The 67,840-nt window shown below is 49.3% G+C and overlaps 6 protein-coding genes across 9 annotated transcripts in view; all 6 read right to left on the bottom strand.

Annotated features, from left to right (window-relative positions):
• Positions 1-3,747: 3,747 nt before the first annotated feature.
• On the bottom strand, positions 3,748-11,169 carry Krt32 (keratin 32). Its single transcript, NM_001159374.3, has 7 exons — positions 10,644-11,169; positions 9,573-9,655; positions 9,250-9,406; positions 7,825-7,986; positions 7,617-7,742; positions 6,788-7,008; positions 3,748-4,188 (listed from the first exon to the last, which is right to left on the bottom strand). The coding sequence occupies exons 1-7, from the start codon at positions 11,124-11,126 to the stop codon at positions 4,059-4,061; spliced, it is 1,362 nt and encodes a 453-aa protein (NP_001152846.2). The 5' UTR covers positions 11,127-11,169; the 3' UTR covers positions 3,748-4,058.
• A 3,922-nt stretch (positions 11,170-15,091) lies between these two features.
• Positions 15,092-19,124, bottom strand: Krt35 (keratin 35). Its single transcript, NM_016880.2, has 7 exons — positions 18,616-19,124; positions 17,753-17,835; positions 17,403-17,559; positions 16,858-17,019; positions 16,569-16,694; positions 15,853-16,073; positions 15,092-15,555 (listed from the first exon to the last, which is right to left on the bottom strand). The coding sequence occupies exons 1-7, from the start codon at positions 19,084-19,086 to the stop codon at positions 15,408-15,410; spliced, it is 1,368 nt and encodes a 455-aa protein (NP_058576.2). The 5' UTR covers positions 19,087-19,124; the 3' UTR covers positions 15,092-15,407.
• Positions 19,125-24,911: 5,787 nt separating this feature from the next.
• On the bottom strand, positions 24,912-32,387 carry Krt36 (keratin 36). 2 transcript variants are annotated; one of them, XM_017314302.1, is made up of 9 exons: positions 32,153-32,387; positions 31,929-32,041; positions 28,038-28,691; positions 27,329-27,411; positions 26,946-27,102; positions 26,289-26,450; positions 26,071-26,196; positions 25,703-25,923; positions 24,912-25,339 (listed from the first exon to the last, which is right to left on the bottom strand). In XM_017314302.1, exons 3-9 carry the CDS (start codon positions 28,494-28,496, stop codon positions 25,126-25,128), a joined length of 1,422 nt encoding a protein of 473 aa, XP_017169791.1. In that variant the 5' UTR covers positions 28,497-28,691; positions 31,929-32,041; positions 32,153-32,387; the 3' UTR covers positions 24,912-25,125. The 2 variants fall into 2 exon arrangements, with proteins under 2 accessions (XP_017169791.1, NP_001167570.1); NM_001174099.1 differs by lacking the exons at positions 31,929-32,041; positions 32,153-32,387 and having other exon boundaries at positions 28,038-28,526.
• A 7,839-nt stretch (positions 32,388-40,226) lies between these two features.
• On the bottom strand, positions 40,227-44,466 carry Krt13 (keratin 13). 2 transcript variants are annotated; one of them, NM_010662.2, is made up of 8 exons: positions 43,925-44,466; positions 42,873-42,955; positions 42,522-42,678; positions 42,181-42,342; positions 41,944-42,069; positions 41,633-41,853; positions 40,883-40,905; positions 40,227-40,566 (listed from the first exon to the last, which is right to left on the bottom strand). In NM_010662.2, the coding sequence occupies exons 1-8, from the start codon at positions 44,393-44,395 to the stop codon at positions 40,496-40,498; spliced, it is 1,314 nt and encodes a 437-aa protein (NP_034792.1). In that variant the 5' UTR covers positions 44,396-44,466; the 3' UTR covers positions 40,227-40,495. The 2 variants fall into 2 exon arrangements, with proteins under 2 accessions (NP_034792.1, NP_001300878.1); NM_001313949.1 differs by lacking the exon at positions 43,925-44,466 and adding an exon at positions 43,393-43,477.
• Positions 44,467-54,658: 10,192 nt separating this feature from the next.
• Positions 54,659-58,849, bottom strand: Krt15 (keratin 15). The gene is made up of 8 exons (NM_008469.2): positions 58,282-58,849; positions 57,350-57,432; positions 57,075-57,231; positions 56,530-56,691; positions 56,289-56,414; positions 55,891-56,111; positions 55,498-55,523; positions 54,659-55,035 (listed from the first exon to the last, which is right to left on the bottom strand). The coding sequence occupies exons 1-8, from the start codon at positions 58,756-58,758 to the stop codon at positions 54,917-54,919; spliced, it is 1,371 nt and encodes a 456-aa protein (NP_032495.2). The 5' UTR covers positions 58,759-58,849; the 3' UTR covers positions 54,659-54,916.
• Positions 58,850-63,709: 4,860 nt separating this feature from the next.
• Krt19 (keratin 19) overlaps positions 63,710-67,840 on the bottom strand; it is a 5,117-nt gene continuing 986 nt past the window's right edge. The window contains exons 1-6 of one of the 2 annotated variants that reach the window (NM_001313963.1): positions 66,566-66,599; positions 65,326-65,408; positions 64,952-65,108; positions 64,423-64,584; positions 64,180-64,305; positions 63,710-64,067 (exon numbers count right to left, since the gene is read on the bottom strand). In NM_001313963.1, the coding sequence (NP_001300892.1) occupies positions 63,813-64,067; positions 64,180-64,305; positions 64,423-64,584; positions 64,952-65,008 (600 nt within the window). In that variant the 5' untranslated portion in view covers positions 65,009-65,108; positions 65,326-65,408; positions 66,566-66,599 and the 3' untranslated portion in view covers positions 63,710-63,812. Of the gene's footprint in view, positions 64,068-64,179; positions 64,306-64,422; positions 64,585-64,951; positions 65,109-65,325; positions 65,409-66,565; positions 66,600-67,840 lie in introns of those variants that run through there. The other variant, NM_008471.3, reaches the window with a different exon arrangement.

Consider the following 67,840-nt stretch of genomic DNA (forward strand, 5'->3'; position numbering starts at 1 on the left):
GTTAATAATTTTCAAGTTATAAGTTGGAAATATATAGTTTTAGCATACTATAGCTTCTGATGATTCAGGAGAGAAAGAGAAATTCACTATATAGTTCAGGATCCACAAACCATCTCTGCGACATTGTGTTCAATCCCTGGTCTTTCTCTCATGAAGTGTCACCCTTGGGCCAGATGAGCAATGTCACCAACTCTCTTTCACCCCTAGAAGAGGACCTTTTCTCTAGGGCACTGAATGCCAGGCCCAGGCCCAGACTAATGACCTTAGAGAATATTGTGTCTTTGATAATCATATCCTTTCTTCCCCTAACTCCACTCCAGGAGGACCTGAAACATCAAATATGACCAAATGGCCCTGCCTACATTTCCTACAAACCAGGGCTATAGACTCAAAGGCTTTGCTATGAGGACAGAGTTCCTCTGAGAAATTCATATGAGAAACATGTTTAGAAGCCCAGGTGCTAGTGGGGCATCAATATTTCCCAAAGCCCATGTGCATGGTTTCTTGACCCATCAATAAGAGAAACAGGATAGTCAGAATCGCAGTCATCTTGGAGGTACTACCCAGACATGGAGGGTGCTTGCTGGTCACTAGTTTACAGCCGGAAGCACATTCCAGGCCCTGGTCTGTGGGGCTTGGTTTTGTATTTTTAAAACTTTAATAGGCATCTGGGTGGTCAGACAAGTCTTGGCGAGTTGCACTGACACCGGTGTGGAGATGAAGGGCTGGTTGGATTAGATAATATATGCTGGTGGGAAGGAGCCCGAAGAAGTCCCCAAAAGGTCTAGAAACCTGTGACTCCCAGCCTACCTAGGACACCTAAGCAATTGCTCCTGCTCAGCTCTCAGCCACAGCCTAAGGGATGCTCTCACCCTGAGCCAAAGTTGTTGTTTTGTTGGTTTTTTTTCTTCTTTTTCCTTTAAGGAAACTATATTTCCAGGGAAGTTTCAGCATCTTGGAGAAAATATCTCCATTCTTAGGAAAGCAAAGGACAATGAAGGGGAGATATTTATTACCCTGAAATAATAATAAGCCTCATGTGTTTGGAGAAATCATAAAGAGCTTACAGACATGTTGGGTTTGGCCTAGAATCATTTGGCTTCCATTCTGTCCTGCTGGTTGCCTGTCGATGAACATATCTTTCCTTCCCTCTGGGTCTTAGACTGCTCGTCTGTGAGATGGGAGAGTCTGGGCACAATGGTCTGTCTGGAAGGCTCCTTCTGGTCTGGAGTCTGGGGCAGCTCAGAGCAAAAGCACTTTCTGTGGTTGTGAGAACATTCAACTTCTGCACTGTGCAAATCAGTGCTTAGGGCAGGGAACACACAGCCACTTAGGGCTACTGAAAGAGAGGGGCCAATTTCTCTCTCCATTTATTTAATTTTACTTAGTTAAAAGTTAGATGAGGTATGAGCTAGGTACAGCTAGCAGATTGGACAAAATAGGTCAGTGTTCTAGAATCAAAGCTGTCAGATATCCCTCTCCCTCAGCTCTGCAGCAAATGAAAACAGAACCCACGGCTAACCCAGCAATGTATTTGTGTCTCTGCCGTCAGACTAATGGCCTTGTCTGCCAGGCAAGCATGCAGGATCATGTCTGGAGAGCCCCCAGGCCTCTATGGGAGCCAGTCCACATTTCATGATTTCTTGGCAAGGCCGGAGATACTTAATAAAAACTTCACTCGGCTCATTAAGGAAGACCTGTGCATTCCGAGAGTAAGATCTCGGCTCTTTCCTCCTTCGCCTGTCCTGGCCAGTTCACTGCCAAGACTAGTCCCCCACAGAGCCTCTCACATTGAGCCCTTCCCTTTTTTCCAGGGTTGCTTTGATTGCCTTATTGAAGACCCTGTCAGTTCCCCCATAGACAGTTCATGTACGGCCCTGACTCTCAGCCATCCTGTCTATTCTCTTCATTGAAATGGTCTACGATACTACTCTGGTTAGGTCATCCTTGGTCCCAAATCCTGTAGCACAGCTCTCAAGTTCTCTGTGGACTCCTAAGAATCCCCACCCCCACCCCACAGCCCATGACTTCCTCCCTTTGAGTTGTGTCTATCAACTGCTCACCCAGGAACCTGCTGCTCTATCTAGCAGGGCTCCCAAATGTGACCACTGCCTCTCTGAAGACCCCACACTCATATCTATGCTCTGCAGATCTTGTTCAACCTCCCCAGCCCATCTCAAATGTCATTGGCTACAAGAAACCTCTTGGTATCCCTAACCTACTTTCTCCCATCCCCAGCCTACTTCCTCCTAATCTGCACCAGTGTTTATTCCTTCTGGGTGGCAATTTGCACGATGCTTAAAACAATGATGTCCTACAGCTAGCCTTGGGTTGGAAACTTTTTCCTTGAATGTAATCCTGGACAATAGATCTACACCTTCTCTATGCCTTGACTTCCTGTGTCTAGAATGAACACAATACCAATACTTTCCGAGGTTGTCATGGAAACTGCACATGTTCATTTTCATAAGATGCTCAGCAAATCAGGACAGATGAACGCATAGAGAGTGCTCCATAAGAGGTAGCACCGGGCCAGGTAATGTCAGTGCAGGAGATTGAAATAGGAGGATGGCAAGATCAAGACCACCCTGAGCAGTATAGTGAGACTTCGCTAAAAGGATTTTTAAAGGGGAGGAGGGTGAGGCTGGAGATGCATATAGTTCAACCGTGGAGCCCCTGCCTAAGATGCATGAAACTGTCTATGCAATTGCCAGTGGAGCCAAAAGGCAAGCGAGGTGGCAGTCAGGTGGCAATCACTGCTGCTGATACTATGATTGCTTGGTCCCTGATGATGGGGCGGAGCTTCGCATTGCTCTGATCTTAGCTCCTCCTCCAATTTTAAGTGTCTAGATGGTGAGGAGCACTTGCATTTTTTTCTGGCATCCTCCACACCAAACACCAAATACTTTGAATGTGAATCAGTCAAGCAGCTCTTAGTAATCATGTGACTTTGGGCCAGTCTTTTAACTCCTCTGACCCTTGGTTTCCCAATTAAAAAGTGGAGGAAATCATGGTACCTTGTTTGGAAGTTTTGTTTGTTTGGTTGGTTGGTTGGTTTAGTTTGGGGTTGTTTGCTTGTTTCTTTGTTTTGCAAGGTTAGGTGAGATAACACTAGCAGTGTTGGAGACCTGATAGTTGGTTTGGCCAGCCTCTAACACAGACCCAAAAACCAGTAGCACTCCCTAAAAAACTATTAGATATATGACCATACCGTGCCAGCTAGGTGGATGAGGAGGTAAGTTTATTAGGGTATTAGCCTCAATTGCAGTTGTTTGACCTTGGTTTCTGGCATAACTATCTACCTCCCTTCTCTCTTTATTCACTTATTACTTGGCTCTAGAATGATTTCCTGGCCTAAACAGTTTTATAGCATTTTTTTTTTTTAGTAAATACCCCTTGAGTCTGCTGAAATAAGCAGGCTGGAGATATGGCTCAGTCATTAAGAACACCTGCTGCTCTTCCAGAGGATCTGAGATGGGTTTCTAGCACCTACATGGTGATTCATAACCATCCATAATTCTAGTTCTATGAGGGATCCGATATCTTCTTCTGGCCTCCACAGGCAGCAGGCGTAGTTGTGGTACACACACATACAAGCCCAGCAAAACACTTGTACACATAAAAATAAGTGACACTTTAAAAATAAGAGGCACAAGAATACAAAATATGGGCACTCTTTTCCTGAACCCAAATGAAAAGAGTTGAGTTATGAATGCACCATCCTGAAAGACAAAGAAATACAAACTTGCAAGGCAGGCCACTGAATTAAGTTTTATTCGCAGTTTAGCCGAAAACACATGCACTCTGAGAAAGCAGAGACAACCAGAAACACCACCAAAGAGAACCTTCTACCCAAGGAAATAGAGGAGGCAGCGCTGAAGCAATGTATTATCAGGACATGTTGCTAGTGTCCACTTCCTGGTTCTGGTCAGGGCCAACTAAGCTGGCCACACTCTTGTCTTGGTCTCAGGATTGTGGTCAGACTTGGTGTGACGAGGCACCAGGCCAGAGAACTCAGGTCCCTCTGGGACTCACACACTGAGAGATGCTCAGAGGCTTCAGTAGCGGGTCTGTAGGCAGGGTGAACAAGGCACACAAACAGTGTGGGGCACACAGACGGTGCGGGATACCCCAGGAGAGGGTGCACAAGGCTGGCAGGAGGGAGTGGAGCAAGGGTTACAGGGTAGCCTAGGAGAAAAAGTCACAGTGGGAAAGAATTAGTGGAGGAGCCCAGCTCACAACATACCTTGACAATTCTACCCTCAGGAGCCTCGTTAATGGCTCCACTGCACATCTCTTCCACCTGGCTTCCTTATGTCAAACTCCCTTGCTTTACTTGTGCTACCTCTGTGGCCTCCCAGCTGATCCCCACTCCCAACTCTACTCTTGCCTGTCCTTCTAACCCCTGTCAGATTGAGAGCCAGAGGGATCTCCAGTAGAGAGCAATCTAATCATGTCCCTCCCCTACCTAAGACTTAGAAGACTTAGATTTGTGCTTGAGACAACCGTCAGCCTCTTTAATAGACATGTGCGTTCCATCCCCACATCTCACAGTTCTGATGTTGTCTGAGCTCAGCCTTCCAGGAGTTCCTCCATAAGCTATCTAGCTCAAGCTATGGGACATATGTCTCCTCTTTCTAGAACTCTCTTCTATAACTATTTTTTTAATCCATTCGTCCTCTTTAGAAGCTCAACTCAACAGTCACATCACCCTTGAACCCTCATATCTCAATGTTCTATATCTCAATGGCACAGGATAGCTCCTCCCATAGTGATAGCTACTCCACTATGGTCTGTCTCCCCTTCCAGGCAGTTGAGGTCCAGAGCTGTGCATGTGTGCTCTCTGTACACCCAGCATAGAGCAAGAATTCCTAAGAATGTCTTGAATAAGAGGAAATAATAAATGATGTGGAATGAATACATAGCAAATGGAAACAGGATAACATCAGAGACTGACAGGCTAGGGCACCAAACCAGAAACAACACCCTGGACACCAGACATCGACCAAACAGCTCAGAGGCCCAATGTGTGGCCCTCGGGCCACATTTAGTCTTAATTATTTAATGTGGCCAGAATCTTTTTTTTTCAATTTGTTAAATATATTTTAAAGTTCTAAACTTTTAAAGCTTAAAAAAACAAATCCCAGCTTTTCTTGGACTGGAAGAGCAGCAGCACACAGGATCTGCATCCCATGTGGTAGAACTGTCCATAAGAGGACAATACTGCCCTCCTTGAGCATAGCACAAGCTCACTGGCTTCCACCAGCCCCACAGGCTCCACATCATGTGTGGATGGTAACACCCTGGCCCTGGCAAGCATGTGAGTTTACAACACTTGCTTTTGTGGGATAGGATTCTGAATAACAGAAAAATGAAACTAAATATTGAACAAGAAATTGGCTACGAGGGCTGGGGAGATGAGTAAAGGTTTCATCACACAAGTGTAAAGACCTGCCTGGATCCCCAGAATCTGCATACGATCAGACAAGGCGTGTGTCTGTAGTCCTAGCAATCCTATGGTGAGAGGGTAGGCAGAGGCAAGACCATCCTCAGAAGCCTGTGGACCAGCTAGACTAGTGTGTGTCATGGTAAGCAAGAGAATTTGTCTCAAACAAACTAGAAACCTGAGGTTGTCCTCTCTCTCTCTCTCTCCCTCTCTCTCTCTCTCACACACACACACACACACACACACACATACACACACACACACATACACACACTGTAACACATGCACATCCACATTCATATATAAACATTTACACATGCACACATACATACATGTGCACATACAGAGATTTTTAGAAGAAGGAGGAGGGGGAAAGGAAAGAAATAAGGAAGACAGACGAGAGAGACAGAAAGAGAGAGAGAGAGAGAGAGAGAGAGAGAGAGAGAGAGAGAGAGAGAGAGAGATTGCTCCAAGAGCTATTAGCACACTTGCTGTCCACAACACCCTACATCTAGAAGACAGCACCAGGACCTGTTGATTCTGCTTGCATAACAGTGGGGACAGTGGGGACATATTCCTCCAGTGATCTCTACTTTGCTCCTGAATGCTGTCCCTAACTGGTTCCCCTCCCACTCAGCCCTTCTCGCATCACTTAGGATAATCTTCCCAAACAGCAGCTTTGAGTTTGCTTTGGTTCAGACAAGAATCATTCATCAGGCATCTGCCATGTACCAAGCCCAGGGAACCAAATGTGCCCTATTGTTTCTGCATTCCAGATGTTTATCAGCTAGCGGAGAGATGAGTGATTATTCTGACTCTACCGTCCCCTCCAAACAGCAAAGGCCTCTGATGTACCAGTGTGTCCTTTGTAGTTAGTTCTCCATCATGAGCTTCAGCTGACCATTTCACCCCTACTGCGCACCAGAAGTCAATCACATTAAGCTACCTCCTGTCTTCCCGACACCCCCAAAACTCCTCCCTGCAGAATGACCTCCAGTGGTCTGTCTGCCTGTGACCTGACAGATGCAACAATCTAAGGTCACGTGATGTCTCATCATCTATCTCAGTATCCTCCAGGATGCCCAATGCGTGATACATAGTAGGTACTTGAAAGGAGTTTGTCAGCTTGAAGTGAAGGATGGACCCCTCTGGGCCAGGTTTGGGATGGTGGCCCATCATTACCTGGCTTCCTTTAGAGCATGCCATCTTTCTGGTGTCTCCTTAATCTTGACAGACCCTAAGCTCATGTCCCTTGAGTACAGGCAGATAGATGGACTTGTTTCTTAGGCCCCACCTAAATCCCTGGTGGACACCCTGCAGAGACTCTCCCCAGACACTCACTTGCTGTCCTCACTCTCCAGCAGGCCCCTGTACGTGTCAATCTCACACTCCAGCCGGGCCTTGACATCCAGCAACACCTTGTACTCTTGGTTCTGTCTCTCCAGGTCACAGCGGATGTCAGACAGCTGGGACTCCACATTGGTGATCATGCATTGCATCTGGGACAGCTGGGAGGTGAAGCGGCCCTCTGTCTCCCCCAGCGTGTTTTCCAGGGAGTCTCTCTGAGGCAAGGAAAAGACATACCTGTGAAGCAGCAGCTGCTTTCTGTGGCCTGGTTCAGAGAGACACAAGAAGAGCCAAGTCTCTTGGCCCCTCTCCTAAGCCACTGTGGACACAGAAGTCCAAAGACAGATCAAGTTATCTGCTCCAGGTTAAGCATCTGGTATGTGGTAGAACCAGAGTTTGAACACACAGGTTGGAGCTGGAGTTCATCAAATATTCTAATATCTTGCTGATGATTTTCACATGAGAGCCCTTAAAAAGTACCCAGACCCAAGTCAAGCCTCCAGAGACTCTGATCCCATTGGTCTAGAGAAAATCTGAGATGTCAGGATTGTCTAATATCTGTAGATGACATTGAGAACAAGAGGTCGGAAAGTCAGGCCAAGTAGATATCTTAGGGAAACCATGTTTGGCATCCATAATGGAACATATCCCTTTATCTCTGAGCTGGTTCTTGAGAGAACCAGGAAAGCCATCTGTGAGTAGGAATCTGTGGTTCAGTCTGATTTTTATCCTACCTTCCTAACATGCCTGTATCCCATACCCAGTGCTTTCCTGGATCCAGTGCCCACCATCTAAGAGAACCCCCCCCCCCAGCAGCACTCACCAGGCTGTGCTGAGCCTGCAGTTCTATCTCCAGAGTATTGACTGTTCGTCTCAGGTCAATGATGTCTGATTGGTAGCTCTGAAGCTGCTCAGAGCTTGTGGCCACCTGCTTGTTAAGCTCCTCCATCTGCAGTGAAATGAAAGAGAAGGCTGGGAGTCCCTTCCTTGGAACACTGAAGAGCCCAACCTCTTCAGAGAGATGTGCCCACCTGCATATTGAACCATTCCTCCACGTCCCTGTGGTTGGTTTCCACCATGGTCTCATACTGACATCTCATCTCCTCCAGCATCCTGGTTAGGTCCACGGGAGGTGCAGCATCTACCTCAATGTTAAGGCGGTCCCCGAGCTGTTGTCGAAGGACACCAACTTCCTGAAAAGACACAAGACCTCAGGTATGAGAAATACATAAAATATAATAAGAGATACAGAAGAGCACAGAATTGGAGGGGTGAGGGGCAGGGCTTCAGGGACCAAAGCCAACACTGCAGAGCCTCAGTGGTCTTCCAGCTCTAGATAAACACCCCTGGTGATACTTTTTGTCACTTGACAGAAGCCAAGTTCAAAGACATATTTTATCCATTTGGACTAAGATGGGAAACCCATGTACCCCCACCTCCATTTCCTCATCATGACACCAGCCCTAACCACCAAGGAAGGTCACAGAGCCTGGCTTTACTTGGTCCAAGGTCCAAATGAGAACAGGTCCCTCCCTAGGCTTGCCTGACAGTGAGAGAAAGTTGTCACAGCAGCTGCCCAGGTATGTGATAATGCCTCATTAGTGAGTTCTTGATGCAATTCCCAACTCTCTGTTTTAAGTTGGATGAGTCAGGTGCCCCAGGGCATGCAGGGAGTGCATGGTGACTGGTTGGTATTTTATATTCAAGTCTAAGGAAGCCTAGCCAGAATCGAGAGAGACACTTGTCCATTCAAATCCCAAGTGAAAGGTGTGTGAGTCAATCCAGAGAAGGAAGACCAAAGCACCATAGAGCAAATGGTCTTTGCTGCACAGGGGCCCCTGTGAAAAATGGGGAAAGAAACAGTATCTATGATATGTATGTATATACACATATATCATACAGATGGAAGAAACAAGAGGTGGGCAAGAATGGGGATAGAACCGAGATGGAAAACACCCAAGTCTAACTCTTAGAAGAGAAGGGTCTCACCCAGTAGGCAGCCTGACAAAGACAGACTCTGTGTACATTCTAGAATGTAAACACCCTAGGGTCCCACTCTACCACTCTCCCTCTAGGATGAGGCCCTTACCAAAAAAAAAAAAAAAAAAAAAAAAAGACAAATGTGGTCTCTGCTAGAGAAACTTGGCAGTCTCCAGAAAGTACAGAAGGAAGAAATGCATTTTTGAGCACCTACCAAGATGTAGGTGTTTCATGCCCAGGGGCTGGGTCATATCCATGATCCAGGTAGTATCATTAAATCTTCCCAATAACCCTATATGGTAGTTATCTCTGTTTCATGGGTGAAGGGACTCAAAAAGCATATATTAATCATATAAAGTTACAGAAAGGATATGTGGTCTACCTGGCCATTTTAACTCAACAGCTTTCCAACTCCAAACCTTGTGTTTTTCTCATGCTGCATCTCAGACCCACCTCTGATTCACCTTTCACCTTACCTCTTCATGGTTCCTCTTGAGGCACAGAAGTTCCTCCTTCAGGGACTCTACTTGAGCCTCTAGATCAGCCTTATTAAGGGTTAGCTCATCCAGGATCCTGCGCAGGCCATTGGTGTCTGCTTCTACCAGCTGTCTTAGGGCCAGCTCTGTTTCATACCTAAAAAAAGATCAGGGTCAGCAAACAAAGGGTAGAACTGTATACAGAACTCAAGGAAAGCTTTAAAATGCTTGCAATGTCTAACCCTGTACGAAACCAGTAGGGAGCTAGCCCAAGAGTATATGAGGAAGACTCCTTACCCCACAAAGTCCCCTACCAAACTCACTTGGTTCTGAAGTCATCTGCAGCCAGCTTGGCATTGTCGATGTGCACGATCATTCTTGCATTCTCAGCCTTGGTGCACAGAACCTGCCAACAAAAGTACACAGAGTAGGAGAATGCAGAATGGAAAAAAGAAGAAGGAGAAGAAGAAGAAGAAGAAGAAGAAGAAGAAGAAGAAGAAGAAGAAGAAGAAGAAGAAGAAGAAGAAGAAGAAGAAGAAGAAGAAGAGCACAGTAGAAATGTCCTAGCTTCATCTCTGTTGCTGTGGTAAAATAACTCCAACAAAAAGCTCCATAGAAGAAGAATTCATTTGACTTAGAATTCCAGTTATGGTCTATTATTGAAAGGAAGTCAAACACTGGTCACATCACATCCACAGTCAAGAGAAGAAAGAAAGAAATGCATGGTTGTGTGCATGTTTGCTTACTTGTTTGCTCTCAGCTTGCTTGCTCACTCTCATCTTGCTTGTTCCACTCTTATATAGTTCAGTACCCCCTGCCTAGGGAATGATGCTGCCCATAGTGGACTGCCTCTTCCCACATATACAAACATAACTTAGACTCATCTGGGAAGAGAGCTTCAATGAGGTATTGCTTACATTGTGTTTTCCTGTGGGCTTGTCTTTGGAAGATTATCTTCAGCTAACCAGGAGATCTTCCAAATAGCCTATTATAGATGCCATAAGCAATATATAAGGAAAGAACCCAACTCTGTCAGACAGAGACATTCTTGATATTTACTGAAAATTCAACAGATAAAGAGGCTGTGCAAAACACTTGCATTGTTTATTGAATTGCCTTAAATATCCCTTTAAAGATAGATTATTACTTTCTCCATTCTACAGAGATGGAAACTGAAGTCTACAAAAGGAAGGGGGTTCTTCAAAGCTATGTACTATGTCAATGATAGACCTGAAGCAGGGCTCTTCCTGTATTCAGGACTCTGGCTGAATGTTCAAGCTAGGAGATGAGCCCCCCACCCCCAGCATAGCTGAAAACATTAATGAGATTCGTATCTAGAGTACTGGCTTTTCTGGATGCTCCTTCCAGCTAGTCTGTTCACAACCCACCCTCACCTTTTGCTGCAGCTCTTCGATGGTCTGGAAGTAGGACTGGTAGTCAGGACACATGGTCAGCACCTGCCCCTGGTAGACATCTTGGATCTTGCCCTCCAGCTCTGCATTCTCTTTCTCCAGCTGCCTCACCTTCTCCAGGTAGTTGGCCAGACGGTCATTCAGGACCTGCATGGTCTCTTTCTCATTGCCATTGAAGGCACCCTCACAGAACAGGCCATAGGTCCCCATGGAGCTAGAGATGCAACCCGTTGGCCGGCGGTTGCTGGGTTGGCAAGAGCTGGACAAGTAGGTCTTAGAAAGGCAGCTGGCTGGCCTGTAGGTGGTCGGCATGCAGACAGAGGGCATGCACTGCAGCGGCTGGCAGACATAACCCAGGCACAGCTCGGACCTGCTGCCCATGTTACTGGAACAGACGGAGGAAGGCCGTGCCGAGCTCTTGAGAGATGCTGATGAGGTGTTGGTGACACAGCAGCTGGATGGCATGCTAAGGAAGTCCTTTCCCCCCAGCAGTTCCCTGGATCTCTACAGACTCCATCCTGCCCAGGCCTTTTTATACTCTTGAAGTGAAGGGGTTCGCACTAAAGTATTCTCATGGGGGAGTGTTGATGTTTATACTTGGCCCCAGAGGAAACTGATAATTAATTTGTAATTTGGTTTCCAATAAGGAGTTCCTTTCCTCATAAAAAAGGCCAAACTTATCATTTGGCTAAAGCAGGACTCTGGGTTCTTGTCATTGGTCACCCGGGGGAGAGCATCAAGACACATCTTCAAAGGGCCAGCCCCACACCTGGGCCCTCATTACCAGGGTGTGGCAGCAGGTGCTGCCATAGCCTGTCCTGTGTTGCCACGGACCTTGCCCACTGCACCCCCGCCTGCACCTGCCCTAGGGAAGGCTGCAAGCCTGCAGAAAGGTAGATGCCCCTTTAATGAAAGCATTTCGTGTAGGAAGAGGCCTGGCCCCTTCACAAGGAAATGTCTGGGTGACAGAAGCTGCCTCAATACCATGGTATAAATCTGGAGAGATAGGAAAGAGACCAGAAGCCTCAGATATGTCTCATCCTCCCACCTATGGAAAGGACCTATCATGGAGGAGAGAAGGAACTGAAGACACAAACAGCTAAGCAGCTAAGACAGCTTTTCAGTTGGATGCAAATGAAAACGGGGGAGGTGAAGGTACTTCTCCTTGGAAAAGCAGCTCACTGTCAGGAATCCCTCCAGAAGGCAGACACTCTGCCTTGACTCTCTCCAGGTCCTCCACTCGAAGAGGGCAGCCACCGTGGAATGTTCAACTATTGCCTATTAAGACTGAGGTTGAACAAATTAGAACTAGGTCTCCTTTTACTTTCTACAGTGGTGCAAAGGGAGGGCTCAGTTTGCAACCCCAGTGGGACCCTGTAAATCAGGTCTTTGAAAGGAGCGTTCTGTGCTGAGCTAGGAAACAGGGAGCAGATATACCTAGTTATAAAGCCTTGGCCATTCCCATAAAGCAACAGGCTGAACTAATGCTAATACCCGGACAAAAGCAACATAGAAAAGAGCTGGTTTTGGCTCCCGGTCTGAGGGGATAGCCCATCATGGCAGGGGAATCATGGCAGTAGGAATCCGAGGCAGTTTGGTGGCATTGCATCTGTAGTTAGGAAGCAGAAAATGCTGTCCTGCGTTCCCTAATTACAGTACCTAAAAGCCCTCTGACTAATGCCCAGGCACACAACCTTGGCTCTCCATTAGCGCTCCCAAAAAGCTCTCAGACACCCCAGAACAAGGCAAATCTCAGGCCAACTAAGTCAGGATTTCTGGGGATCAAGGCAGGTAAGACTAGTTTTCTGTTTCTTTGTTTGGTTGGTTGGTTGGTTTGGTTTTGGTTTGGTTTTGTCCTGTTGTTATTTTGATTTATTAGATTTTTATTTTTAAGCTCTCTGGGTCATTCCTGTGTTCAGACAAAGGGGAAAACACCTGCCGCATAGAGAAAGGATTGTAAGTTCAACGCAAAAGCAAATGAGATGAGAAAAGGTAGGGTTCCACGTGAGCTGGTGAGTGCCATCTGGGAGGGAGCTGGGATGGCTTGGAAGTGGCTTTTGATCCCGAGGACACCAATGAGAAGAGAGGGGCTTCATTAGAGCCTGTGGCCAGAGAGCAAACTTTACTGCTGACGGCCACTGTCAGAATTGAAACTGACGCTAACACATGCAATTTCTTGGTTCACTGGTTACTGTTATTTAGATTTTTTTTTTCATCTGTACATCATGGAGAGTACCCATGTGATGAGGGGTTCATGGAGACCAGAGAGCATCGGAGCCCCTGGAACTGGACTTCCAGGTGCTTGTGAGCTGCCTGGCACGGGTGCTGGGACCCGAAACCAAACTCCAGTCCTCTGCAAAATCAACAAACTTTTTACTACTGAGTCATCTCTCCAGCCCCACAATTCCATACATACTTTGGCTGGCCTGAGGTAACTTGGCATTGCTACCTGGAAATGCTGCCCCCAAAAGTGAAATTCCAGCAGAGAAGAATAGATGCCCACCCTCAGAGCATCCAACTAGAAGGACAAGCCAGTGGTGGCCAGTTTCCAGATGCCAGCTGTATGCTCAGTGAAGTACTGGGGAGGTTGCAGCATAGTAAGTGTTACCTACTCTGTTTTCCTCAGAAGAAAACTGAGACTCTGAAGGGGACTGTTAATAACCTGTCAATACTCTCCCACAGTGGTGAGGCCGGGATTTGAACCCAGATACCTCTGACTCTCTATTCCAGTTCTGACACATCCTCCTCCCATCATTAAAAGAGATGATGATGATGACAATGATAGATAGAGAGATGGATGATAGATAGATAGATAGATAGATAGATAGATAGATAGATAGATACATAGATACATAGATAGATACATAGATAGATACATAGATAGATACATAGATACATAGATAGATACATAGATAGATGGATAGATACATAGATAGATACATAGATACATAGATAGATGGATAGATACATAGATAGATACATAGATGCATAGATGCATAGATGCAGTAAGTAGAAGTAGGTATCCTTCCTGTGCTCTACCAAGACCTTCCTCCCATAAACCAACCCTTGCCCATGATATCTGGCATCCTGCCTAGCACATATTGGTGCTCAGTAAGGGTATGTTGAACAAAGTGAATGAGGCAGGTGCCTGAGCCTCAGCAAATTCAGCCATTGTGCTCCAAGCAGACAGTGGTACAGGCTACCTAGAGCCAGATTGCTGGCAGCTGCCCTTTTAGGGAGCTGAAGTAGGGGAATTCTACAGCCAAAATCCAAGTGAACTATTCTGATGATTGGAAGGGGCAGATCCTGGCCCAGATCAGTCCAGTTCACTGTTCTGTTCTTTACCTTGGACCATAATCACCCTCTCAATATCACATGGTCCTTAGTGGGTACCTGTCGTCTTTGAGGAGCAAACATCCCTCAGGAGACAATCTGCCTTCTTCATCAGCTTAGAAAGTGTACCATCACCCATGTCTCTTTCCCATTAGAACTGGGAGAACTTGGCGCTTTGCTTGATCTTTTGAGGGAAGACATTCTAAACACAAATGACAGGCTTCTGGGGGGATCCAGGGCTCCTGCATCTGAGCCTCAGCACCTAGTTAGGTACCAGGAGCACACAGGAGTCTCCCAGGTCGCAAGCCTTCTTAGGAGAGGAAGTCCCAACTGAGGCTCAAGCTCAGTTGCCTGTGTGTAGTGGAACTGTGGGCTAGTATGAGATTTCCTGAACTGAAAGGGTTTCATGAAAGAGCTGCAAGGGAAGAGGGGAATTAATATGAATGAACCCTAAAACTACCCTCAATGTGGGGCACACGCCACTGCTCGGTGAGGAGCATACACAGGCTAACAAAGTGGCTATCTGAGCTTCATCAGGCCTATGCTGGGACCCCAAGGGTTACTGTGTACACCATGAAGAAAAGTAGATAACAATTGTCACCACACTGGGACCTTGGAGAAAGGTCTTCTTCAGAGAAGTCAAGCAAAAAGCCTCACAGCAAGGCCTTCCGTGGGCAAAGTGACTGCCTTGCCACATCCTGAGTTCAATCCCCATCACCCACTTTTGTTTTTAGAGCCAAGCATGGTGGCACATGCTTGTAATGTCTGTGCTTGGAAAGCAAAACCAGGTGTATCCCCGGAGCTCACTGGTCAGCCAGTCCAATCTACCTGGCAAGTTCCAGAGTAATGAGAGATCCTGTCTTGGTGTGGGGGTTGGGGGGTAAATGAAGCCTGAAGAACAACACGCAAGGCTGTCCCAAACGTGGACAAGCATAAGAAAAGCTCCACTGAAATCCTCTAACCACCCTCAATGAGGAGCATAGGGGCCCTTTTATTTTCAGGGTCACCTTAGGTCCAACATCCTCCATGTGTCCACCCAGCAGTCAATCTAAGCCCAACATGGACACAAACCAACACAGAAATGATGTGAGCCAGTCACTGGGAACCATAGCAAATGGCTTTATTGCCCCCGCCCTCAGATACGCTGTATTAAATTTCAGAACCTAGGGAAAACACACTCAGAAGGAAAGGAGCAGGCCCAGAACAGAGACCCTGGAGCCCGTTGAAATGATGAGGCGTCAAGGCCTAAAGGACAACCTGCCCTAGTTGACAGGGTCAAAGAAACTTTAAGGCATTTATGTGCAGAGAATCTTCTCAGTGATTGGGCCTGGGCCCAGAAAGAACAGAGAGATTTGCGCTGTAACAGTCAGATTGACTGGAGGCCGCGGCCTTGACCCTCTGGATGCGTTACTCTCAGAACCGGCCCCCTGGGCAGGGCACACAGACAGGGCGGGGGCTGCAGGTGGTACGAGCTGCGCCCGTGCTGCAGGAGACCGCAGGAAGGCAGGGGAGGCATGACTTGGAGGAAGAGTAGTCAGGGGCACACGGGTTGCAGGGAAGCCTGGGAGAAAGAAGAGAGCCAGGTTACAATCATGCTCCCATTGCTGTTATTTTCGATAACACTGACAGATCTGAGAATATACAATCAGGAAAGTGGCTTTTAAATCCTGTCTCCTTGTTTTACCCAAAGGGAAACAGGTACCCAGAGAGAAAACAGAACCTGTAGGAGCAACAGAATGAGTTTGGCCCAAGACCAGAGCTAAAACCCCTAAAGTTCCTATACCAGGGTATCATGCTCTTCCTAGGCACATGTTCCCCCAAGAACTTTGAAAAGGTGACAGCATGCAGCCATACTCACTTGCTGTCCTCGCTCTCCAGCAGGCCCCTGTACGTGTTGATCTCACACTCCAGCCTGGCCCGGACATCCAGCAGCACCTGGTACTCCTGGTTCTGACGCTCCAGGTCAGCCCGGATCTCACCAAGCTGGGACTCCACATTGCCGATCATGCACTGCATCTGAGCCAGCTGAGAGCTGTAGCGGCCTTCTGTCTCTGCCAGGGTGGAGTCCAAAGCATCTCTCTGGGAGGACAAAGGTTATGGGAAGAGGGAGAGGTTAGAGGCCAGAGAACTACCGATGAAGATCCACCCTGGGTCTCAGTGGGACTTCAGAATACAAGAATGGAAGCCCCAAGAGTCACTGAGCTAGAAGAAACCACACCCAGACCCCAGTGAAGATGAGCCAACTCAGCTCCTGTAGCCCCTTGATCCAGACAGCATGTCCTTCCTAATGGTACCTCTGAGTGATAATTACCCAGAAGGTGACTGCACCTGCACAGAGGAGTTACTACCAGGGCGTGTTAAGTACTAACAGAGCCTCTTGTCTTTCACAAGGGCAGTTGTAATGTGTGTCTGGCCTTCATACCTTCTTCTCTGCACAGTAGCACAGAGCTTCTCAGAAGCCCTGAGCTAAGAATTTGAACTCTTGGAGTCCATTTGTATAGCCAAAGTGTGGAACCTAGGGTTGTGTGCCTCCAACTTGGTTCAGCAGATGTTCCACCCCTTCCCGGTGCTTACCATGCTCTGCTGGGCCTGCAGCTCTATCTCCAGAGAGTTGACAGTGCGTCTCAACTCAATGATGTCCGACTGGCAGGACTGCAGCTGCTCTGAGCTGGACACAACCTGCTGGTTCAGTTCCTCGGTCTGAAACACACACACACACACACACACACACACACACACACACACACAGAATCTAATCAGGAACCCTGAGATCTCAGCTTCAAAGATTATGGAGATCACTTGGAATCACGAGTAGGAGTCAAGGAAGACCTTCCAGATACCCATTCACCTCTGCTGCACTGACCTGGGTGTCATACCAGTCTTCAGCATCCCTCCGGTTATTCTCCACCAAGGTCTCATACTGGCACCTCATCTCATCCAGAACGCGGTTCAGGTCAACGGGTGGAGCAGCATCCACCTCAACATTGAGCCGATCGCCAAGCTGGCAGCGCAGTGAGTTCACTTCCTGTGGTACAGATGCGGGTCTATTTCCAGGTGTCTGCCTCACTTGTACTCACCTCTTTCTTTCCATTCTCACCTACCCTCCTATTCAGCTCCTTCCCCTTACCCATATCTCCCATGCTCACTCATCCTCCATGCTCACCTCTGCCTTCCCCATGCTTACCTCCTCCTTCCCCATGCTCACCCCCTCCCCAATGCTCACCTCCACCTTCCCCATGCTCACCCCCTCCCCCATGCTCACCTCCTCCCCCATTTTACCCCCCTCCCCCATGCTCACCTCCTCCTCTCCTATGCTCACCTCCTTCCTCATTCTCACCCCTTTCCCCATACTCACCCCTCCCCCATGCTCACCTCCTCCCCTATGCCCACCACCTCCCCCATGCTCACCTCCTCATGGTTCTTCTTGAGGCAAAGCAATTCTTCCTTCAGAGACTCCACCTGAGCTTCCAGGTCAGCCTTGCACAGAGTCAGATCATCCAGGATTCTGCGCAGGCCATTGATGTCAGCCTCCACCAGCTGCCGCAGGGAAACCTCAGTCTCATACCTGCAGACACAGAGAAAGGAACCCAAACCTGTGATCTCATTTGTCTCGATGTCAAGCCCCACCTCCAGACTGGCCTGGTGCTGTAAGCCCTTTCCTAGTGCCTCAATCCTGGATGCAGCTGAAACCCTGAGCCCAACCATCAACAGCGTCCAGCTGTACCAGCCCCAGTCCAGGGACAAGCAGGACAACTCACTTGGTCCTGAAGTCATCAGCAGCCAGCTTGGCATTGTCAATCTGCACCACCAGCCTGGCGTTCTCTGCCTTGCTGCAAAGAGTCTGGGGACATAAAGCCGTGATTCCATATAAGAAAGGACGTTCTGCTCGTAGGAATATAACTATGCTCATATAATATAATAGACTCCCGAATATAACAAGAGCCACCCGTGGAAGGGGACAGATTACCATCCTGGAATCTCGACAGTTTGGAGCTTTATGAGAGATGAGAGCTTGTATCAGACAACAGAACCTCAAGAGCCATTGAAATATGGTGTGCCTATGATGTGTAGCCAAGGGCTAGAGAGACTGGAAAGACATGCTCCAGGAAATACTGCAGTGTGAGGGAATGAACCTTCTCCCTGCCTTCCCGTCCCCCAGGTCTGCCATGGACCCAAGGCAGGTCCCTGCCATCTGCTACCCTCTGCTTCTCTGGTCACAAATGCTCTCCCTTGGGATCCAGCTGAGTCCTTTCAGGAATGAAGATGTAGAAAGGTGTCTTCTCTGCTTTACAGATGGGGAACCTGGGCTTCACTAAATACACCAAACCCAACCCACTTGCCTCTTTAGAACAAGGGCATTACATTTCAGAAAGATGAACAGTGGTATCAAAGGTCACACAGCCAGTTAGTTAATACAGCCCACGTTGAAGTTCTGAGTCTACTGATTGCCATCCTGGTCACTTAAGGAGCCTAACTCTGTCCTCATCTGATAGATTGGGCTAAGATTATTGGAAAGAATAGAAGAGGCCACAGACGTGAATAAGCTTTGTTCCCTAGGCGAGCCGGGCTACTACCACACACGTTCTAGCCTCTGGATCTGAAGCCACTCTGAACCACTCGCCTTCTTCTGGAGCTCCTCCATGGTCCGGAAGTAAGACTGGTAATCGGGGCACATATAGGGCACCTGCTGCTCACACCACTCCCGAATTCGGCTCTCCAGGCTGGCATTCTCCTGCTCCAGCTGGCGCACCTTCTCCAGATAGCTGGCCAGGCGGTCATTCAGGGACTGCATGGTCTCCTTCTCATTACCAGTGAGGATGCCTTCTCCAAACCAACCTCCACCCGTGCCGTAGCTGGTGGCAAAGCCTCCCGTTGGGAGGCAGAGAGCTGGGAGGCAGCTGGATACCCTGTAATTGCCTCTCCCCAGGCCAGCGGAACACACGGAGAAACTCCGGGCTCCACGGGAAGGGCTGGGCAGCTTGCAAGAGCTGCTGGAGTACATGTTGGACACGCGAGTGGATCCCCCTCCGGCTTTCCCCGGGCTCTTCAGAGATCCTGAGGAGAAGCTGGCCTTGAGGCATTTGGAAGCCATGGCCACAGCAGCCCAGGTGTAAGCAGTAGAGCTCTGAGAGTAGACGTCCCAACACAGAGAAACGGCTCCCTAGCCCGACTTTATACTTCTGCCCCAGTGGGTGTTGGTTGGCCCTTACAAAGTGTTTTCTCCTCGTTAAAGTTAATTCCACTTTCTATCAAAACCTCTCATTAGTCTGTTATTTAGCTTCCCGTGAACATAGCCCGGCCTCGTAAAACAGAAGCCCCGTTGGACGAGTGGGCCCCATAGTCCTACATCCTGGGAAGACCCAGTCTGCACTAGCTCTTCAAAGGGGCCTGTCATCAGAACCCAGACCTCAGCCTCCTTGTTAAGCAGGTGTGGGAATCTCAACCCTGTCTTGCCTTCTCCAGCCTTGTCTCCTTTGATGGACAGCCGGGGGTAGGGAGGGGTGGAACAGGCAAGCCTGAAAGTGGCTAGAAGGCGGGGGGGGGGGGTCTTGTCGCTGGAGCAAACATAAAAGGCTCTTGAATAGGCCCAGAAGATATGGTCATGCTCACGGATTGTTTCAGGTTCCTCTGGGCTGCTGTGGTTTTAATGTGGCACGAGGAACCTTTTGTCCTGGACAAAATGGGACATTAGTAACCCTCAACGCAACAAAGTCCTGACAGGCACACCCCTACTTCCTTGCTAGGAACTCTGTTCTGGTTGCATAGCTTCAGATCTAGCCAAAATAGCTCAAAGGGGGTTCCTGGCGACAGCTAGAGCCATGTTTCAGAGGACATGTCTTTTCCAGCCCAAGCAGAGATGGAGAAGACTTTGCTCCCGGTTGCCTGCACTGGTGGAGGCAAAGGTGAGCATCCGAGTCACACATCCCCTCAGCAGGTACAAGGAAGCTCAGCCTCACCGGCTCCTCTCTACAGTGGACACTGGCTAACTCGGTGCCAAGAACATTGATGAGATATCTGGCTAGTCCAGTATGTAGACAAGAGAGACCTAGAACCATGGCTGAGAAGAGATGTCTATAGGAAGGGAATGGCACCAGGTGAGAGCCTTCGTATGGGACCTGTCTTCTGAGATGTTCTGCAGTTTGGGGTTCGGTTACTCTTCTAAGAACACCCACTACTACCTTCCTTTTAGGAAGCCACAATGAGCTGTTAGGAACCAGCCGTGATCCTGGTGTAGCGCTCAGCACCTTCCCCTCTGTGCCATCTACAGACCTGAGCTCGTAGCCCCCACCCTGTAGGTGAAGCTTTCAAAGCTTGGATATGAAAATAAGAACTTGCTTAGCACCTCCAGCTGTGGCTGGCACAACCTGGAGTTCTGTCCCAGGCTGCAAGATAGGATGGAGTCTGTGGAAGACAGAACAGAGAGAAGTGGCGTAGAATACACAAGGGGATCCCAGGAAGAACAGCCTGACCTCATGCTGACATCTGAAGTCATGGGTTCAAAACTCCATCCCGCCATGAACCACCTGACTTTGCCTGGCAGGGTGTCCCTCTGTTTCTTCCTCTGTAGTGAGAACTCAGCCTGCACCCTGCATTGCCTTAAGCATTAAGTGAGTCTTGAAGAAGCCCAAACAGCAATTTCTCATGGCAAGGTCACCTAGGGGCAGCTACCAGTCCCTCCACAACTGCAGTCTTGTTGAACTGGAACGCCACAATGCCTAGCAGCTGTCATCGGGGAGTAGGGACAGATTCTAAGCACACGGTTCACTGTCCGGTGGGCCAGGTGCACAGGTTTGGAAGCCTGTGCTAGAGAACTCCCATGATTCACTACACTGTTTCCACACCCGTGGGATCCGGTGTGTTCAGCTCTACCCTTGCATAATCCTAGCGTGCCAATGGCTACCTCAGCCTCTCCTCCCTGGAACTGCACGCCTCAGTGCAAAGATGCAGCTGAGCTGAGAGCCTGGTCGAACCTCCTGTTATGTTTGTATTTCCCACCCATCCCCCTCCTAAGGCACAGCCTCTTGGGTATTTATGTTCTTCAGGCTCATCAGGGCTGCTCTGAAGCCATGTGGCCCGGAGAAGTCACAGCAAAAAGGCCTGGGAATTCCATACTATCTGCTTGACCTCTGGAGGTCACATGGCTTCCCTGGTGGGGCATTATCCCTGAGCAGCCCAGATAGGGACCAAGTGCTGTTGGCAGCTTTGGATACTCTGCCAAATCACCTCACTAATGGCAATAGCAGCAGGGCCCCCCATTACCCACTGAGCACTCAGAACCTGTGCTCCATCTTTCTACACATTCTCTCTCTCTCAGTATTTGCAACACCCTCCTGAGACATGAGATCGGCAAACCGATAACCCTACTGGATAGGTGAGTTCTTGCATTACTTTAGGAGCCTGCCCAAAGTCACCCGGCCAAGGAATAGCAGAGGTGGCTGAAATTCTCTTGTCCAAAGTGTGCAGTCCCCCTCAATTAAACACACGCACACACACACACACACACACACACACACACATATACACTACCTACACGCTGTATGAACAGAGGGTGCCAACTTCCACAGGAAGCCAATGGTTGGGGCAGTGAATACTTTATGCAAGGTCCACACAGGCTCTGCCAGGAAACTACTGCCCTGCTCTTTCAGGGACTCCGGTCCTCACACCTGTCCCACTGCCTCTGGGGGGCTCAGTCCCGGCCATTCTTTCTCACTGGGGCTCACACCCCCCTCCAGTACTGCTGTGCTCACCCAACACTTAGAAGCAATGGCAGAGACCGGAAGAGAATCCCTTTGTTCTCTGTGAACTGTTGCCCTCTGTCTTGTGTTTCTCCCCCTCTCTCCATCTCCCCACGGGACTGGACTTGCCCTGGGGGCTAACAATGTCCAAAACACTGCTGTGCTTCTAGATGTCTCAGAGTGAGCAGGAGTGAGTGAGTGTGTGAGTGTGAATGTGTGTGTTTGTGTGTATGAGAGAGAGTGAGTATGAGTGTGTGGGGGTGAGTGTGTGAGTGTGAGTGTTTGAGTGTGAGTGTGTGGGGGCGAGTGGATTGTGTTACATAAAGAAATAAAGGGTTTTGAGGAGAAGAGAGCATGGGATTAAGAAGGAAGAGAAGGAAGAATGATTGAGTAGGAGAAGAGACAAAGGCACCCTTCTGCTTGTCCCGGCCTTAGAGATAAGGAGGGAGAAGCCCCAAGACAGGAACCAACAGCACCTGCCCCAACAAGCCAGGTCCCCTAGCAGAAAACAGAGGCCATCTGCTCAAGGGAGACAGGCCCCGTGAGCCAACTCAAAGGTGTGGCTGAAAATCCTGATAAGATGCCTTTAGATAATTTGATTTTTAGAAAAACAAGTAAGTAATATTTTAGTGCTATGAGATAGCTTATGAATTGTGCTGCTCCAGTTTTTTCCTTAGGATTCTTTTTAAAAATAAAATAAAGCTGCCCAGAACCCCATACCAGCAAGAACTAACATTGCCTAGCCAGCATCCTAAAAACCTTCCCATCTCCATACTCTGTCCAGATGTACTCCTTGCTGTCCCGAGAACAAGGCACAGACATACTCAGCCACATTCTAAACTACCTTCTACCTTTTACCTTCTACCTTCTCTCCTTTTTCTGCCCATCCTTTAAGGCTTCTACGAAATCCGAACCTTCCCCGAACCCTCCCTGATCACCCCAACACTCCACAAGCTTTCCCCATGCTCACAACTCAAAGCCCTTCCCTGCCCTGGCTCTTGCTATCACAGGGCTCAGCCGGGGAATAAGAGAAGGAGGGTTTCAGCTGGACGGTTGATTCATAGGAGCCATGCCTGATGTCCGCAGTTGATGCAACTAATTCCACACCCCTGCTCCTCCCCAACTGAGCCCTGGTGTGCGTTAGCACAGGATTTGCTGGATGGTCCTCATGCATTCGTTTCTAGTTTATTCACTGAAGCATGAGAATCTGTGAATGAGGACCAGATAGTGTATCTAGAAATCAGAGAATAAACTGACCACCTCGAACGTAAGTGTATCATCTCGTCCCTCTCCTGATGTCATGGAGAGAGCAGTGGGAGAGGAGTCAAGGCAACTGGGGAGTCCTAGGACTTCCAGGTGCTGTGCAGTGTTGCATTGCAGTCTGTCCATCAAAGGCCGCAGTTAAGGGGGTGTGGGTGAGGCTGAGCATAGGAGGGGTTCCTTCACCAAGTACTTTGAAGGATTTAGTAAGAATTGAAGCAATGCTACGTAAACAAACCAAATGCCCCCAATCACACAGGGCTGTTTGAGTGTAGCCCAAAGACTCTTCCTTTTTATTCAAACTCTGGCAAGCACCACATTTTGAGTGCTGAGCACACAATGTCCCATGAGAGAGTTCCCAGAGGCTCCAACTCACAGAAAAACTGTCAAGACTAAAGGAATCCCTGGGCAAGCCTGGGCACATGCCATAGAGTGGCAGAGTGACCCCAGCCAAACGCCTCAATCTGCCTGTGAACATCTAGGTTGCTTCTTCTGAGCCTCTGGCTTCCTCGTGTTTGGCTTAGTCGCCAAATGATGGTGGCGTTGGCAGTGCTCTTGGCACCAAGAGGCCAGAGACCACAGAAGAAGAGCTGGGTATGCCAGGACTCAGCCTCTCACTGCTCTGTGGTCTGGAGTAAAAAAAAAAAAAAAACCCTGTTAGATTTGTGTTCTGAACTGAAAGTGGGTGAGAAGGCAGAGAGGCCAGCATGAGACTTCTGACTTCTCATAGGCCCTGCTTCTGTGATCATCGGGTGTCCAGATGAGCCTGGCCCAATTCAACTCCACCCACAGATCAGCACAGCTCAGTCGGGAGAATCCAAGCACCCTGAGCTCCACTTCACCTAGCATAATAGCTATCTCATACACAGCACTATCCCTGCCATTTTATGCATCCTGCAAACGAAATATGGAAATTCATCGCTGCCAGTCACCACAAAGGCCAATGAGCAGACATGAGAATCAAATTTATATTGTACTTTATTAGGAGAGATGGTGATCTGGAAAGGTAATAGGTTAACATCGCTTCTAAGAAAATACTGCCTTTTGTTTCATCTTCAGCCAGAAACTTCACAGGACATGGGACTGGGTGAGAGAACAAAGGCTGTCAATCACTGGTGCACAGGCTCACCTCTCTGGTTAGACGGTCAGGTGCATTCCTGAGACTTGTGATGTCCGTGCCGATACCATCCCTGTAATCGTCCCTCATTCTATAAATGTCTGTGCTCAAGGACTTCCTGAAATACTAAGTCTAATGAGCATCCGCCATCTGAGCTGGGGGTTGCTAGAGCAGACAAACCATTAACAAGGCATACGTGCTAAGCTCCTAACATCTGTGTACTGACTCCATTCTGCAATACGGAGTACAAATGTGCCTTTATAATACAGAACTTTAAAGTGCTCCTATCTGTCCCTCTAGGGTCCTCTAACATTCCCATGCCCCCATGTTAGGGACACGGATTTGCCTGACTCCTGTCTTCACCTTCCAGTTCACCCCAACTCCTCTCCATGGTGTAGTCGGCTCACACTTGGGTTAGCAGAGATTGGTCCTCTCTAGTTGGCCCTGGGACTCATCTCTATTGGGCTGACCTATGTTGGAAAGCAGGGAGAGAGGATCTGGGCAAGGGAGAAGGTAGGAAGGAATGAGAAGTGACCACTGATCCCATCAGGACAGCTGAAGAAGGCTGGGGTGGGAGCCTTTATATTTTCCTTGGCTATTTTAGGGTAGATGCCTACAGGGAAGGCTACTCAGGGAGCGATGGCCAGCAGCACCCTCCAAGATTGAGATGGAGGTCAAAGACAAGAACCTGAAGCATCTCCAGTACTAAGAAATTTTGATCACTCTGCAACTTCACTGTATCCCATGCCCAAACACCCCAGTACACTAACCATTCGAGAACCAACAGAATCAGTCAGGGTCAGATTTGCTATGCCAAGAGAACACTTTATTGGGAATATTTCCAGGGGAACCTGGTTTTGCATGGCGTAAAAAGCACAGTTAAGACCAGAAACAATAGATGAATTTGAGTAGAAAAACCTGCTAAGCAAGGAGGGCCCTAGAGAAGTGCAAGATCATTTAGCTGCCAAGAACCACAAGGTGTCCTCCTTCCTGTGGCCTAGGCCCCTCTGGTGGCTGCTCACATTGCCCGGGGCACCACGTGCTCCCTGGAGGAGATGACTCTTCCATCCCTGATCTCCTCGGTGATGGTCCGGATCTGGGTGCTGACTTGAGGAGCTGGGGTGCAGGGCCCAGCTGGGGTGCAGGGCCCAGCTGGAGTGCAGGTTGTAGAAGGGATATAAGGTACTCTTACAGCAGGCTTGCATTCCGTGGAACAAGGGTGGGCAGGAAGCCTGAAGAAATGAAATCACAGCATGTACTTGGCATTGGAGCATTAGGCCAATGGGGGAGGGGTATCCTGCAGGACAGTAGCAATGACAGTCAGTGGTATCAAAGCATTTCAATGATTCTGAGACCTCAAGGATTAGAGGTTGGGTCTGCAGGAAGGAAGACTAGGAGCTTCCGCCAAAACATGGCCAAAGATGGGCTTGTACCTTGGCTTACCTTGCCCCCTTGAGCATTACCAGAGACCTGGATCAGAACGAAACTTCAATGGCACTAGATCAACTACCTTCATCTTTGTAAGAGCCGCTCAGCTCTGAAAGTGTGTCAAGCCCTTCTCTCAGCCCAGCTCCAGGGTTCCCAAGATCACTCACTTGCAGTCCTCCCCATCCAGCAGGCGACGGTAGGTGGCAATCTCTGACTCCAGCCGGGCCTTGACATCCAGTAACACCTGATACTCATGGTTCTGCCGCTCCAGGTCACAACGAATCTCAGCCAGCTGGGATTCCACGTTGGTGATCAGGCACTGCATCTGGCCCAGCTGGGAGCTGTAGCGGGCCTCTGTCTCAGCCAGGGTAGATTCCAGAGAATTCCTCTAAAATGGGGAAGAAAAGCTATTGAGGGGAAGGAATCCCACCCTAAATACCCTGGCATCCGCACACAGTTGTGGTTTGGCCCTGTGATAACAAATGGCCAGCACACTGGTAAGTCGGAGAGCCTTTAATGGGCAGAGACCACCCACCATGCTCTGTTGAGCCTGCAGCTCGATCTCCAGGGAGTTGACTGTGCGTCTCAGCTCAATGATCTCTGTCTGGCAACACTGCAGCTGCTCTGAGCTGGATACCACCTGCTGGTTCAGCTCCTCGGTCTACAGAGAAGGAGAGAATGAAGAACAGGGACAGACCTAGGGCTCCTCATTTATCCCACCCACAGCCTGTAGTCCTGGATCGCCAGCCTCACCTGAGTGTTGAACCAAGCCTCCACATCTCTACGGTTATTCTCCACCAGCGTCTCATACTGGCATCGCATGTCATCCAGTATCTTGTTGAGATCCACTGGGGGAGCAGCATCCACCTCCACATTCAGTCGGTCCCCAAGCTGGGAACGGAGGGCATTGACTTCCTGCAGTGGCCAAGTAAGATAGCATGAGGCTGTGGAAAGGTTCCTGTGGCTTGGTAGGTTCAATGACCTGGATTCTAAACTCTCATCCCTCTCTTGGGTACCATGAGATAAAAGAGCTGACCTCTTTGAACATGCCCCCCCACACACACGCACACACACTCCATTGGACTGTCTATGCTAACCCCTACTGAGGATTTGGGGGATGACACAGCACCAAGCAAATAGAATTATTATCAGACACCATAATCCAAATTCAGTTGCACCATCCTGGGTGAGGGTGGACTCTCTGTGTGACTGCAGGCAAATGACTTCACATCTTTATGACTAACTTCCCAGCTGTAAAATGGAGCTTACGGTGGGAGCTAACTCTTAGAATCATGGTGAAGGTGAGACAGATGTAAAGTGTTTCACATCCTGCCATACAATAAGCCCAAGGGCCAGCAGGGATTCCTCAGTGGGATGGGAACCCCGGGGATCACGTGGCAGCAACCTCACCTCTTCATGGTTCCTCTTGAGACACAGCAGCTCCTCCTTCAGGGACTCAACCTGTGCCTCCAGGTCAGCCTTACACAAGGTCAGCTCATCCAAGATCCGGCGTAGACCATTGATGTCAGCCTCTACCAGCTGTCGCAGGGACAACTCCGTCTCATACCTACACACACAGAACCCTGCCAAGTCTGCGGCCAGGGAAGCCCTGTGCCATAGCTAACTTGGAGTCAGAAGCACAGTGGCCCTTTCTCATGTCCCAGGAGGGACCCAGGGCCTCTGCTATGTCTTCCCATTTACAATTGTATCTGGCTTTATTCCCTCCTCATCAGCTCCCAAAGGTTTGACACAGATTTGACACAGATCAAACATCTCCTGTTTGGGCTACTCACTTGGTCCGGAAGTCATCAGCAGCCAGCTTGGCATTGTCAATTTGTAATATCAGCCTGGCATTCTCAGACTTGGTCAGCAGGATCTGAAAAACAAGAGGTTTTTTCCTGAACTGAGAAAGACCCAGAATGCGATGTGTATGAAGTGGGGAAGCCAGCTCACAGATGCCTCTAAAAACAGGCAAAGTCTCCCATATCCAGGCATGGAGGGAGATCAGGGCCTAGGAGGGACACCACACCACTGGCCCATCAGTCCTGGTTTCTGTAGCTTCTGAGCCAGCCCAGTAGGCTATATCAGGGTGAGGCAGACTTGGTAACTGATTCTGGATCCCACGTTCAAGTTATACGATCTTGGGCAAGTTGCTAAGCCTCTCAAAATTCAACCTTCTTATGTTAGATGGATATAGCAATACCCGTATCTCCAGGATGAAGAGTAAGTAAGCCAAGGAGGTGTCAGATACAGTACTACACCAAGTGGAGACAACGGATATGATCCTTCCATCCCTAAGCTAAGATGATGAAGCAAATAGAAGAATGGCTGGTAACAGAGTACACAGACCACCAGGGAAGCCTGAGTCCCCAGGGAACCAAGTCCCAGAGAGTAGAGCTCTCCTTCCAGAATTCTCTGTAAGCTTCAGTTCCATCTGGCTGAGTCTTAGAACGGAAAGCTTCCTGGAGGTGTCTGGCCAGCTGTAAGGACCTGGCCTATTACCTTCTGCTGCAACTCCTCAGCAGTCTTGAAGTAGGACTGGTAGTCCGGGCAGATGTATGGGATCTGACACTCGTACCACTCTCGGATGCGGCACTCCAGCTGTGTGTTCTCCTGCTCCAGCTGCCGCACCTTCTCCAGGTAGTTGGCCAGTCGGTCATTCAAGATCTGCATGGTCGCCTTCTCGTTGCCATTGAAGGCGCCCTCGCAGAACCATCCCCCGCTCCCAGCAAAGCCAGAGGAGTGGCACCCAGAGGACAGGTAGGAGCCTGGCAAGCAGCTCCCAGGGCCAGAGAAGCCTGTCCTGAAGGAGGACACGGACCCCACAGTGCCAACCAAACTGGGGGCCCTGCAGGAGCCCATGGAATGGATGGAAGATATCCGAGAGAAGCTCCCTGAAGTGCCACAGAGGCCCTTGGCAGACCCAGCAGAGAAGGTCGGGGTGCAGATCTGGGTGGCCATGATGCTAGCGAGGAAGGTTGCTGAATAGGTAGGATCCCAGGTTGTGGATTCTCCAGGCCTCCCTGGGGTGCTTATATACAATCTTCATGGGGTGTTGGCATGTTCTATGTCTTTAGCTCTTGGGAAAGCCCTGTCCGGTCCCAGAAAGCCCATCTCATTACAATGTCATTTTTGCCATCCATCAGAATTTCTTTCCTTGTAAAAGAAAAAAAAAATGTTGAATTGGGTTTGCTAAGTCAGGACTTTCAGCCTTCGTCATTTCCTAGCAGACTGAATTTTATTGCCACTTCAAAGAGTCTTTGCCCAAGACCTCATAAACTGGGAGTGGCCTTGCATATGACATTTGGTTTCTGTCCTCCCTACCTGCCTCCCCCTGAGGAAGCCATTCTACCCATCCCCACTCCCACAGCTGTTCATCTGAGCCTGGGCCACTAGAGCAACGAAAAGGGAGTGAAGGATTCACGATGGAATATGATTCCGCTATAAAGAAAAAATAAAAATATAGATTTTGCAGGAAAATAAATGGAACTGGAAAGCATTGTGTTGAGTGGGGAAGCTGACAAATGCCGTGTGTTCTCTACCATATAGGGATCCTAGCATTTCACTTTTTACACCTGAGTGTTTATGTCAAAGTGTGTGTAGAGGTCAGACAAGGAAGCCCTAAAAGAGACTTTAAAGGGTGAGGAGGGTTATAGAATGTGTGGTATGAATATAGAAAGGTCAAAGTGGGGTACAACGGTTAAGTGAGGATGGGGTCAGAAAGATGGGGGAAGAAAGCAGTGGGGAGCAGAGTCAAGCAAAATGAATAAATATCTATTTACATAAATACATCCCACCAGGAAGGAACCTGATACCACTTAAGCTAATTTTAAAGAGTAAAATAAGGGTCAGCAAGATGGCCTGGCAGGCTGAAGCGCTTGCCTGATGACCTGGGTTTGATCCCTGGATCCCAAAGAAGAAGAAAAGACTTCTTTTATGCAAATGTCCTCTGACCTCCTCACACACACACACAACACACACACACACACACTGTGGCATGGGCATGTCGGCACTACACACACCTATCATGAACACATGCACACAAGAAGAAGGAGGAGAGGAGGAGGAGGAGATTAAGAAGAAGAATTTTCAGAATAGAAGTTTAAAGAGAGTGTGCTGGGCCAGTGGTATGCCTTAGCAAGTACGGGTGCTTTCAGCCAAGCCTGATGAGCTAAAATTACTCCCCAGGCCCACATGGCAGAAGGAAAGGAACCACTACAACAAAAAGTTTCCCTTGGATCTTCACACATGTACCAGGTTTGCATGCACCTGTGTACACACATACACACAAAATAAGTAAATATAGTTTTTAGATTTTAAATTAAGAAACTTGGAAGAGGAGATGCGGTTGTGGACCTGTGGTGTTCGGTGTTGTAACCCTTCCGGTTTGAATCACAACAATCGTGGGACATGGTTGACCATGACCAGGAAACTTCAACCCACTGTGGTCCATTGCTTACAAACTCACTCATTGTAATCAAGGATGAGTGGTCATACTTAAATCTGAAACCAGGGCTCTTAGACCCCCAACTCAGGGTACCTAGAATTTAGAGACAAGAGATAAACATTCAAATCCTGTCTCTGCCAATCATTTTCCCTATGACACTGAGTATGTTACGTTTCTGAGATGCCCGGTGGCCTGGTGGGAGCAGTGGAGATCATTGTTCTGTTTCAACTGTCACACAGATATGAGGAGGACCCAAAGACACCTATAGATGGGTTTTGAAAGCCACTACATGCTTTTGAAGTACTGGTTAGTCAAAAAGACAGTCTTTGGTGGTGATTTCTAGTAAGAACAGCAAAGGCTCATGGGTATAAACACTCTACTGGAGTTCCTGAGGTCTCTGCTCTCCCAAGGAACAGTTATGGTGACAGTGGGGGGAGGAAGTGCCCCATAACCAATCCTTCAGACAGTTCATGAGCTGGTCTTCATGGAATCTACCTGTCTGGAGTCATGGGCAGGGCTGGAAGCCTGCTTCCCTTGTGGTCTTTGTCTTCCCTGAACCTAAACCATTTAGACCTTCCTGGTCACTGACCACATCCCAGATATGACCAATGGCAGAGAAGGCATAAAAAGAATAAAACCAAATACTACCAGACTCTTAAACAAATCATGAGAGGAGACTCTGAAAATTGTGAGCCAAAGATAAATGGGGTTCTTCTCCTTCAAACCCTGGACTTTCCCAAGTATCAGAGATGACCCTGCTTGCTCTTCCCCTATAGAGTCATTTTGCAAAGCTGGCGTTTATGGAAGCATTTATGTGCTTCTGAAGCTGTGGTTCTCAACCTCTTAAAACACTTTATACGCTTCTCCCTGAGATTACTCAAGGCGGGTGATTGGCTGTGGGGAACACGCCCAGGATAGTAGACACCTCCACAGTGCCTGAGAGCAGCTCCACGCAGCTCTTCCTCAGAAAGAGCAGGGGCTAATCAGCCTCTGCCCCCACAGTTCTTGGTAGCCCACCAACAGCTTCCTCATGGCTGCCTACCTCCCAGCTCTCCTGCGAGGCTAAGACTCCCCTATCCTAGAGTTTCTTGATTCAGCAGTGTAGACACTGTGGGTTGAACTATCCTGAGTTCTTCAGGGCTACTCTGCATACTGTAAAGTTTCTGTGACATTTCTTGCCTCCACTACCTGATGCCACTCTCTTCTCTGGCTCCCTATCTGTCCTGTTCTTCCATGCCAAGTGCCCTGGGTTTCTGGATGGGAGGAAACTCACCCTAACTCCCTGTCCCCCTACACAGGGTCCCTGGGGTGAGGGGAAGGCACAGTTGTACAGGAGGCTTTCCCAGGCTGACTGGGCCTGTTCATTCATTCATTCACTCATTCAGTGAATATTCATTGGGACCTACATTGCACCAAGCTTATTCTAGGTGGGAGAGAGACGTTGAAAAAGCTGAAGTTTCTGCATTCACAAAGAGAGCATGTATTACTTCTTGGCCTGCTTGCCTATGACCAAATTGCCTATGGACATTAGCTATGTCCCTTGGGAAGAGGAGGGTGGTGATACCATGCCCATCTGACAACTGTGGGGTCAAGACTGGGGTCCTTATCAGGCTTCCTCTAAACCTCTCATTTCATCTTCTGGGAAAACTATAGCAGAGTCTGCTGTCTCTGCCCACCCAGGCAAACCCTCAACACACAAAAACCCAAGTTGTCTTCTTAACCACGTAGTTTGTCGTGTAAAATAGGCAAGATAGCAGCCCTTAGCAAATTCTCTACACAGTTTTTCTAATATCTATCCAATATATACTATCTCCTAAGGAATAGGAGACTTGGACTCTGGGCCTAGCTCTTCCCCCAATTCCCTGAGTGAGTCCCGTGCACTGTGTGCCTCAGCTCACCCATCTGAACAGGGAATGGGCCAGGACAATGACCTGACTTCCACCCACCTCAGATATCCTGTAGTTAGCTCTCCACAAGCGTTCCATGGAGACTAAGGGTCGGTAGGGCATGACGACGGTTTATTCTCTATGCTGCAAAGCCCTTGTGCCTGTCACTCATCCTCAGAATAAAGCAGAGTTACAGAGATTCAAACATATGACACCATGAGGGTTTTTTTCCTTTCAAAACATCTGCAAATATCAGGGTTTCCCTTTGCCCCCAGCACACTCACCACAAGAAAATGAGCAGTAGATGTGTGGGCCCACCTCTCCAGGCTGTTCCTGAGAGGGGCTCCTTCAGAGGTCAGTGTCACTGAACACCAAGTAGACAGCTCACCATGCCCAGGCTAAAATGACATCTACAGCCAAAATAGCTGGAGACCTCACCGTACAGAAAAAAAAAAAAAAAAAAATAAGAAAACATAGTGGTCTACGCCACTCCCTAACTCTGAGCCTCAGCCTTATCAACAACTGAATAGATCTCCTGCAAGTCATAGAATTGTGAAAGCTATCCCAAAGGAGGCTTGACAAATTAGAAATTAGGTCATTGGTTTCAAACATCAAAACTACTCTGAAACCCACAGAAAAGAAACTAAAGTCAAATGAACTTCCCAAGGCATCCAGCCACTTAAGGAAGTCCTGTCTTTTGCAGCTCTGCCCAATTGTTCAAAAAGATACAACACCCAAAGAGGCAGGCAGTATCTTCCTGCTTCCAGAGTACAGCAGTCCCTTTGGCCAGGATTCTCAGTCCAGTCTCTGACCCTTACCCTAGAGCTGTGGTTCTCACCCTTCCTAACGTTGCAACCCTTTAATACAGGTTCTCATGCTGCAGTGACCCCCCCCCAACCGTAATATTGTCTTTATTGCTACTTCATAACTGTAATTTTGCTATGTTTATGAATTATAATGTAAATATCTGTGGGTTTCCATGGTCTTTGGCGACCCCTGAGAAAGGACTGTTCAAGCCCCAAAGGGATCGTGACTCACAGGTTGATAACCTCTGCCCTAGAAGTTCCTTCAGGTCCAGGCACCAGTTGCAGCCTCATAAAGTGCTCTCTGACCACCATGACTCCGTTTTGGAGAACAGGGAGAAGAGGAAAACAGAAAAGATCCTACTACTTGAGCCAACTTTGGAACACCATCAACCTCAGGATCAGTAGCCAGGTAAATGTCTTTGTTGAAAAGAAGTCTCTACCTTCAACTAGGCTTCCATCTGAAAGCTGAAGTTCTGCCTAGATAAAGCCTGGTTGTCCTATGGGACTCTGAGGAGTCACTCCCATTCTGAGAGAATACAAGGACAGCGTGTTGTGATACATCCAAGGAGTAAGTGAACGCTCCCAGCAAGGGTCTCCTCTCCCCCCACCCACCCACCACCCACCCCCGCTTCTCCAGGCTTTGGTCAAATATGTGGGCTACCACATCACTGTAGAACCCCCAAGGTAACAGAGAAATCAGATCAGATAGCCAATGGCTGTCCCTATTTGAGCAGCCTGCTGGTTCAGGCTTGATCTTTCTGGTTTTCTCATCTCACCTGTTTTCACCATGAGGTCCACATACAGGTCCTAGAGAAGTCCCTACCACAGAAGACACCTGAAAAGTGGTTCTGCTTCCTAACTTCTTCAGACCTCACCTGGGACCCCACCCACCTCCCCCACACCATATAACAAGAAATCTTTCCATATAACAAGAAATCCGTTCAAACGTGAAACACCCGGGATATCTGGCCCCTCCTCCTGAGAAGCCTGGTTACTATATATTCTCCTTTAAACAACCATGTCCAAAGCTCCTGCCAAATGTGTTACCAGCTGATGTCAGATGCTAGTACTAATATGCAGGAACTGGTACACAGCGTTGAAGAAAGCATGGTGAGAAGTAGAAATACTCATAATAGAGACATTTCTAATCATTCATTTAATTTTCCAAAAGGATCCAGGAAATGTCTCACTGGGCCCTGATGGTGAAAGACTCAGGGCCATTCATGGATCTAGGAAAAACTGACTTACCAGATTCAGTGAGCAAAAATATTCTCAATATTTGGAATATGATTATAGTAAAATGTTATTGTCTATCTGCAAAACCAATCCAGCTGAGCAGCCTGGGTTCTGCACGGAAATCTTCAGTAAGGATATATCACTATTTAAGGGCTTTGGCCAAGCATGATGCTACTGTCCCTTGCCTCCCTGACACCATGAAATTGGCTGATACGGGGGACAGGTCAATTAGACTTCCCTTGGAAAACCATGACATTTGATTCCTTTATGTCCCGTCTCAGTAGCTGCTGTGTAGGCCTTCCACCCTCCATAAGCAGTACTCAGAGGTCTGGGGGCTAAGTTGTCATGCCACTATATCAGTGACATTCTACCCTGATCCTTCCACTGGGTGACTCAGCCTGGGCGGGATTCTCAAGTCTCCTCTGCTCCATTTCCAATCCCTCAGGTTCCCAAACTTCTGCCTATCTCCATAGCCACTACGCCTCACTGGACTCAGGATTGTCTGAACACATATCAGCTGGCCAAGGAGATCACCCACCCGATCCCTGACTGCCCTTCAGTGGGGGGCAGGAGGGGGTGATCTTCAGGAGAGCTGATGAAGAATGACAGTAGCCTTGGACAGTGATTCCTTTCAAAACTCTAGGGGTTCCACTCTCCAGGACCCTGATAGGGTTTTTTAATTCCCATTGGATCTACCTTACCCTGCCTAGGTCTTGAAATCCCCTCCTTACTAAGCCCAAAATGCTCTAGAATATCATCTCTCTCAAAATACAAAAACAAAATAAAAGTCCTCTCCCCTGAGAGAGATTTTGGTTATTGCCCCAGGCTTTGGAAGTCTGCTCAGAATGAGCCATGTGTCTTGCCATAGTGAGTGTCCAGGGAGCCACTGGGCCCAGGGGAAAGCCATACCTCTCCAGTCCTCTTGTGGCCATGCTCTGCCTCCATATTTCAGGGCCCAAGGGCCAGCTCTTCCTGCACAACCATGCTTGCCAGCAGCTCCCATCTGGAGAACATGAGCCTCTGCTCAGAGGTACCGAGTCCTTACCCCCTCTCACTCGGCTTTTATGGTCTAAGAATTCCACAGCATTGCTTTTTCTCCCCAGCGTGTTTGAGAACCTGTGGTTTATGGGAGATGCCCTGTCAGGCATACTGGGACAGGGACTTCAGTGTCCGAGTCCACTCCTTTCAAGTATCACTTCATTGAACCACAAAGCAAATCCCCCCCCCAAAAAACACCCCATTTGATTGGCTCAGCGGTCAGCATTTACAGATGCTGTGCAGTCCACATAACAACACCCCTCCTGGTAACAACAGCCAGTCTGTGGCCAGGCCCGGGACTCCAGGCTGTCATTAACTATCCTGCATTCTGCAGATTTGACTTTCAAGCTTCTCTGAGATGCTCAGATGAAAGCAGCCACAGGGCTGTTACGAGCGATCGTGAAAGTTGGCCAGAGAATGTGTGCCAGACACCCGCCAGCTTTCCCAAAAGCCCATCCCCAACAGGTGCCTGAAAGAGTCTCAGCAGCCAACCAGCCACCTGTATCACCCTCCCAAACTCCATGTAGGGACACAGTGCACCCAGCTCTCCCAGAGTCCCCAAAGAGCTGCTCAAAGGAACATAGCTCGTGTACCCTGCTCTACCCAAAACACCAACAGCCCGGAGGGTACCTTCCAAAAGCACATAGGTTCCCTGAGATACAAGAACCCAAAAATGGGAAGAGGAAATGGGTTGCAATAGGGGCATGGGGGATTCTGGGACAATACATCATCAGGCCCTATTGATTACAACCTTGCAATGCCATCTCTCCTGAGCCTTGCTGCAGGCTTCCCTAGCGAGGAACAGTTGGATTCCCCTTCCAGGAAGGTTAGGGAAGTCTCATACCCCCAATGGGTGGTCAAAGCTGCCACCCGAAATAGATGAGCTAAGTACCAGAGAAGTCTTGTCATGGAACTCCGCCCTCAGCCTCACCTTGCTTCTCAAATGCCTTGCTGTCACACCCAGTGCTGGGGACAGACAGACAGAACCTCCTGTTAGGACTAAATCTAAGGTCCTGTCCCTCTACTACCTTGGATCCCAACTGGTGGCCAGGGACCCTGGTCTGCTTTCTGACATGAGTCTGCCCTCTGCAGGGCCAAGGCAGGACAGACAGCCCCACAGGATGGGCAGACATGTACTGGTCCATTAAGGAAGGGTGGAGCCTTGGGGATAGGGAGGTACCTTTTGCTCAAGGTGAGAAGCCAGACGCTTCTTGAGAATCGCAGCATTGAATCACCATGGTAGCTCACCTGCCATGTGTCAGGCTTTCCTGCCAACCCACCCGTGCCCACCTGGGAAACTGACCTAGTGGCTCCTGGACATCCCAGGAATGTACCCTGGTTGGCTCTTTTGTCCCATGAGCACTGAGATCTGGGAGTCTTGTTCCTCTCCACATTCCTGGAGGTGAACACGTGACCCCTGACAAAGTACCAACCAGCTCCTCAGGAAGTATTTTGGAACAGTGGCTCCCACCCTGTGAACTAGTCTGCTCCCTTTGGAGGATCTAACTTGATTTTCCCGTGTATAAAGCGCACATGACGGTGACCTCTCTTGGGATGAAGTAACATAAAGCTGAGGGCTGGGGAGAGCACACACTGTGCAGTGTGCTGGCCTTTTCGGTCTGGTTGTAACCCTTTATCTTAGGGTCTCCTGCCTGACGCACACTCATTCACGGTCTGACACAGATGTGAGTCAGGCACCACTGGGTCATGGTTGTTTGCTCACTATTGCAGCTCTGGGAAACAGCCACTGAGCCTGCGGTGACCTGAGCGCCTAGGACAACCCCCTAGGGAGGGGCAGTGTTGACCCAGCAGTTCTTTCCTCCCTCAAGTGTCACCCCACCAGGTGACTAAACTGACAGATGGAGTCCAAGGCAGAAAGACAGGATCTCCACCCCACCCCTTCTACTTCCTAGACTAGAGGCCTGGGTCAGCCTTCTTCCCAGCTCAGAAAGGCTGTTGGCTGGCCTGACAGAAACACTGCCCCTGACTTGTCCCTCCCAACTTCCCTGAAATACCTGACGGGGCCACAGAGTTAGGGCTTCTCACAGTTCTTCCTGGGATCTAGGTGAAAAGCTCCCAGGCCATAGAGAGTCCCCTCCAGACTTAGGGGTCCAGCTTCTGTCATTGATCCACATAAATGAGTCTCCCTCATATTCTACTGAGCATGTCAATACCAAGACTGGAAGGAAGTTTTGGTCTTGGGGATCAAAACAAGCCGGGGTGCTCAGCTTTGAAAACTCCTATCCTTGACTGGGGTAAGGGCCCCATTCTTTCCTGCCCTTGGTATTGTATGTTTGCTACAGTTTCCATCTTCCATTGTCCCTCCACTCTCCATCTAATTCATCTTTCAGGTCCTGTATATACAGTAGGTATGAGGATGTGGGTGACCCCAAAACTGTTTCTACCTCAAAGAAAGTCACAGAACCAGAAAGGCCATGACCAGAAGCATTACTTGGTGAGCTCTTAGTAACCGCGTGTCAGATTGTTCTGAGTCCTCAGCTTTAATAACCTACGGGGGAGGTAGCCATTAGCAGGAGAGGAAGTGCTCTTACCTAGTTCCTGTCTGTCTGAGAATGCTTTTAAAGATGGAGGTTCTTTCTCCAGAATCAATCCAGTGTCAGAATGCAGTCACACTCCACAGGAAGCTACAGCCTCAACCCAAAACCAAAAACGCTTGGGAGCAAAGGGCATGGCCTGGTTTTCTGTAATGCTTTTAGCTCCTGGCAGAGTTCCAGACGGGGAACTTGACCTGAGCCCCTACCTCCTTCTACAGTGGAGAACAGAAAGGGCTCTGGAATAAATAGAGACTAGATGCTGTCTCTGCTTCAGCTAGCTCAGGCATGCCCAAGTGAGTCCTGTGTGCCTAAGCCAGGTGCGTGTGGCCTGCAAGTGAGAAGAGTATAAGTTATACCAGGGTGAGGTGGGGAACTCAGAGGAGAGTCAAGAAGGAGAGGGGAAGACCAGAGAAAGGGGACAGGTGTCAAGGGTGTCAGAGACCCTCTGACCCTCTGGCCCTCTGGCCCTCTGGCCCTCTGGCCCTCTGGCCCTCTGGCCAAAAATTCTGTGACCAAATCCAAATGTTATCTCAGAGGCAGGTCCCCAGTTCATTCATTCCTCTCTTCCTTCAACAAGCATTTAGCTAAACCCTCCCCGAGATGAAAAGACACAGCCCTGATGTAGTAATATTTAATCCCAACCCAGGGTTTCCACCCTGCCTTTGACATATATAAAGACCCACACAACCTTTTTATTTATAACAAGCCTTAAACAGTGCAAGAGTTGGGCAGATACCCACCCTCTAAGTTATTAGACTCTACTTTCCTATAGGTAGGTCCAAGTTATCACTTATTATGTTTTATCTAGGCTGCTCTAAACTCCAATTGGCCAGCCCTCAGGACCTTGTTTTCATGACTCACCTAACCCATGGCTGCTTCTTTTTCCTCCTCTATTCTCACTCTCTTGTGGTTTTCCTTCAACCCCCAAATTCTGGAACCCTAAATCCTACCAATGTCTCTTTGCCCAGCTATTGGCCTTTCTTTATCTATCAGAAATAACTTGGGGGCATCTTCACATAGTGTCGATGTGCAGGACTCTCTCATCTCTGGGACAATCAGGTCTGGAGGAAATGCTATTAGCATTAGAATACAAGCAGCATCTGGCCAACTCACTATGCGTAGGACCATGCTGTCAACATGAATGTAGAGGAGTACATTCTTGGGAACACCCAGGAACATGCCACACCAGCCATGTGTCATGGAGAAGGGTTACCATTTCAATCTGCATTTTAAGGAGAGCCTATAGAACAGAGATGTGAAAAATAAATTAAAAAAAAAAAAAAAAAGAACAGAGCCCTGCTCTGGAGAGAACGAGGAGGGGGTCTGACTGAGTTCTCCTGTAGAATACGGCTCTGCAGCTGTCCAAACACACGCCTGCTTCACAAGAGCATTTTGAAATAGAAAGACCTTGGGCTTCACTGGAGAGGCTCTTATAGGAGCTAGGACTGGAAGGAGCAAGGAAGAGGTCAGAACATCTGACCTGTGGGTCTACAAAAAATCCTGCCTTTCTTTGGTGGCCATACTCCAGCTTGAGTGAGGGGCAAGGTCAAACTGGAGGCAGAGCAACCAGTGACGCTGTTATAATAGCATGTCATGAGAGTTAGAATCAGGGAAGACATTGGAGCTAAAAACGCAGTCCATGAAAGGACTTATGGAAGAGGAGAATAGAAAGAGAGATCGAGAGAGAAACAGAGACAGAGAGATATAAAGACAGACAGAGATAAAGAGAGACAAAGACAGATAAAAAGAGACAAAGATAGACAGGGATAAGTATAGACAGAGACAGAGATAAACATAATCAGAGTCAGAGCTACCTTGGCTCTCCGGGTCCCTGAGAGTAGGAAAAGGAAGAAGCAATCTGAGAGGGTGGCCCCTGTAGATCTTTAGTTTAGAAAGGGGTGTCCTATGCACAGTGGGGAAGGTGAATCTGAAGCTGGGGAGGCAGATGGAGAGGTGAGGAATTTGAGCTCACACACATGTCCAGGATGGTCCAAGAGCATCCACGAGTAAACAGCAGAAAGAAACCATTTGTGCAGTCACCTTGTGCAGGATGAGCACAGCCAGAGGAGGCTGTGTCTCTGGGCCAGAGCTCCAGAGAGGCAGAAGAGAGCTAGGGCATCAGAGAGAGACAGGGCAGCCAGAGGCCAGCACAGGCTGAGGTGCTGAGTGAATTATGGGTTGGTCCACTGGGAAGTTTAGAGTTGTCAGACCTTGGGATGTGCCAAGGAAAACAGAAAGGAAGGCTATCTCAGGCCAAAACGGAGTCATCAGCCTGGAAGGCAGCAGGTTGGGGCAGGGATACCTGTTCTGGCCACTATTTCCCCAAGATCCCTCCCCCTTTTGAATGGCCCAGGAAGCCTGCTCTACACCCGCCCTCCATATTTCCCCACCCTATGTCTACAGATGACCCCAGCCTCCACTTCTGGCCATCCTACAGGGAGGGATACTGAACTAACTCACTGGCCCCTGCTTTCTATCTGGTGAGTCCCATTTGCCCATATCTGATGCATATGAACACATGGGTACCAATGTGGGTTTCCCTGTCTGCCATCATTGTGCCAGTGTACTCAGTGGCCGATGTGCCTCATATCCTTCTCACATGAGAAGCCCCTGGTCCCATCAGTGTCTGAGTTCAGCTCAGCACAACTATGCCAACCTCGCCCGTAACCCAAATCAGGCCTCAGCAGAGGCCACCCTCAGAAACCAGGCCAGAAACAAAAACATTTGCAGAAAATCAAGAAACTTTATTGAATCATCTATTCTTTGTTGTAGAGACACTGAGAAGCCAAAGAATAGAGAGAATGGGGTAGGGAGAAGAAAGATTCCAATCAGAAGAGATGGGGAAGGGCCCACCCTCAGGGCTTGTCAGAGCCATGGGTCCTGGGGGGGACAATGGGACTGGGCATCACATCCTGCAGTCCTCTCATCCTACAGGCGACATCAGCTCTCCTCCTGTGGCTGCTGAAGGCCAGGGAAGGGACGCCAGGCTGAGTTAATACTTTCGGAAATCTGGGCGACCGGAATTGGAGGAGGGGGACCCGTTGGAGGTAGTAGTGTTATTTCCTGAGACAGAGAGAAAACAAGGTGCTTAGGCTGGAGAAACCTCCATCTCAGGCTGAGCCAAGACCCCTGGAAGGCTCACACGCTCCTGGGTAGTCAAGAGGTATGTGGGTGGGGATGCTATCATTGTTCCCAACAGTGGCTTTCTCCCTGACAACCCCATGGCTCTGTGGGGCAGAGACACCTATTTTGAAAGCAAAATCGAGGAACTGTTTTCACCCAACTTCCTCTATCCTTGTACTTAGGAACCAGGACTACCTTCCTCTCAGCCCACCTCCACCCAAGCTCAGCAGCAGCTCAAATTGAGCTGCCTCCTTACCTCCGGAGTTGAAGCCGGTCATCCTGGAAGAGAGGAGAGAAGCAGCCATGAGCAGAGCTCAACAGAGGACAGGCGTTTCCTGGCCCTCTGATGGAGTGACCCTGCCACCTTCCAGAGCCTTGACGTAGAATCTTTCTCAACATTGTCTCCAGCCCAGGACCTTCTTTTCCTCTGAGGTATCTACCAGGCTTGCCTACCTGTCAACCTGTCTTGCCAATTTATCTGAAAACCCTTAAAAGGAGATACTATGGGTCCCAAGATTTGGGGGAGTCTGGTTCACTCAGTTTCCCTGCCATCCCCTTTCCACTAAGCCCAGAGGATGCCTTGGTCTCTGCAAGTCATATGAAAGCAATTAAATCACCATCCTCTCTCCTTGGTGCTAGGGATAGAGCCAAGCAGACACTCTCTTGGAGCTATACGTCCATCCCAAGCCTCTCTCTTAACAGTTTGACTTGTCTGAACTTACATCCTAACAGCTTTTCTGGATTAAATGTTTCTTCCACAATCCCTTTTCCTGTCTATACAGAGACAGAGATCTGAATTGGGAAGTACAAAGGTACTAATCCCGTAGGCCTGCTGCTGAGCAGTACCTCCATCTAACCAGAGAGATGAGGAGGGGACTCTGACCCCAACTTTTTTGCCATACTATTTAAGCTCAGACAGAAGCTGTCCCCTAACAAGATCCTGCCTGCTCTGCCAGACACTGTTCCAGTAGCCACTTCCCCAAGACAGCAAGTGCCAGGAACCTACTTAGCATCCTGGCCCTCTAGCAGGCTGCGGTAGGTGGCGATCTCCTGTTCCAGCCTTGTTTTGATGTCCAACAGCATCTTGTATTCCTGGTTCTGGCACTCCATCTCACTTCGGAGCTCGCTCAGCTGAGCCTCGATGCTGCTGATGAGCCCCTGGATCTGTTGCAGCTGCAGGGCGTAGCGGCACTCTGTCTCTGCCAACGTACTTTCCAGGCCGGCTTTCTGATGGGGCAATAAAAAACGTTATGGGGGAAGCCAGTCCAGAGGGAGACCTAGTAGTGAGGGTCACAGGGTGAGGACAGCAGATGGTACCATGCTCAGCTGGGACTGCAGCTCAATCTCCAGGCCCTGGAGTGTGCGCCTGAGTTCTGTGATCTCTGTCTTGCTGGTCTGGATCATTTCAGCGTTGGAGGATACTTCCTTGTTCAGCTCTGCACTCTAAAAGTCAAGTAGAAAGAAGGGGGTATCGGGGCTTAGCAAGAAGCCTTGACCAAAGAAAGACCATGGCCCCCAGCACCACCTGGCTATGTGAGCTAGAAACACCAATACCTTGGTCTGGAACCATTCCTCAGCATCCCTCCGATTCTTCTCTGCCAGGGCTTCATACTGCTCCCTCATCTCAGCCAGCACACGGGTCAGATCAATGCCAGGGGTGGCGTCCATCTCCACATTGACCTGGCCTACTACCTGGTTGCTGAATTCCTTCATCTCCTGTGGAGTAGGGAAGGAAAATGTGAGAGACTCTCCCTTCTTATCTCTGAGTGATAGCGGAATGTTCTAGAAGACTCTTCCGAATCCCTCAGCTGGTGGCAATGTCAGCCTGCAACAGAGGGCTCTCCTTGCTCATCAAAGGCGGTTCGGCCCATGGCCGGCCTGTCATCCCCTCTCACCTCTTCGTGGTTCTTCTTCAGGTAAGCCAGTTCTTCATTCAGGCTCTCAATCTGCATTTCCAGGTCAGTCTTAGCCAGAGTCAGCTCATCCAGCACCCTGCGCAGGCCGTTGATGTCGGCCTCCACGCTCTGGCGCAAGGTCAGCTCATTTTCGTACCTGGAATATTTTTTTAATTAAAGCAAAACAAATAATATTAGATGCATCCCACCCCCATACACTGAATTCCTCTACAACTCCAAGGCCCTTGCTCCTGGATGCTCCAGTGTCTCCCACCAAGTGGCCACTCCTTTAAAGTTTAGAGTCTAAAGCAAGAGTCTTTGGGGAAAGACTCGTAAGGAGAATGAACTCACTTGAGCCTGAAGTCATCTGCAGCCAGCCTGGCATTGTCAATCTCCAGGATGATCCGGTTGTTGTCCGTGGTGGCTTCCAGAATCTACAAAGCATGGAAGGGACACGCTAAAGCTGGGCTTAGAAAGCAAAACTCACCTTACTTCTGCTTAAGCACTCTGAGAAAGCAGGAGGCAAAGCCAACTCTCTCCTTTTCCTCTTGAATATTCCCCATCAGACCAGGGTGGGAGAGACCAATGATGGCCATTTCAGAGGCCCCACCCACTCAGAACATCTTCCAGTAGTCGTATCTCAGAGCTATCAACTCCCTAAGTCACTGTCTTGATAGCTTTCCCCCTTCAGATCAGAAGGGGCTCAGTGTGACTCCAGATGTATTCTGGCCATGCTCCTGGAGCTGACCTCCCAGATAAGCAAAGAGGAAAACCCATCCACTCAACTCTCTTGAACTCAGGCATCCACTTGAATGCCTGAACATTTACAGCGTAAGCATTTAAAGCCTGCTTTGTGTAATTGGGGCCTGACCCAGGCTAGTAGACTTCTGCTCTGACAAGTTGGTGTCGCAGTGTGATTGACAGGCCACACTGAGGGCTTCCAGGCTCTGTACCAGCCTGAGTCTCAGCCTCTTTACACCCTCTGAGTCATTGCCCACTGAGAATAAGTCTATGGGGTTTCTCCAAAATAAACAGTGAACAACGATATCTTTTCTTTATCCGGTTTATCCGTTTGCAGTGACTTTTTTAAAATGTCACATTTCCAAGTAAGTCAGTCGTAGGTTATAGCAACTGAGTCACAAGTAACAGTTCAGGAAGCCATTAAAAAAAGACTTGGCAGGAGTCATGACACCAATAAACATGAAGTGTGGGAGAGAATGCATTTGGGTCATGGCATAAGAAAATTTCAGTAGCGGAGACTCTCGGTAGTACAAAGTTACAATATTCCCCTTGCAAGAAGAAGGTCGATTCCATCCACACCTGGTCGTCTGTAACACTGCATGGCCTGGCCTCTGAGGCTCTGCCCTGTCCTGAGGAAAACTTCTTAGCATCAGAGGCCTCACCTTGATCCGGAGCTCCTCGATGGTCTTATAATAAGCACTGTAGTCCCGCTCTGGACTAGCTGGGCTCTGTTTCAGATGCCAGTCACGAATCTTCACCTCCAGGTCGGCATTGGCTGCCTCCAAGGCGCGCACCTTATCCAGGTAGCTGGCCAGGCGGTCATTGAGGTTCTGCATGGTGATCTTCTCGTTGCCAGAGAGGAGGCCACCATCGACACCTCCGAAGTCACCAAAGCCACCGCCAAAACCTCCGCCATAGCTACCTCCAAAGCCACCTCCAAAGCCACCTCCAAAGCCACCACCAGCTCCTCCACCAAAGCCACAGCTCATGCCCCCTCCATAGCCTCCAGCTGACCCTCCAGTGACAAACCGAGATGAGCAGGAGGAGATATTACGGCCTCCTCCAAGCTGGCAAGAACCAGCTCCGAAACCACCTCCATAGCTCATGGAGGAACTCTGGAAGCGGCAGCTCATGGTGGGAGCAAGAAGGTGAGAGAGAGAGAGCAGACAGGAGCTGAACTTGACCAAGGCCAAGAGAAGACTATGGCACTTCCCTGCCGTGCATGCCTTTTATGCGTCCTCCACAGGGGTGGGACATCCTCTCTCCTCCCTTCCCCACCCTCTGACCTGATGCCAGCTGTTCCTCCTTTCCCACAAGCCCAGTTACCTCTACTCTCTAGGGTGGGTTATGTCTTTGGGGTGGCTTTTTTCTTTTTAATCCTTAACAAAAGGGATGATTCAGAGGGAGCAGTGTTCTGCTTCAGACTTCTTTTGACAACCAAATTCTACTTCACCTTTCCAGTTAAGAAGTTCCATATCCCAGCCCTGCCCAGTATTAGAACAGGGACTGAACCACAAGGGTCTATCAGATAGCCTCCTTGGGGGAGAGGGGGGAAGGCCAGACTGCAAAGTGGCCCCATGCTGGGTGAAATCCCCATAGCCCTCACCACCCTTCTTTTCTACCTCTAAAATGGCTGGATGGAATGTTCTGGAAACCCCTTAGCTCTTCATCTATGCCAATGCTCCCAACAATTCTGATCACAAATTTTGTTGATCATAAAGAATTAGCCTCATTGGACACCTTGAGCCTGAAAAAGAAATGGTTCTAGGGGCTGGAGAGTTGGCTCCATGGTTAAGAATATTTGCTATTCTGGGCAAGGACCCAAGTTCTGGTCCTGACACCCATATGAGGGCTTACAACTGTCTGTAACTCCTGTTCCAGGGTATCCCATTCCCTCCTCTGGACTTTGTAGGCACCATAAACACTCATGATGCACAAAATACATGCAGTCAGACAATCATAACCAATAGTTAAAAATAAATATTAAAATAAAGAAGAAAATGGCTATAAAAAGCAACACTAAGAGACCCTAAGAGACCTCAGAAAGCAAACCTAGCTGAGGAGACCAAGACACAGGAAGAGACAGCAACCCCACTAAGATGCTTAGAGCCTAAGTATTTTACACTCAATTTCTAATTGTATATATTTATTTTGTGCACTAGTACTAGTGCCGTACACTGTGGAGATCAGAGGACAAGTGTCAGGAGTGAATGCTCGCCTACATTGTGTGTCCCAGGAATGAAACTCGGGTCTGCTGAGCATCTCACAAGTTCTGCACTCACTCTCAAGGATCTTAGCAGCAGCCCCGAGAGGTGGCTTCTCTAGTATCTCCCACTTTACACAGAGAACCAAGTCATAAAGTAGAATCAGAACTGAACCCCAAGGCTAGTTATACCATGCCCAAGACTCATTTTAGATCCATTTTGTATAGAATAAAGTTTATAAATCATAAGTGTTCAATTGCACTATCACCTATGCATCTCCTGTGCAATCACCTTCCAGAACTTTCTAGCACTCTGAAAACTCATGATACCTCTTCTGAGTATATACCTGCAACCCACACCCCTGATCAAATCATTCTTCCAGCTTCTGTCACCAGAGGTAAGTCCATAGCCTCCAACAGAGTCTATGGTTCCCCAAAGGACATTCCACAGTGTTAAGAGTTGTTTGAACTGTCACAATTGAGTGATGGTCCTATTGTGTAGAGGGTAGAAATCAGGGAATGTCTCCACATCAATGAATTACCACACCCCAAAGGTCTACATGGCTGAGGTTCAGAAGCCCTGGATCAATCCAGCACATGAGGTTCATGTTACGTTATTCTGACTGTCTTAGGGAGCCTTCCAAATCTGCAAAAAGCTCTGGAGTTCCTGGCAAGGGCCCTCTCTCATGATATCTGATACAGTTTGTAAGCATTTGACTGAGAGATACATAGAGAGATGTGTCTCAGGGGCAAGAGCTAGCTAGAGTCTCTTGTAAGGACCTCAGAGCGTAACTACAAAGCTCAGGGATTGCACGAAGACACTGTAAGAAGAGGCCTTGCCATTCCAGATGGAAGAAAGGGTCTTAAGGGCCCCTCTCGGAATCTGGAATGGGAAAGAAGTTTCCAGAGATGAAAAGGAAGGACCCAGTCTGAGCCCCCAGCCTCTCCACACCGATGAACCCCAGTTACTGCAAATGGTCTCTCAGAAGCAGGGCTAGAAGTGTGTGGTAGGCTGGGTAATACCAGGCAGGGCCTGAGGAGGGGTGGCACAGGTGTGAAGACATCCCAGAACCCTCTGTGCTGATTCAGCAAGACTAGAAAAGAGAGCCCTGAGTCTGGACCTTGTCACCTTTTGTGTTGAGAGGTAGGGAAGCAGGCCCATGTCCACCCAGAAGGCAGGTGGTGCTGCCAGAGCAAGACCCATGTTGTATTGAGATGCTCAAACACCAGGGTGAGTCTAGGATTTGAACTGACCCCTGATCCTGCCCGGCCCTCCCATCCCAAGATGATGGCTCAGCTCTCTCACTGGAAAGGCATGATTCAGCCCAAAGCAAGAGCTCTGGCTCTCTCAAGAAAGGATCAAAACTAACAAAAAGGTGATTAATGGAACCTGCCAGGCCTAGGGTGATGAGGCCCCAACCCTCCCGGGGCTGACAAGCAGGTTGGGGCCAACGCCTCTAAAGGTAACAATGCCGCAGATCCTCCAAAGCCCTGGCAGAGCGAACATGGATGGATGGCCATGGCACGCCTCCCGTTGCAGGGTCAGGGCACAGCCTCTCCCTCCCAGAAGGAGCTCATTGTGTCTTGCTACAAGATTACCTTCCTGTTATGTAGTGTGACCCCCAGTGCCTCTGCGGTAGAAAACAGGTTCCCCTAGTAGAAGTGGAGCAGAGACTCATCTATGGGGACAGCCCCCAACTCAACACTCACAAGAAAGATGCTGCTTTGTCTGACATTGGCTCTTTGGCAAAATAACACAAAATTCAGTCCTATCTCCTGTTCCATTTCAAGAGCAGGAGGACAGCTACATTCATACACAACCAAGCTCAACGCTAAAAAATTGTCATTTAGCCTCATGTTAGGAGAGGGTAGCTGTTGTTTGGTGGTTTGTTTGTTTCTTTACTTTTGAGACTGTCTCACGTCACCCAGACTGTACGTACCCAAGAACCTTGAACCTCTGATCCTGCTATGCCCACCTCCTAAGTACTAATTAGGATTACAGACATGTCCCACCATACCAGATTTATTCCCTGCTAGTAATCAAAACCAGAGATTCGTACACGCAAAACAAGCTTGCTACCCACTAAGCTACATCCCCAGCACGACAGGAATTTTTTTTTCAGATGAACCAGGTGAGTTTCAAGGAAGCAAACCACTTGCCCAAGGATACCTTGAAGCCAAACTTTGAATCTGGCTTCCAGTTCTATCTCTCCATCCCCAGTGGTGGGGTGCTCGGATCTCTGAGTAGTTCATTCTAGGATATGACCATTTGTGATAAAATAAGAATGTCTGGAGAGTTTTGACTTGGGTTCCTGTCACATAGCTAAATCCTTAATTTTTGAGCGATAGGGACACCGGGAATATCTCTTGTCCTAATATGTGGTCTCCAGTGTTAATCACACACGGTCTCCACTCTCTCAGCTTTCCCTGGTAACAGGAGTGTGGCAGATGGTTCTCAGTGGGCTCGTGGATGGGGGTTGATCACCTGAATTTTCAGCCTTACCCACCCAGCCCCCATCCTTCAGAACTCGGAATACTGCTGGAGGCTGTGTTCATTAATCATGCCTGGATGATGAAATCTCCACTCAAATCCCCAAGTATGCAGTTCAGACAGCTCACAGTCAATGTACGAGGCCAGGCCTGTGTGCCAGAAGGGTGATGTACAACAGATTGATGAGGAAAACAACTCCTGTACTCGGGGTCCAGCTAAACCTCATCTGTGTGTCCCTTCACCTGACTGCTCCTTTAGGGACTTTAGCAACAAGCACAATGTTTTCCTGGATGTTGTGCCCTACTCTACCAAATAATTCAGCCAAGAAAAGGGAATCTATGACTTGTAACCAAGTGAGACAAATGTGGGTTAACCTGAGGACATGACGCCTACGAATGTCATCTGAAACAGGAGTCTTTCAGTCTTGTGGGCCTGAGCCCTAGCCTTTGGGGTCTGTGCTAACGCCAGTTGATGTCAGAATTGAACTGACTGGTGAGATTTTCCAGAGGGCATCACTGATATGCTTTTTGGGTGGAAAGCGCCACACAGCAGGTCGCATACGTGTTCGGAGTTAGTGAGATTAAGGGGAAGAAGAAAGTGAACCTCGTGGGCACGCAGGGACCTGAAGCACTGAAGTGACTTGTGTATATCACGTGAGAGTCATGACAGCCAGGTCTCTCTGAGGAAGGGGACTATCCCGTAGGCCTGGATCAATGGTCAGAGGGGGTCTGCTCCTCAGTAGAGTCCCCTCCCTGGTGGAAAGCCTGAAATCCCTTGCGAGGTGGGTCAGCCACTCTCCTCTCATATTCCACTATGTCAAGGGATGATAAAACCACTCCCTGCACTCCGTCAAGGGGCTTGGAAGATAACACAGAAGGGAAAGGAACTTGCTCGCCCAGGCTAAGGTCCTGACTTTGAATCACCAGAAGTCACATGAGAGACAGACAGATAATGTAAATATCTGTTATCTCGGCCCTCCTACAGGAAAATGAGAAAGTGGAGGCAGAAGATTCCCGGAAACTCATGGGCCAGCTGGACTGACTGCAGCAGCAGCAACAAACAGAAGGCCACATGTTAAACCAAGTAGATAGTAAAGACCCACACACAAAACTGTCCTCCAACCTACACATAGCACCCGCATTCACATATAAGTGCTCTCTCTCACACACACAATGTGTGCACAAACACATACATAATCAATAAAGTAAGTATTTTTTCTTTTTTAATTGGTTATTTCATTAATAAAGTATTATGTTGCACATTCTATATGCATAATCTAATTTCAGGACAACTCTGCTATATACACAATACTCTTTTATTCGGCTGGGGGAACTGAGGCACAGACAGGTTAAACGCATTGCCCAGATTTAGAATCTCAGTGTTGGGCTAGGATGGAGCTCAGTTGGTCAAGTGCTTGCCTAGCATGCATGAAACCCAGGCTCTAATGCCCAGCATTGCATAAACCAGATGTGGCCAGTGCAAGCCTGTGATCTCAGAACTTGGGAAGTGAAGACAAAAGAGTTCAAATTTCAAGGTTATCCTTGGCTACACAATAAACCTCAGAGCAACCTGGAAGACATAAAAATTGGTTTCAGTAAAGCTATCTTGGCTCCGGGGTCTGCATCCTGTAAGCCACTTTAAGTCTTTAAAAAAATATTCCTCACAATACTTTGGCAATAATAAGCACATTATTTTCCTGAATTTTGTGAGATTGCTGAATAATTAAGCCAGAGGAAGAAGTAGTGGAAACTCACAATTTATAACTGGAAGTTGTGAGTGGCCCGGGAACGTACTCCTTGCTGTTATTATCTGAAGCAGGGGTCAGTCTTGTAGGAATGAGCCCTCACCTCTGAGGCTTTTACTGTCTCTAGTTGTCAGATTTCCAGTGACATCACAGAATTTCTTGTCATTTAGTCTCACAACGAAAGAGAGTCGTTATTTGTTCTTTTATTACTTTACTTTTGAGGCAGCTTTCAATAGCTCAGGCTAACCTCAAAAACAACATTATGTGGTCCAGGCTGACCTTAGATAAATTACATAGCCAAGAACAATCTTGAACTCTGATCCTCCTGCCTCTACATCCTGACTACTAGGATTCCAAGAGAGTGCAACCACACCAAGTTTATTCTATGCTGGGAATCAAACCAAGGCTTCCTGCATGCTAAGTGAGCTCTCTATTTACTGGGTTTCATTGCCAGCCAAGGATATGTTTTGGTTAGTTGGTTGGTTGGTTGGTTGGTTGGTTGGTTGGTTGGTTGGTTGGTTGGCTGGCTGACTGGCTGGCTGACTGGTTGGTTGGTTAGTTGGTTGGCTGCTTGGTTGATTGATTGGTTGTTGTTGTTAGCTTCTTGTTTTGTTTGTCTGTTTGTTCTCTGGTTTTTTTTTTAATGAGTGACAAGCAATCCATTTTCCCTAGGACATCTAGAAATCAAGTTCTTCATCTCACATTTGGGTCTATCTACCATCCCTAGTGGTGGGTACTCAAGTTTCTGAGTGTCAGCTCCACCCCCCATCGGAGCAAGCTCATCATCTGCTCACTTCCTTGTGCTCAGGCATCTCTAGCACAGAGCCAGTAGATGATCCTGCTTCCCAAGGTGGCTAGGCCTATGACGCCACATGGCATGTAGTATCAGCCTTTCCGGTACCCAGGCCTACTCTGAGCTCAGAGGTTTTGGGAGTGCTCACTTAGAGAGGGACTGTCATAAGAATTTGACCACTTTACACTCTTTTCACATTGAGGAAATCTGAGGCCTGGGACAGAGGACAACAAGGAAAAAGGCAAGGGATTTTCCAAGCTTCTCATGAACCTCACAGTGACACCATCCCTAAGTTGCCTTAGGCACGTTGTCCTTCCAAGTCTCTGGCTCTTGGCTATGTGTCTGTCTTTACCCGGCTGCTCATGTGCAGAGCCCTCCCTGGCTTGCACTCTGTTCCCTGGCTCCTACTACAGTGTCTTGCTTAGATGGGGCGCCTCCTTCCTCTTCTGGCCCTCCTCCTGATGATCAACCTAGGCCTGAAGATAGCTCTGCCTCCTCAGAGACACCTGCTTGTTACAGAACAACTCAGAAATCACTTCAAAGCAGCCTTGGTGCCTCGGGCCCTGGCACGTCCACAGTGCCTAATTCGAAAAAAAATCCCTTTATGTCAACACTAGCTTCCCAGAAATTCAGCAGGGTCAGCAAAGACTTCGGATGAGATGAATCTGAGTTTCAAACCTCCACTGGCCACCAAGTAGCTGTGTGACCTTAAGATAGTTACTCAACCTCCCAGGGCCTGAATGGCCACAACTGAAAAACAAGTCTTAGATGCGTGAGTACCTAAGACTTATCAAATACCAGGGATGAAAACGACACGGGTCAGGGATCGAGTTCCCTGGGAGGAAATGCAAACTCATTATTAGATGGCCAATCTGAAAATCCTCCTGAGCCTCCACCCTGCCCTGACACACAGCTTCACCTTCTTCCCTCTCTGGTCCCTACATAGCACCCATAGCAACAGAACAGCTGGCAGCTGACTCCTATATCACTTCCTCTACTGTATTTGAAGATACGATCCTAGGTCACATCTCTAAACATAGCTCCTGATGCAGAAAAGCTGAGAATCTTTGGGGCAGGGGAGGGGGGAGGTCTTTGTCCATGGGTGCAAATAATAAGACATGGCACACAGAAGCTATATCCAGTAAGCTACACTCTCTCCCAGTCCCAGGAGAGCCTGGACCTGTTCCTTCCCATTGCACTTGCAAGTAACTGCCACATAGACACACATCTAAGGGACTAGAGACTGTAGAGAGTCGTGTATCAGGCAAGAGAAGAGAAGAAGAAGCAACTCCATGTTCTACAAGGTCAACAAACACTAATGTAGCAGCCAACTGGGGGTTCTGCAGAGGGTCTAGTGCCTGGTTCTTCTCAGAGGTCCCATGTCACCATGTCCAGTCATACTCCTCATCGGACAGGTTGGGAAATTGAGGCTCAGAGAAGGAAAAGGACTGACTTCAGCCCTCAGAGATATGGTAGCTCTCAAGTCTCATGCCTGCTCTGGAAAGCTCAACCTGATCAGAAGGCACACCCACGGCCATAATCTCCAGTCCTACAGCCGCCCTCTTCTATAGAGGTGGGAGGGGTCTCACCTGCTGCCTGCTTCCTGGTGTTGGCTGGAACCCAAGCCTAACCTCAGCCCAGAACACACAGAAGGTGTGTCTCTTCTGCCCAGAAACTATTTAAGGGCTCATAGGACATGAGCTATCTCATGATACAGGCATCTCCAGGGCTAAGGCAGAGGAAAAAATGTCTTGACAGCACCACTGGGGATCCCAGGAAAGCAGAAATAGGTACCCCAAGGCAGCATGGTGGCTCATACATATAAACTCAGTGGAAGAAGTAGGATCAGAAGTTCTATGCCATCTTTAGCTATACAGGAGTTTGAAGCCAGTCATGGTTCTCTCTCTCTCTCTCTCTCTCTCTCTCTCTCTCTCTCTCTCTCTCTCTCTCTCTCGCTCCCTCTCTCTCTCTTGCTCTCTCTCTCTCTCTCACACACACACACATATACACTATATTTTGTACACCTATTTTATACCTTATTGGTGGGGGAAGTGAGATTGTCCTAAGTGCACATATCCAGGTCATAGGACAACCTATGGGAGTTGTTTCTTTCCTATTCTGTGGATCCTGAGGCTTGAACTCAGGTTATCAGTCTTGGCAGCAAGCTCCTTTACTCGCTAAGCCATATCACCTGCCAGAGAGGTGGCTTCCCCTCCTCCCAAACACTCCGGGTCTGGCTGCAGGAGCAAGCAAGCCAGCCAGTGCCACCCTCAGTCTGTACCCTCTTGCCTTTCCGCACCTTTGACAGAAGTGTGTATTTGGTTGTTTGGTTGGTTGGTTCACTTGCTTGTTTTTGCAAACTGAAGGCAGCAAAATACTGGTTTGGTCTGAGACCTCTCCTTGCGGCCCCAAAGGCCAGTGAGACAGAGCAGGAACCAGGCTACCTACCAGCTTTTATTACCTGGGCCAAAGGAGTTCTGTAGCTGGAGGCTTGGTACAGAACCTGGTGGTTCTCAGGTTGGGGATCAGCAGAGGCTGTACTTAATGTCTTAAGCTTCCGTGTGAGCCTAAGCCACAGGATGACAGACAAAGGTCAGATGCCAGGACAATCTTTCTAATAGCATTTCTTTGTGACATTTGTACAGGCTTCCTGGAGGTCACAAATGGGTTCCAGTGACCATTTCTCTTTTTTTTTTTTAAAGTGTCTCCGCTCCTGCTACCTCCTGTCATTGAGGGGAAAGCAAGGATCCTGGGGTCAGAGAGACTCATCAGGATTCAGTGTTGCCATTTCTGGCTTGTGACCTTATTAAAATTACTTCACATTCCTGGGCCTCCGTTTCCTTTTCTGAAACTGACTCTAGAGGCTGACAGCCCTTCCCAGTGTTGTTGGGTGACTTAGTGAGATGGTATCATGGAAGGCCCTACCCAGGGCCCACCATAGTGCAGGCACACAGTATAATCCAGCCTAGGGAAGCCCAGCCTCACTGTGCTGTCTGGAGTCGTGTCGTCCCTTTGGAAGAGCAGGCAGTATCTCCATCAAGGGTCTGTAGAGAAGGGGCTTTGCCTCTGGAGACAACCCAGACCCTCCACAGAGACTTGGTGCTTCCCTTAAAGACCAGAGAGAGCTTCCTCCTGCCTGCTCTTCCCAGCAGGACTAAAACAAACAAATGCATCTTCCTCCTATCCCCAGTCCTCACCCCAGAGCCTGACAGCCCAGCTAAGGTACCCAGCTCTCTCCACACCCTCTTTTCCTACACTCTGTCCAAGACAGTAAGATCTGGGCTCAGAGGAAGTAGCCCCAGACCAGAGGCAATGAACAGGTGTGTGTAGACATGGCTGCTCTAAAGGGCCCCAGGTGACGTTGGGAATTGGGAGCAGACATGGAGATGTGGATGAAGGAAGGCAGCAAGAGCCAGAGTTGCTTCAGACTTGACCTTGGGAAAATCAAAGAGGGCTTCCTGAAGAGAGTGTCTTTTCCTCTAGGTGACCTATGTGCCTTTTAGGGGGTTGTCTGCTTTACAGAGGGACGGAGATGGGTTTAGCTGGTCATCTTGAACGCTAAATGTACCCAGCTAAACAGAAAGAAAAGCTCAATGAGCGAGATAAGGATTGAACCAGGAACAGGGACATGCAACAAGCTGTAAAGGGTTACGTCCTGGGATTCCCAGAACAAAATCTGGTTATGACGTCATATAAGTGTGAGATCCAGTCCAGCCCCAGTGTTTACTGCCCTTCTGCCAGGCAAGCCCTTCATGCTTGTAATAGCAGGATCCTCTTCTCTAAGACGGGAAGGACAAATCCTGAACACCTACAGTGATGAGTATTGAATCAGACACATAGAGGAGTGTACCTAGCATAGGGACAGCTGAACACTGGACCAGCACCAGTCACTTGAAAAGTAAGTATTAGATATGTATTCTGCTCTGGGTGTCCCAAAGTATTCTAGGAAACTCCCCCATGGCCACTTCCACCCTACCCAGCCCTCCCCACCCCATGGGATAATGCAGAAAAGCACCCACCTTCGGGGGCCAAAACACCTGCACACTCAAGAATGAAGTATGTATTATCATTAGGGAGGAAGAAAAAATACAGAAGTGTCAGAATGATAACACCCTTTTAGAACTGGATGTCACACACACACAACCACACTGGATACACAGCCAAATGGCATTTGTAAAAAGAAACATGATTCTTTATTGAAGGAACAGCCGCCATACAAAGATCTATTGCTTCCTACACCGCTACACTCAGAAGGAAGCCGAGAAAGCTACAATAGGAAGAGCATGCAGAACCACAAACTGGAAAGCAGAGAGATCCTCTAAGGCACGGACTGGAGCCTGTTTTCCCAGCCTCTATGTCCAGTGCCTCTCTCAGCCCAGGGAGAGCAGGGGAAGGCAAGGTTGTTCTCTCCTGCACCAGACACTTAGATTTCTCTCTTACGGGAAGAAACCACTTTTCCATCCACTGATTCCTCCACACTGATATGGAAATTGCTGCTGCTGCTACTGCTGCCACCGCCACCGCTGCTTCCTCCCAGGGATACTGCAGATGAAACATACAGTAGCAGGCTTCAGCCTGGGGGACCTCCAGAAGCTGACTTAGTTTCTGGGAAAACGGACTACACCCCTGAGAATAGCTCCTGGCCACGCCCTCAGGGGCTGCCAAGAGCTATGGTGAATTGCTCATCAGAGGCAAGAGCTGGTTTCCTAAAGAGTGATATGGTGGGTGGGGACTGAGTGGGGAGGGTTAAGCTATGTGTGAACAGCAGTTCCTTGTGAGTATCCTATCCTATCAGCGTGATGGTGAGATGGTGAGATCAGGTAAAAAGGCAAGCCCCAGACAAAGTCTGCACAGCCTGAAAGTTTCTTAGGAAACTTCTAATCTCATTGGGTTCAAGGTGAAAGAGTATATTCTGAAACAGGAATACCCAATCCTATTGGGGTATTTGTCTCTTCCTCCTTCCTCCCCACTCCACCCACACCAAAGGGTTTGACTCTCTCTTACCTTCTCTGACACCAATACCAGCCATCCTGAAAGAGAAGGGAGAGTAGGTGTTAGCCAAGGAAGAAACAGCTAGTCTCCCTAAGGGAACCCCCCAGTGGACAGCTGAGCAGTCCTCTCCAGTCCACACGTGAGTTTTCTAGGACCTAGGACATCCTGGTGGTCAATCCATCACACCTCCCATCCCAGACAGACAGACTCAGAGCGGTAGCAATGTCCTGTCCATTATTTACAGGAGAAGCACAGGTCCTGATTGTGGAAGCAATCTACCCAAAGTACCCAAACACCAGAACGGAGACTGCAGACTCTTCAGGTCTCTTTCCACTCAACAACACAGCTCGTGGAATGCCCTGGATGCCAACCCATTTGCCCCCTCCTTTCTCTCCCTGCACCTACTTAGCATCCTGGCCCTCGAGCAGGTTCCGGTAAGTGGCGATCTCCTGTTCCAGCCGAGTCTTGATGTCCAGCAGCATGTTGTACTCCTGGTTCTGAGCCTCCATCTCACAGCGGAGCTCACTCAGCTGAGTCTCCAGACCGGTAATGACCCCCTGGATCTGCTGCAGCTGTGTGGCATAGCGGCACTCCACCTCTGCCAGAGAGTTCTCCAGCCCGGCTTTCTGGTAGTGCAACAGATTTATAGACTCATCAGACTAGGAGGCAAGCCACTGAAGGTAGAGGGGTAGGAAGGATGAGACGGACCGCCCAGAATAACCACTGTTGGGAGTGAGGGCTGAGGCTTTACCAGCCATGGACAGTGGGTCCATGTGTTGCCCAATAAGCCAGAGTGACCGTACCATGCTGAGCTGAGACTGCAACTCAATCTCTAGCCCCTGCAGGGTCCGTCTCAGGTCTGTGATCTCCGTCTTGCTGGTCTGGATCATTTCTGTGTTAGACGCCACCTCCTTGTTCAGCTCTTCAGTCTGCAAGTCACGGATAAGAAACATGAGCCTCATGGGCCTCCTCAGAGGCTTCTGGAGAGGGGAGGAGAGGTAGAGCAGAGCTGGAGTTGGGGTGTGAGGAGGAGGTCAGACCCACCTTACTGAAGAACCAGGCCTCTACATCCCGACGGTTTTTCTCTGCAATAGCTTCATACTGCTCCCTCATCTCTGCCAGCATGCGGGTCAGGTCCACCCCGGGTGCTGCGTCCATTTCCACATTGACCTGGCCAGCCAGTTGACTGCTGAATTCCTTCATCTCCTGCAAGGTGGGGGAGACCATTTAGAGACAAGGCTATTTTTTAAAAATAAGACCTAAGAACATGAAGTCCTGAGGGTCAACATTGACTATGTCTAACTCTTAGTGTGTGACCTTAGCACATAGCGTCACTATGCCTCTGTTCCCCATTGTGTCAGGTGGATCCCCTCAGCTCTGAGGATCGCTCTTGCTCTGTGTCCTATGGAATAAGGACCTAGAGACAATAAGCCCATGAAGAAAACCCATCCTTCAGGGTTCAGATTATGAAAGAATAGCGCTCCTTCTCCTCCACCAGGCCCCTGGGGTGCATTTCGGAACCACTAAGCCCTCTGCAGACTGTGACAAAAGATGGGCACTTCCTCCCACCACCCTTGTCCTGCTGTCACCTCCTCATGGTTCTTCTTCAGGTAAGCCAGCTCCTCGTTCAGCTGCTCAATCTGCATCTCCAGGTCGGTCCTGGCCAGGGTCAGCTCATCCAGCACCCGGCGCAGCCCGTTGATGTCGGCCTCCACGCCCTGACGCAGGGTCAGCTCATTCTCATACCTTGGGAAAGGAAAGGGGCCAAAGTCAAGAAAGGTGAAGGGCCCAGGTTTCTGAGTCGGGGAAGAGGAAGGCTGGGTAAAGGGAGTCTACAGAAAGGGGCAAGACAGTGGGAACACACTTGAGCCTGAAGTCGTCCGCCGCCAGCCTGGCATTGTCAATCTCCAGGACAACGCGCGAGTTGTCAATGGTGGCAGCCAGAATCTGTGGGAGACAGAGAGTTGCACCTCAGGGAGCTGCTGATTTTCTGTCCAATGCCGAAGTTGCCCCTTTGCCAACCACTCCCCAACTTCATTTCCTCTGAGCTTCACTTTCGATGACCCAAGCTACCTTCCCTATGATACTTTCAGGGCATAGAAAATTAAGGAGGGCAACATTGCCTGGAATTGCCTATGGGGCATGGCTAGCCAAAACAGTGCTGCAATGGATACAGTTGGCTCTGTCCGGTAAGGGTTCTCCAGAGACATGCTACACCAGCCTACTTGGGCTCAGCTCACAGTTGGCTGCCTCTCACATGCCTTGACAGAGCCCTTGGTTTCCAGAACCCATTGGGAACTTGGATGGCAGCTAAGGAAAGCATTTAAGGCTAAGAAAAACAGATCCGTTAGCGAAAGGGAAAGTGTGGGGGGGCGGGTGGCACAGCCTATATCCAGTTCTCTGGTCTCCTAAAACCCAACAACGTTTGCAGCAATAAAGACGTCTTTAAGGGTTGAAGCAAACAGTCCTGGTACGAAGCTGCACCTGAACAGCGCTCAAGCAAAAAGTTAAAGAAAGCATTTACAAAAATCCTTGCAAATTTTGTCACTCGAGAGAAGGAGTCCCTCTCTTCCATTGCCCTCACCTGCATCCCCATGTAATGAAATCAGAGTCTCAGGACCACTTCCTCCCCCAGCACTGCCAAGGGGGAACAGACTTGCTCTCGCTCATGCCTGAAAAGCAGGTGTATCCTGACCTTGCCAAGGCTACACTGCAGAAAGGACTTAGTAGGAATGTTGATGTTACAGATGTGTACTGAACACGAGCCACCTCCATCCATCTGTTTGACAGACTTACTTTGTCCCGGATCTCTTCCATGGTCTTAAAGTAATGGCTGTAGTCCCGATCTGGACTGGCTGGGCTCTGCTTCTGGTACCAATCTCGGATCTTCACCTCCAGCTCAGTGTTGGCCTGCTCTAGGGCACGCACCTTGTCCAGGTAGGAGGCCAGGCGGTCATTAAGGTTCTGCATGGTCACCTTCTCATTGCCAGAGAGGAGACCTCCATCGCCACCACCAAAATCACCGAAGCCACCGCCAAAACCCCCACCAAAGCCTCCACCAAAACCACCACCAAAGCCACAACTCATGCCACCCCCAAAGCCCCCTCCTGCCCCCGAGGAGACAAACCTAGCAGAAGAAGCAGAGATACTTCGGCTTCCACCTCCCCCATAGAGACTCCCTCCACCAAAGCTGCCTCCCCCAGCACGGAGGGAAGCCCCTCGGGTAGAGCTGCCTCCAAAAGTGGAAGACGTTTGCAAGAATGTGGTGGCCATGGTCAGGCAGCCTGTGCCTTCCTGTCCCTAGCAAGCAGGAGAGACTCTAGCAAGAGTGTCTGAGCTGGACTGAAAGCAGCCTGCAGTGCCTGTTGCCCCTAGCCTGGGACTCCTTATAAACCCTTCAGAGGGGGTGGGGGCCTCGCCTCCTCCCCTTGAGCGGAGCCAACTCCTCTGCCTTCCAGACAAACACAGCTGCCCGCACACCTCCACAGAACTCACTTGTAGGGAGTTTTTCTTTTCCTTTTTTTTTTTCTCTTAATGCAACAAAAGAGATGATTCAGAATTAATGGGGTTTTGCCCTAGGCCATAGTTTTAACACTGGGATTACAGGTTCATTTCTCACTCTAGGAGAAAGAGCACACTCTCACCATAGCACACTTTCTGAGGTTTCTCGTGTCCCATCCCGTTAGAGCAGCTAGGCCCCCCACTGACAGCTTGTGGGCCTCACCCCTAGGTAGGTAGCTCCCTGCTCTCAGGTTCTCCCATGGCTGCTGGGTGCTGACGATTCAAAGGGCCTGTGCGTGAGCCTCCGAGACATGGAAGTCCCTAGGAGTGAGAGCACAGGTATCCTCGGGGCAAACTGGGGACAGAAGAGAGGGTCTTGAGTCAAGTCCCAACTAAGGTAACCAGTATCTGTCCCCCTGTCCCATCCCTGGTGCCTGAGAATGTTCTTTCCTACTCCCACCACTCAGCTTCCAGAAGTCCCTCCTGCCTCTGCAGTTCCCCCCACTCCCCCACCCACCCCCAGCCAATGACCTGGCTGGTTCACAAAAGCCCAGAAGGTTTGAGCTGACAGAAGTCTGATTGATCACCCTGTCACCTGCCAACGGCACATGTCACTAAACCTTTGCTTGCTCCCAAGACACGTTGGGGCAAACCTCTGCAGATAAGACTCGGGCAAGTTCCAGAAAACCCCCGCCTTCTCCAGCAAAAGACATGTCGCTGCTTAGCAGACCCAGATTAACCCCCATTTGCCTTGTCAACTGCTGCCAGCTGAGGAGGGGCTGAGCTAGAGGCTCTGCCTCAACACTATGAGGTAAGGCAGAGGTAGGGGGGGTGGCAAGCAGGTAGAAAGCCACACATTCAGGAGGGTCCTCTGCCATCAACTTAATAGCCCTGTTTCTCTAAGGTAAGGGTACTGTGGGCAGTGCCGCTCGGACTGGAGAGAGCCCAGAGGAGGGCTCCTGATGGGGGCTACAATACAGGAAAGTGGATTGGGCTCTGGCGTGCCTTAGGCCTGTGTTTAAATGCCCATCTCTACCAGTGACTCCTGTGAAACTGAATACGTGTTGCTTTTTAAGGCTCAGTGGTTACAGAGCTCTCACTTCGTGGAATGCACTGAGGCTCTAGATTCCCTTCCTGACTCCCCGTCATCCATCCAAGAGCAGTGATGGGTGCAGGTCTGAAACTCCAGATAACCCTGAGAATCCCCCCAGAAGAACGCTTTCCTTGGACTTGACATAGTCTCAGGCTCTGCAGCTCCAGCTGGCCATCAAATGACCCTTCTTTTTGATCTAACAGGATAATCCTTTACTTCTGCCTCGTACTTTCATGATTGACAAAGTATTTTTTGTGTTCACAGTCCCGTCTAATCCAATGACACAGAGCTTAACTGGGCTGCCCAGAAAGCCCCAAGTTTCAGACGGAATGAAATTAGGACCCAAATGGGGGGGGGGGGCACTATCAAAACAGGATGGCCCAGAGGAAAAGGAAACTGCCTGGACTATGATGGTCCTTCGAACCCCCCACTCGCCCCCACCCCCTTGCTCCTCATTCACCTACACGACACCCACCCACCCAAGCAAGACATAGAAAACTTTCCAGTTATCTGAACTAGGTTAAAAGGAGAACTACAGACCCCAAAGAGTGAGCTCTCCACCATCTCCACAGCAAGCCAGGCATCCCAGTGCTGGCTTCAGACAGTATAGTATTGTCTTATGGGTGGGAGGATATTGTCTTTTCCTTCCAAAGAAAAACAATCAAACCCAGATCAGTCAGAGCTCATTAAAGCCTCTGCAGACATGGCGGCCCCAGCAATTAACACAGAGAACAATCAATCTTCCATCACCCCAGGGGGAGGGAGAACTGGACTCCAGCCAGCTCCCTTCTGCACCCTGTCTCTCCGCTAGCAGCCCTTGGGGTGGCTTTCCTTCCGCTCTCTGGCCCAGGCCAGGAGTGGCACCTGCCTTCCTGCCTTTCGCACAAGTCTCTAATCTCGGGGCAAGGGAGATGGTTCAGTCAATAGAGTGTTCTCTGCACAAACCTGAAGGCCAGAGTCCAGATTCCCAATGCCCATGTAAAAGCAGGCACAGTGTTAGAGGCTTATAACCTCAGCATGGGGTAGGGGGTGGGGACAAGTAGATTCCCCAGGGACCTCTGGCCAGCCAGCCTAGTCCAACAGATGAGCTCCTGGCTCAGAGAAAGTCTCTCTCCCAAAAAGAAGATGGAAAGAAGTTGAAGAAGAACTCTGGCCTTCACACATATGAAAGGAGGGAAGGAAGGGAGGAAGGAAGGAAGGGAGGAAGGAAGGAAGGGAGGAAGGGAGGAAGGAAGGAAGGAAGGAAGGAAGGAAGGAAGGAAGGAAGGAAGGAAGGAAGAGGAGGGAGAGAGGGAGGGAGGAAGGGAGGGAGGGAGGGAAGGAGGGAGGGAGGGAAGGAGGGGCCCTGATCAGTCCAAATGTCTATTGTGAGCACATATTTGGGTGAGGTTTGGGGCTTCTTCATCATCAGGGTGGAGAGATATGTACCAGTTTCTGGCCTTTGCCCATAGTAGCCAAACAGGTGTCTCTAGAACAGCTCTGGGCAATGATTCAGTCTCCAGTCTCTCAGAGCTTCAGTCTATGCAAAGAAAAGGAAAATGACTCCATATGTAGATATAACTGATGGATAGACAAAGCAAGGTGGCTGATGGGAAATGGGATACAATCTGGAGTAGTAGCCATGATGACTACCATGGCAGAAAGACCCTCTCTACTCTCAACCCCATCTCTGTCCCCCCGATCACCCCATAAACAACTCTCAGGCCTTTCCACCCTGCACACACAAAGAAAGGCTTCGTCTCACACTTCAACCTGCAGCCTTCAGTGCTGATGGCCCAGTCACCTGCCACACCTGTGTGGGCCCACACCCCACCCCACAGTCACATTCCAGGGGCCCCTGGGGCAGGGGGAGGGTTTCAGCTGTGACAAGGGAGGCTTTTATTGACAGGGACAAGGATCTCCGGGCAATCTGAGGCTGGGGTGCGGCCTGGCCTCTGCCACCAGCTCAAATCCTCCTGAGAATTTAAGCGCTGGAAGGAGATTGGGGGTGTTGAAAGGCGGGGGTGGGGGGCCCACAAGCAGGAGGCGGGGAGAGGAAAGGGAAGAACCAGGCTCTGAGACCACGCTTTTATAATCAGCCTTATGGTTTGGAGCAAGCTAAGCTACAGAGACCCCTAAGGGGAAGGAACAAAGAGCACCTCCTTCAGGCTTAGCCAGAATCAGGGCACAGGGCAGCAGCCAACATTCAACATGCTTCCCTAAAAGGCCTCAGATGGGGTACTAAGTAAGACAAGTGTCCTTCACTTGTTCCCTGCTAACTGTCAAAGTGAGAGTCAGCACCCTGTAGCCAAGGCCTTGTTTCATGGGTCTATTATTTCCCTTGAATTGTCCTCAGCTCTTGGCAGCTGAACTGTAAACCACAGGTTCACCCTACCTACCCAGGGGCAGAGCTGTACCAGGAAGCTGCAACTCTGTTCCTTTATGGGCTCAGGGCAGGCTCCAGACATGTCAGGCTGGGGGCCTGTGTGGGAGGTCTAGGTCACAGCCCAGATCCATTCCAGGCCCTGGGCCCAGGTCGGAGCTGGTGAGTGTTCAGGGGCTTATTCGGGGCTGCTGCATAAGGAATGTGTTGGTACCTGCACACAAGCACACACAGAAAAGGACACCCTGTCCAGCCTTGTTTTTAAACAGAATGTCTAAATCCCAAAGCTCCAGTGTGGTTTAACATGTCAGGACCAAAGGCCTCGGGAGGTCCCTGTCCTGACCCTTCATGTGGAGCAAGGCTAGGTAGGAGAAATGTTGTCAACTCCAGGAGACCACCTGGGTCCCAGCGGCCAGGAACTGTGCAGCTCTGATGCTAGTTCTGACTGTGTTGTCTAGCTGTGTGCACCTCAACCAAGGATTTCATTTCTCTGAACTCATTTCCTGCTGTATAAAATGCAGCTTGTCCTACCTTCAAGGGTTGATTTTTAATTAACGGCACATAGTAGGTGCTCAGTCTTCATTCACTTCATAACTTACATCCCAATCCGAAGAGAGAACAATGGAAAGAAAACTAAATCTGGGACCGGTTCAAATCCCACGCTTTAGTTTCTAGCGGGGAAATGCTTCCTCAGCAAGCATGAGGGTCAGAGTTCAAATCCCCAGCTCCCACATGAAGCGCCGGTGTGGGGCTACAAGGTGACTTTGTGAGTAAAGGTGTGTGCCACCAAGCCTGACAACCTGAGTGTGATCGCCAGAACACGTGGGTAGAGAGGGTGGCATTCTGCAATCTCAACACGAGGAGGCAAAGTGGGTCCCTGGAACTCACCAGCTGGGCAACCCAACTAAATCAGTGAGCCGCAGGCTCAGACCTTGTCTCTGAAGGACAGAGGGGTGAGTACAGAAGCTGCTTATATTAACCTCTGACCTGTGCACACCTCACTTTTTATTACTGTGTATTGCAGCAGTTACGTGTACAACCGACCACCAGACCTCTCTAAACCCCACTAGCTCTCTGAAGGGGAAACAAGATTGTCGAAAAGAACGATTCCCTCTGTACAGGTCATTTATCTAACCCGAATTGCCATAGCTCTAGCAATATGCTCTTGCCCCCTCTCCCTGTCCTGGGACAGGGTGGACTTTGGTTCAAGTAAAACAAGGGGCTAAGACATGACCCATCCCTCATCGGCTGAAATAAGCAAGGTATCCTTTTTCCCTTGGAGGATAGTTTTATTGACAAGTCGAGGGAGGGGTTAGAGTAAACTTTTATCACCCCAGTCAGGCCCCTTCCCAGGGGAGTCTCGCTGGTAGCTCAGATGGCCTTGGGGGTGGGCAGATTGTTGTAGTGGGCTTCCTGGCCCTCCAGCAGGCTGCGGTAGGTGGCGATCTCCTGCTCCAGCCTGGACTTGATGTCCATGAGCTGCTTATACTCCTGGTTCTGGCGCTCTATGTCGGCACGCACGTCGCTCAGCTGGGCTTCAAAACCGCTGATCACGCTCTGGATCTGTGACAGCTGGACTCCATAACGGGCCTCCGTCTCTGCCAGCGTGCCTTCCAGGGCAGCTTTCTGAGGGGAGGGAAAGGGGGCGTGACTCAGCAGAGGCAGGTTCCTGAACACGGGCACAGGCACCGAGGTTGCCAGGGCACAAGTGTGCAGGCCGTAGGGTGGAGACACGTACCATGCTGAGCTGGGACTGCAGCTCAATCTCAAGGCCCTGGAGGGTCCGTCGAAGGTCCGTGACTTCGGTCTTGCTTATCTGGATCTGCTCAGAGTGGACGGCGACCTGGGTGTTCAGCTCCTCAATCTGTAACAAGACAAGTTAAGGAGAAAATAAGCAACAAGCTTCTCTCTGCGGGTGGATGGGTGAGGGTTCAGGGTCTCTCCTCGCCACCCTCACGGGATACCAGCATCCTCTGCATACCCGAGCAAGGTAGGTGGCTTCAGCATCCTTCCGGTTCTTCTCGGCCATGATCTCATACTGACTTCTCATCTCACTCAGGATCTTGGCTAGGTCGACACCGGGAGTGGAATCCACCTCCACACTGACCTGGCCACCCACCTGGCTCCTCAGGGCAGTAATTTCCTGTGAAGACACCACAGTCAAGGGCATGTCAAGACCTACACATGCTGAACTTGGATCAGGTCACTCCCCCAAGCCCTGAGCTGAAGACGGCTGGTTTGGAGGTACAAATCTAGGAGCCAGCACTGGAAAGTAGATGTCATGGTTACCATGCCCTGCTGAGACTGCGAGAGGCATGATCAAAGCCAGGGCCATAGTGATGATGTCATGGTCAGTAAGGTCATCATAGTGATGATGTCATGGCCCTGCTGAGACTGCCAGAGGCATGATCAAAGCCAGGGCCAAGAGATGAGGTCATGGTCAGTAAGCCCAAGATAATAGGGTCTCCCAATCCTGGGACAAAATGGACAGAAGGCCCAGCTTGACCCACCTCCTCATGGTTCTTCTTCAGGTAGGCCAGCTCCTCCTTCAGGCTCTCAATCTGCATCTCCAGGTCAGTCCTGGCCAGAGTCAGCTCATCCAGCACCCGGCGCAGGCCGTTGATGTCGGCCTCCACGCTCAGACGCAAGGCGTGTTCTGTCTCAAACCTTTCCGAAGAAATAGTTGCAGTCAGGCTAGTGCTGGATCTGTGTCTCTGCCAACTTTCCCAGGGTTTAGGAGTCGGGGAGGGGGGGCATTGCTTTGAGCCAGCTCAAGTGGAGAAGGGCAGAGTCCAGGCCTCTACTTCATCAAGCACTATAAGACCTGCCGCTGCTCTCCTCTCACTTGCCTGGCTTCCGCAGCCCCCAATACAGGGACACTTACTTGGTTCTGAAGTCATCTGCAGCCAGGCGAGCATTGTCAATCTGTAGGACAATCTTGGAGTTGTCAATGGTGGCACCAAGAATCTAGAAGGGAGGAGGCTGGCAGTTGGCACCAGTTTGGCAAGCCAGTATTATCAATCTACTTTCTTCCCAGAGAAGGAGAGAGGAATGGATAGCCCCCACTCCCTTGACACTACCCACTAGTCTGCTCTCTGGGAGACTTTGGCATCGATCCACAGCCCCAGAGCTGGAGCACAACACACTGTAAAGGAGGTTGGGTGAAGGGAGGCAGGCAAAGAGGCAATTCCAGAAGGGCATGGCCAAGACCTGTGCAGGTGAAACTCTAAGTGATCTGAAAAGGACCTAGAAACATGAAGCTTTAAGAATCATTTATCCTGGGCTGGAGAGATGGCTCAGCGGTTAAGAGCACTGACTGCTCTTCCTAAGGTCCTGAGTTCAAATCCCAGCAACCACATGGTGGCTCACAACCATCCGAAACTAGATCTGACGCTCTCTTCCAGAGTGTCTGAAGACAGCTACAGTGTACTTAGATATAATAAATAAATAAATCTTAAAAAAAAAAGAATCATTTATCCCTCCAGGCAGTGGTGGCACATGCCTTTAACCCCACCACTTGGGAGGCAGAGGCAGAAGGATTTCTGAGTTTGAGCCAGCCAGGGCTACACAGAGAAACTCTGTCTCAAAAAACCAAAAACCAAAAACCAAAAAAAAAAAAAAAAGAAAGAAAGAGGAAAGACGGAAGGAAGGAAGGAAGGAAGGAAGGAAGGAAGGAAGGAAGGAAGGAAGGATGGATGGATCATTTATCCCAGGGACTGGAGAGGTAACTTGGAGATTAAGAGCCCTGGATATTCTTCCAAAGGAACAGAGTTCAATTTGCAGCACCCTCGTGGCAGCTCACAACTGTTTGCAATTCAAGTTCCTCACACAGACATACATGCAAGCAAAACACCAATATACATATAAATAAATTAATAGATAAGTAAATAAATAAATCCTAAAGAAAAGAAAAGCAACACTTATCCCTGTCTGTGTCCCACACTTAGAGCACATTCTGCCTTCGGTGATGTGCCAGGCACCTTGTACTCTCTTCATGGTAACTCAGCCTCACTCCTAGGTTAGTACTGCCACTGTACGTGACTGGAAATCCTGAGTTTACCCAATATGAAGACTCTGGTTTGAGGGGTTCACTCAAATCATTAAGTTTACCACCAATTCAGTACCAGGGTTCAGTGTTTTTCAAAGATTAAGGTCATGGCCACTTATCCTGTCACCAGGTTGGAATCTGCAGGATTATTTTGGTTTAATGTTTTTGGTTGGGTTGGGTTGGGTTGGGTTGGGTTGGGTTGGGTTGGGTTGGGTTGGTTTCCTCTGGTTTGTTAGACTTTGGGGGTGAAGGACTAGGGGGTTCGAGACAGGATTTCTCTTTGTAGCCCTGGCTGTCCTGGACTCACTCTGTAGACTGGCCTTGAATTCACAGAGATCCACCTTCTCTGCCTCCCCAAGTGCTGGGATTAAAGGTGTGTGCCACTGCGCCCCAGCTCTGGTTTGACATTTTGAGACAGAGTCTCACTGTATGGTTCAACTGGCATTAACTTCATCGTCCTTCTTTCTGCCTCAGTTTCTCAATGCTGGATAAGCCACCACGTATCAGCCACCACGCTCAGCTACATAGATAGTTTGGGGGTGGGGGGTTGTTGACGAAAACAACAGAATATAAAAACCCGGAGGAGAGCATTCACAGCGGAGTAAGAATTGCTTCTAGATATGCGTGCTGGGAGTGTGTGGAAGGGGAAGGGACAAAGCAAGAGAAAGAAAGATGTGTACCGCCTAGGATTCTAGCTGTCCATCACTGGGTCAAAAAAACACCTCTCTAGCTGCTTGCTGTGTTGTGTGTCTAGCTCCATGCTAAGTTCACACAGCCCTGGAAAATGCTCTTGAGAACTGCATGTTGGGAGCACTAGCGGAGAGGACGCTATTAAACGCCTGCCTGGTCTCTGGTACATTTCTTCAGGACATAGCTCTTCCCTAGGAGTGAGGGCAATGCCCCACCCAACCAGCCTGTTGGATGTTGGAGCCCACAGAGACTTGCAGGTTGTCTTCCCTGGACCGGGGGACTCCAGGAGAGAGGTCCACAGAAGCAGAGGGTCAAGACTTCCACCTCCCTCTTACTTACTAAAATAATTGTTTTTATTTTTCTTTTGTTTCGTGTTAGAGTTGTTGTCTGTCTGTCTGTCTGTCTGTCTGTCTGTCTGTCTGTTCGGGCTGTTTGACGGCCGGGTGGGAGCCTAGAGACTCATGTAGCCCTGACTAGATTCAAGTTAACTGTAGCTGGGCATAGCTATGAACTCATCCACCTGCTCCTGGGATTACAGGCCTGAGCTACCACACCTCACTGGAAGTTTTTTTTTTTAAGATCTGGTTTTACTGTGCAGCCCCCAGGTTTTACATTCTTCTCGTAGCTCCGTGTGAGCCTAGGTGGTCCCCTGGGCTGGAGA

Source organism: Mus musculus, chromosome 11, assembly GCF_000001635.26.
Source record: "Mus musculus strain C57BL/6J chromosome 11, GRCm38.p6 C57BL/6J".
In the NCBI taxonomy this organism is placed as follows: domain Eukaryota; kingdom Metazoa; phylum Chordata; class Mammalia; order Rodentia; family Muridae; genus Mus; species Mus musculus.

Bases quoted from the DNA above. Each gene is read 5' to 3' on its own strand.
- Krt32 (NM_001159374.3), bottom strand. From the start codon at position 11,126: ATGCCATCCAGCTGCTGTGTCACCAACACCTCATCAGCATCTCTCAAG. The intron at 7,987-9,249 runs GTAAGGTGAAAG...GTGTCTTTTCAG, and splicing joins TCAAGAGGAACCATGAAGAG to GAAGTTGGTGTCCTTCGACA. The intron at 7,743-7,824 runs GTGGGCACATCT...ATTTCACTGCAG, and splicing joins AGGAATGGTTCAATATGCAG to ATGGAGGAGCTTAACAAGCA.
- Krt35 (NM_016880.2), bottom strand. From the start codon at position 19,086: ATGGCTTCCAAATGCCTCAAGGCCAGCTTCTCCTCAGGATCTCTGAAG. The intron at 16,074-16,568 runs GTAAGCACCGGG...TTGTCCTCCCAG, and splicing joins TGCAGGCCCAGCAGAGCATG to AGAGATGCTTTGGACTCCAC. The intron at 15,556-15,852 runs GTGAGTATGGCT...TCTTTCTCCCAG, and splicing joins CTGGAGAGCGAGGACAGCAA to GCTTCCCTGCAACCCGTGTG.
- Krt36 (XM_017314302.1), bottom strand. From the start codon at position 28,496: ATGGCCACCCAGATCTGCACCCCGACCTTCTCTGCTGGGTCTGCCAAG. The intron at 27,103-27,328 runs GTGAGTAGCCCA...CTGTGTGTGTAG, and splicing joins GCTGATGACTTCCGGACCAA to GTATGAGACGGAGTTGTCCC. The intron at 26,451-26,945 runs GTGAGGTTGCTG...TGGCCACTGCAG, and splicing joins TCAAGAGGAACCATGAAGAG to GAAGTCAATGCCCTCCGTTC.
- Krt13 (NM_010662.2), bottom strand. From the start codon at position 44,395: ATGAGCTGCCGCTTCCAGAGTTCCTCCATGAGCTATGGAGGTGGTTTC. The intron at 42,070-42,180 runs GTATTGGTGTTT...CTTGACTTTTAG, and splicing joins AGGAATGGTTCCAGACCAAG to AGTGCAGAGCTGAACAAGGA. The intron at 40,906-41,632 runs GTAGGTTCCTGG...CCTCTCTTCCAG, and splicing joins CTAGAGGGCCAGGATGCTAA to GATGACCGGCTTCAACTCCG.
- Krt15 (NM_008469.2), bottom strand. From the start codon at position 58,758: ATGGCCACCACATTCTTGCAAACGTCTTCCACTTTTGGAGGCAGCTCT. The intron at 56,112-56,288 runs GTACGGTCACTC...TTGCACTACCAG, and splicing joins TGCAGTCTCAGCTCAGCATG to AAAGCCGGGCTGGAGAACTC. The intron at 55,524-55,890 runs GTAGGTGCAGGG...CTTCTCTTTCAG, and splicing joins CTCGAGGGCCAGGATGCTAA to GATGGCTGGTATTGGTGTCA.